The 57,548-nt window shown below is 44.6% G+C and overlaps 1 protein-coding gene and 2 pseudogenes across 6 annotated transcripts; 1 reads left to right on the forward strand and 2 right to left on the reverse strand.

The window, feature by feature from the left end:
* Nucleotides 1-1,569: 1,569 nt before the first annotated feature.
* Nucleotides 1,570-2,003, forward strand: LOC125403089 (ubiquitin-conjugating enzyme E2 L3 pseudogene; annotated as a pseudogene).
* A 4,301-nt stretch (nucleotides 2,004-6,304) lies between these two features.
* LOC125403091 (OTU domain-containing protein 5-like) lies at nucleotides 6,305-10,784 on the reverse strand (annotated as a pseudogene).
* Nucleotides 10,785-21,382: 10,598 nt separating this feature from the next.
* LOC125403094 (uncharacterized) lies at nucleotides 21,383-36,568 on the reverse strand. Of its 6 annotated transcripts, none has more exons than XM_085691524.2 (5): nucleotides 36,325-36,568; nucleotides 31,044-31,150; nucleotides 29,580-29,706; nucleotides 27,777-27,872; nucleotides 21,383-26,551 (listed from the first exon to the last, which is right to left on the reverse strand). In XM_085691524.2, exons 3-5 carry the CDS (start codon nucleotides 29,611-29,613, stop codon nucleotides 24,957-24,959), a joined length of 1,725 nt encoding a protein of 574 aa, XP_085547650.2. In that variant the 5' UTR covers nucleotides 29,614-29,706; nucleotides 31,044-31,150; nucleotides 36,325-36,568; the 3' UTR covers nucleotides 21,383-24,956. The 6 variants fall into 6 exon arrangements, with proteins under 6 accessions (XP_085547650.2, XP_087762555.1, XP_048294231.3 ...); XM_087906429.1 differs by having other exon boundaries at nucleotides 30,626-31,150; XM_048438274.3 differs by having other exon boundaries at nucleotides 31,044-31,435.
* Nucleotides 36,569-57,548: the final 20,980 nt, after the last annotated feature.

Raw genomic sequence — 57,548 nt, forward strand, 5'->3', positions numbered from 1 at the left:
AACTCCCCTATCACAACCACTTTGGAAATCAGTGTGGCAGTTTCTCAGGAAACTGGGAGTCAACCTACCTCAGGATCCAGCAATTGCACTCTTGGGAATATACCCAAGAGATGCCCAATCATACTATAAAAGCATTTGTTCGACTATGTTCATAGCAGCACTATTTGTAATAGCCAGAACCTGGAAACAGCCTAGGTGTGTGAACTTGTCTGCTAAGGCCAAGAAGGTCCTAGAGCTGGCATTACAGATGGCTGTAAGTTGTCTGATGTGGGCGTTAGGAACAGAATACTCATAACTTCTGAGCCGTCTCTGTAGGTGGATATTTTGTGGGACACCGAGACTTATTATTAATTATAAGAGCTCTACCAATAGTTTATGCTTGTTTCTAACTAGCTCTTATAACTTACATTAGCCCATTTCTTTTAATTTGCTTTCTGCCTCATGGCTTTATTGCCTTATCTCTGTATTGCCCATCCTGCTTGTTCTACATCTCCTGGCATCTCTGCCTTCCTCTTCCTCTACTTCCTCTTTGTCTTCCTCTTCCTCTCCTCCTCCCCCTCCCCTTCCGCCTCTCCCTTCCTCTCCCTTCTCTTGTCTCCCAGAGACCTCTGTGAATGGAAATCCTGCCGAGCTATCAGTCCATTCGGCTTTTTATCAGACCAATCAGAGTGGCACATCTTCACAGTGTACCAAAAGATTATTCCACAACACATCTCTCTAGCCCCTGTTTTGATTATTTCTTGTGAATATCTGGGAAATTGTTTTTAAACTGCACTAGTATTAGTATGAAGGTTTTCTGGGACCACTATACCCTATTTTCTGCTGCACTCTGTTTTTACTAAGGTAATTTTATTCTTCAATATCAGAAGTTTGTTTTTGCAGCCTATCATAGCTGGAATGTTAACATGTGAATTAGCTCCAAAACTCATTTTCTACCAAAGAGAAGAAAGAAACAAAACAAAAAAAAAAGTGACTTTTTAAAATCTAGTGGCAGGACCAGATCTAAGATAGCAACTAATAAATTGTAGGTGGACTTTTCTGTTCTGTCAATTGCTCCCCAAATATCCACACAGAGATTTAATATTAATTATAAATGCTCAACCAATAACTTAGGCTCATTTTTAGATAGCTCTTATAACTTAACTTAACCAATTAATCTATTATAAGCTGCCCTGAAGCTCTTTTTAACCTCATATACATACTTCCCTTTCTGTTTTCTCTGTATCTCATGGTGTTTCTCTGACTCTTCCTTCCTTCCCAGCATTCTCTATGCCCCCCAAATCCTGCCTAGCCATCAGCCAACCAGATATTTTTATATCTTGATTTTTTTGAGACAAGGTTTCTCTGTATAACAGTTCTGGCTGTCCTGGAATTCACTTTGTAGACCAGGCTGGCCTCGAACTCACTGAGATCTGCTTGCCTCTGCCACCCAAGTGCTGGGGTTAAAAGGCATGTGCCACCACAACCCAGCTTAGAGTTTTATTTAGCTTTCTTTCCTGTTGGCTTTTAATTAACAATGAGAGCGACACATCTTCCCTGTGTACAGAGCAGTAGGAAGTCAATGAAGAGCTCAAAGAGATCCTCCGATGTAGGATGTAGTACTCCTGTAACATCAACGTTGATGAAGCTAATTTATTGATTTGGCAAGGGCTTATTGTTCCTGACAACCCTCCATATGACAAGACTCATTCCGAATTGAAATCAGCTTTCCAGCATAGTAGGCATTTAAACCACCTAAGATCACATTTAAAGCCAGGCGCTACCACCCAAGCATTGATATGATGGGGTAGGTCTGTCTGCCAGTAATTACTGCTCAGAACTTGAAGCCAGCCACCAAGGCTAAGTAGACATGTCCCTCACAGTGCTGACAAATGACCCCAGCCTGAGCACTCACTTTGGGCTGACCTAGTTGAAGAATACTCTAAGGACCATAAAAAAAAAAATTCTGTAAGAACGCTGAAGAGTTTGCAAAGAAATATGGAGAAAAGCAACCTGTGGACTAAAATCTGCCATGAGTGATTCCAGCAAGTTTGGGCAGTGCCCCCTGCGCAGTGCAGCCTGATACCCCAGACTCTGGAAGAGTACACATGACACCATTTTGCATCCGCATGTGGCAGTTACTAACTTTCTACAATTTTCTTATATCAATAGTGATCTAGGTAACCTGTGAAGAAGGATTTAAAAATTCCAAACAGAATAAAATCCAGTGGCAGGACCAGAGAAATGGCTCAGTGGTTAAGAGCACTGGCTGCTCTTCCAGAGGAGCAGGGTTCAATTCCTGCAAGAACATGGCAGCTCACAACTCTCTGTAACTCCAGTTCTAGGGACCCCCACGGGCACTGCACACACATAGTTCACAGACACATGTAAAGTCAAAACACCAATATATATATATATAAATTTAAAAGAAAACCTTAAAATCCATGGCAAGACTTCCAGTGAGTAACTGGAACCTTACCTTATGAAGAGGTGGTCTTATTTCTTTCTGCCAGACGTCTAATTTTTATACCCAGACAGTAGTATACTTTGTCTGTCTTTGCTTCAGGGCAAAGATAGAGTGAGTCACTTAAGCTCAGGTCTCCGTCATAGATGCCCTCAACTTGTGGGAGCCCTCAGTGACTCTTCCATCTTGACTTGAGGTCAGAGAGAGTTCGAGCTTGCCCTTGCTCCTCAAGGCCAATCAACAGGATGCTTGGTCAAAGGTGCGGTCTCTAGAAGTCTTGCTCCTCAAGGTCAAATAGCAGGTTGTTTGGCAAAAGGCATAGTTGCTAGATGTTTTGAGTATTAAGGAGGTGATTATGTTTGTTTGTTCCTTGTGTCATGGTAAGGAAGTCTTTTGCCCACCCTCTTTTGCTTAGGTATAAAAGGACGATGATGGGGAGAAAAAAAAAGGACGATGAGAAATAAACTCAAGGCTGCTGCAGTATTCCTGAGAGCCCTGCCGACTCTGTCTTCTGTCTCTTGTTTCTTTCTTTCCCAATTCTCATGCCCCTTTTCAGGCACATTCAACAAATTGGCTGGTCCCAACATCTGCTTAAGGTAACAATCTTTCTACGGGTTTCCATGGCTACAGGATCATGTCAGAACCATGCACAGGTGAAAAGAGGGTGTCTCAGGTTCTCCTTGCCCCTATATTCCAATCATATGGTGACAAAACTATATATTGGGACTTTATATCTGCCACTGTGCATCACCACATCTATGGTTTCTGGGGTCTGGAGTCCAGACCAGGGGCTGTATGAACACATACATTCTTAATTAAGGTTCCTATTGCTGTGCAGAGACACCGTGACCATGGAAACTCTTATAAAGGAAAACATTTAACTGTGCTGGCTCTCTTGTAGTTCGGAGGTTCAGTCCATTATCATCATGACAGGGAGCAAGGCAGCGTGCAGGTAGACATGGTGCTGGCTTTTTCTTGATTACACTTCTTCCAATAAGACCACACCTATTCCAACAAAGTCACACCTCCTAACAATGTCACTCCCTGTGAGCTTATGGAGACCAATTATATCCAAACTACCACACATCCCTATCGAAGGTCTGAAAAACACTTGGCATTCACAGGTGCTTAGAGGCAAGATGGAGCTGTCTCTTATGTTTCACAGGACCAGGGATCCAGACGACAAAATTCAGGCCTAGAATGCAGAAGAGGAACTGAGTCTTTATTGTGAAGGAAGTAGGAACTTTGGAAGCTTTGAAGCAGGGTGGAGATCTAGCAGTCCGGTTGAGTCGGGGTAGCTCAGTGTTGCTTTTCACTTCTTCTAGAAGGAAGGGGCCATTGCTGGCATCTGGAAAGAGAATCAGGCTTCAGATTCTGGTTATGCTGAGCATGTGAACTGAATGCTCCCAGCAACTCGACCAACCTTGAGAACTTAAGAGGGAAAGATGGCTGGGTGGGTGTATACAGGAGGCAAAGTTTGGAGGCAAGATCATGGAATTTGCTGGCTGGAGAGGGTGTGAGGGCCCTTCATGGTAGGCCCAGAGTTGAGGTGACGTTTATTTGTGCACTAATTTGTGTGTGGTTAGCACAGGCTTCACTTGGTGCAGGAGTGTGTAGGAAGCAGCCGGCATGGGCCTCACATCTCCAGTGAGGTGAGCTAGGGAGAAGGGGGACAGGAGTGCATGATGCAGGTTTTGTGTATAGACAGAAGGTGGGAAGACTATCAGGGACACAGCTTTTCTTTCCATGGTAGGAGGATGTGCCCATTGAGGACGTGGCTGTGGACTAGTCCCAGGCATAGTGGGAGCTTCTGAATGACACAGTGACTCCTGTGCTGTGATGTCGTGTTGGCTCTGTGTCCTCATGGAGTCCTTTACATCCCCCTGCCCCAGGGTGGGCACTTTCCCTTCTTTTTCTCTAAGGACTTTTGTTTGCTTGTTTGTCTTTGTTGCTTGAGACAGGGTTTATCTCTGTAGCCCTGGCTGTCCTGAAACTTTCTCTGTAGATCATACTGGCCTTTAACTCAGAGAGATCCACCTGCCCCTGCCTCCTGAGTGCTGGAATTAAAGGCATGCACCACTACCACCCGGCTATCAAGGATTGTTCTTGCTATGGGTGTCAGGGTGGTGATGAGTGCCCTTTTCCTCCCCTTATAGTTGCTTATGACCAACGGTGCCAGCACCTCTGGGGAGCACTGAGCCATTGCTGTAAGACGTTCTCTGAGGCTTAAAAACATTCTTTTAACTTTTATTTATTTGAGAAAGAGAAGGGATTGGAGTAATGAAGGCATAAACATGGAGGTCAGAGGACAACTTTCAGGAATCTGTCCTCTCCTTCTGCCATGTGGCTCTTGGGACTCAGATCAGGTCTTCAGGCTCAGCAGCCAGGTCCTTTTCCCACACTGAGCCATCTCTCCCATTCTGAGGTTCTACTTTTTACAGTGGGAGTTGTATTGAGCTGACACTGTCCTCCCATCTGCCTTATGCTTCCCTTAGGACTTGAATCTTCCTAAATCATGGAGCTGTCCAGTGGGATGGGGACACCAATGTGGTGCCAGGCACAGCAAGACAGTCCCATAGAGCACGTGGTTTCAGTGCATTTGGAATGGGGAGTGGCTTTTGGCTCAGGATGGTTCCAGAAACCCTTCCGTGTCCCTTAGCGTTTTCACAGCATAACAAAGATGGGGCCTCAGCTTATTTTGCACCTTCAAACCCCATTCTTGACATTTTGCTCACCTGTTACCCCCACTCCAACTTGGGCTAAAGGTGACAGCACCTCTTAGGCTCCTGTCACGTCCTGTCCTCTCCTCCACCCCCTCTGCAGTGTGTGCACTGTGAACATGCTCATAACCTGAACTGTCCTTGAACAGGCGCACTGGGGGCTTCTGGCATGGATGCCGCCTTCTGTCCAGTGCCCACCTTCACAGTAGACAAGCCCACACTCACAGCTGTCCTCACAGAGGCTCAGCCTGCTCTCTACCCCACTGCTGTGCCGCTGTGTCCCCCTCCCCCTGCAGTGGCCCTCCCCACGGCCTGCCCTTTCCATTCCCAGCACAGCAGCCCTTTAGCCACATTTCTGTTAGCCCTGAGATCCCCACATACACAAAGGCCTCATGTACTTATTCCTGGATTTTTCATGAACACATTTGTGTTTTTCATTGCTTAACAACTCCCAGGGGTTCCATTATGAGTACTTTAATGCATGAGAATTTAACTAGTGAGAACAACTGGATGGATCTGGTTTAAGTAGTTTTCTTTAGTTAGTCCATTATTTTTTCAGAGTTGGTGACTGAGTTCATCATCTGCTGGGTCTGTTATTACCTCTTTTTTTATTATTTCAAGGAGATCGACATTTGTTTTTTGAAGGGACACTAGCCCACTCAAACATGTGGCTATGGCAGGCCTTGTTCTTCTCTCCATACTCTCTGTCTTGCTATAAAACAAACTGTTAGATTACCTTCCCTGGGGTACTAGGAAAGAAAATTTCCCACTTCCACCTTTCCTGTCACCATAGTGGAGGACAGGTGACAAGTTCATCTGGTCTGCAAGGAAGGACAAGCAGAAAACTCCCAGGGTTGCTGGACTGCAAGACAGTGCATCTCTGTGTGTCTCTCGCCTACCTTTGGCACCCTTTCCAGAGTCCCCTATGGAATGCTGAGATGGTGCTGTGCACGGGGCAATGGGAACATCAGCTGGCAGAGACTGGTGGTGGTGGCAAGGATGAGATGGATGGAATGCCTGGGTGGGTCAGCCAGAGGGAAGAGGAAAAGAGGAAACCAAGGAATCCAAGAGGAAAGAAAGTTTAGAGGCATCAAAGGCAGGAGTGGGGGTTGGAGGATGGTGTTCAGTCCCTGGGTCTCCATCAGTTCTTGCCTGAGGGTGGGCCTCTGTGCACTTGGTTTTTCTTCATACTGTCTAAGTATTCCTGTCAGGGCACTGCCAGCTCTCAATGATGCTGGGATCTCACTATCGTCTCAATCATTCACACCTGCTGAGCAGAGGGGCCATCTGCTGGATGAGGAGCAGGCAGAGGGGCCGTCTGCTGGATGAGGAGCAGGCAGAGGGGACATCTGATGGATGAGGACCGGGCAGAGGGGATATCTGTGGAGGAGGAGCAGGCAGAGGGGACATCTGATGGATGAGGATAGGGCAGAGGGGACATCTGTGGAGGAGGAGCAGGCAGAGGGGACATCTGATGGATGAGGATAGGGCAGAGGGGACATCTGCTGGATGAGGACTGGGCAGAGGGGACATCTGCTGGATGAGGAGCAGGCAGAGGGAACATCTGCTGGATGAGGAGCAGGTGTGAAGGGCCGCATCCACATGCTCCATTACAAGATGGCACTGGCATCCGGTTTCACCGCCAGGTGAACGCACATGTGCTCGGTAACTTTCCACTGCTGTCCCCGCCTACTCCCGAGGCTTCACCTGGGCTAATGGGCAGCGGGCCAATCCAAGGGTGACACGTCCGAAGCAAGGACTGTTTCCTATATAAAGGAGGGGTTCCCTCATTTAGGGGTCCCCGGCCATGTTAGCTGATGCTCTCTCTCTCTCAGGACGCATTAAAGCTTTTCTGCAGAAGAATCCTAGTGTCCCGCGTGGTTCTTGCTGGCGAGACGATAGCGTGGGATATCTGGTGCTGAAACCCTCGGGACGCGGGGGGAACCCTGACCACGACTTCGCACCAACGGGGACCCCTTGGATTCAGAACTGCAGGTCTGCATGTTCAGAGAGGTATGATTATTCCTGGACTCAGGATGGCATATCAGAAACTGAATGCAGTGAGAGGTTAGGCGCAAGCGCAAGAAAAGGAAATAAGTAAAAAGGACCCCCCGGTGGTTCTAAAAATGGGGGAGAAGACTGATCTACAAGGTCAAAAGCTTTATGTTATGTTGTTTGTGTTGTCTTTTGTGTACCGGACAGGAGAAAGATATTTAAATTTGGAAACTGCTAAGGATATGATGTTTTGGAAAAGAGGTTCTGTTTTCGTCTCCACAGAAAATGAGAGCCTAAAGGTGTACTTGGGATTTATGTGGTTTGAATCACCGAAACCTCCTGAAATGTTGTAGTGTATACCCCTAAAATGCAATGTCCCAATTCAGCAGGAAATAGCCAGAGAGACTAACGACGCCCAAATTCCCTGAAAGATTAAATGAGGTCCTTTCAATGGTTGCAGAGCAGCAAGCCTGCTTCTCTGAGTTCTGCTTTGCTCCATGCACCAGTTTGGGCTCAGAATGGGTGCAGCTGGGGCTGGAGGGCGGCTGGAGCGGAGCTTTGCTAGGTGGCTATGATAGGTAACAAAGGCAGATCAATTGCCTGGGGCAACAGGTGAAACAAACAATGCTAAACCTAGAGATTTTCCATCTGAATAAGGAACTGAAGAGATAGCTTAGGGGTTAAGAATGCTGCCTGCTCTTCCAAGGTTCGTGAGTTTGATTCCCCAGCGACCACATGGCAGCTCACAACTGTTTGGTTTAAAAAAAAAAAAAAAAACTCAAGTCCTCCTGAAAGATTGTTGTATATACGCTTGGTTTATCTAATGTTTCAGGATCCGCAGGAAGGTAGATACAAAAAGCCCTTGGATTTTTAAGGTGATAGGGTCATTGGCTAAATCTGTGACTGTGGCACAGATGTTGAGAGTCTGCTAATTATCCCATCTGCCCCGTGAGCTGTAATGGCTCCGGCACGGACCTTGAGATGTTGCCGGCACCAACACAGCTGCGGAGAACTAGGCTAGCCCCGCGGGGAAGGCAGGGGCGCCTGGGGGTGGAGCCGCCACTTCCTGGCCCGGGACACGCGGAGCCCCACAGCGAGCAGGCCCAGGGCTGCGCGCAGCCCTCAGATGGCGGGGTGGGCTCTGGAGCCTGAGGCCACCGAACCCGGCAAGGAATACGGGAGCCAATAAATCTTAAACCTAATATCAACAAACAGGGCCTGGGTTTTTCCTAGGCGCCACTGGGGCAGCACGGCCTATACCATGGAAAACAGAGACCCTCAATCAGTTATCTACCACAGTGGCTACAACCCTGGATCAGCAGGCTACCATAGATACATCTATTAGAGGTGGAATAATGGTTCTTAATCAAATAATTGACCTAGTACAAGAACAGGTGGATATCTTATGGCAGCTTGCCCAATTGGGCTGTGAATGGAAAACTCCAGCCTTATGTGTGACCAGTGTACCATATGAGAACTTTACAAAAGTGGCTAACTTGTCCTGAGAATTGTCTTTGTATCTTGCAGAAAATTGGACAGAGAATTTTGATGATTTGCTGTCCTCCTTGAGACGGACCATCATGACAATCAACTCCATGTGAGTGGACATAAGCTTGGTCGAAGGATTCCAGTCCTGGGTTGTGTCCTTCATCTCCTACTTCAAAGAATGGGTGGGGGTGGAAGTGTTTTGGAGCAGCCCTATGCTGTGGAATAGTGTTTCTCCTCTGGATGGTCTGCTGACTCAAATTGAAAGTTGTAGGGACAAAGTGGTTATTGCACCAGCGCTGGCTGCCCTGGAACAGGGAGCCTCTACTTATGTGTGGTTATCTATGTTGAAGCAGTAAGGTTTATGCCAACCAGCTCCTGCACCCCTAGGACAGTGGTCCATGGCACAGGGTGGAGTGTTTGGCTTAGCTAGCCCTAAAGGTTGTCGAGCTAAAGAGCATTGCACAGAGAATGGCCCTCTCTGAGAGATATGTCGCCCTGCATAAGGGTTTCCTGCCGCATATTCCCTTTCCCAGAAAAATGGCAGAGGGCAGGCCGGATAAGTTCCAGGTGTCATGAACCTAGGGGCAGATTCCGTGTAAGCCCATTTTAATGTTTCCACTTTGGGAAGTGCGACCTCTATCTTTACCTTCTGAGGGAGTTGCCTTTCTGCAAAGAAGTAAAAAAAGGGGGAGATGTGAAGGGCCGCATCCACATGCTCCATTACAAGATGGCACTGGCATCCGGTTTCACCACCAGGTGAACGCACATGTGCTCGGTAACTTTCCACTGCTGTCCCCGCCTACTCCCGAGGCTTCACCTGGGCTAATGGGCAGCGGGCCAATCCAAGGGTGACAAACAGGCAGAGGGGACATCTGCTGGATGAGGACTGGGCAGAGGGGACATCTGATGGATGAGGAGCAGGCAGAGGGGACATCTGCTGGATGAGGACTGGGCAGAGGGGACATCTGATGGATGAGGATAGGGCAGAGGGGAACATCTGTGGAGGAGGACCAGGCAGAGGGAACATCTGTGGATGAGGACCAGGCAGAGGGGACATCTGTGGAGGAGGACCAGGCAGAGGGGGACATCTGTGGATGAGGACCAGGCAGATGGGGACATCTGTGGAGGAGGACCAGGCAGAGGGGACATCTGTGGAGGAGGACCAGGCAGAGGGGACATCTGTGGAGGAGGACCAGGCAGAGGAGGCATATGTTGAATGAGGACTGGGCAGAGGGGACATCTGCTGGATGAGAACTGGGTGCTCCAGAGCAGGGCAGAGATACCCAGGAGGGGAGGTGATCCAGTCAGCATGTACCTGGTGCACAGAGTGAAGGAGGTTTAGCAGGAGCTAACACAGTTCCTGGGGAAGGGACCTTTATGCCTACCTTAATTGCTTGACCTGCAACTCAGGGTGCTCGGGTGACAAGGCTGAACTTTGTTGCCATGGGGACTGGCTAGTCCCTTCCTCCAGGTCATTGGAGGCTGCTGCTCTGGTTGAACTGCATGTGGCACTGGCTGTTGGGGGCTGACTGGGTCCCCAGACCTGGCAGACTGTTTCTCCTGTCCCTCAGCCACTGAAGGTGATATTCTCAAGCCACCGGCTCCTTGGGGGCCTCTATGATGTCCTCTCAGTCTGTGGCTCATCTCATGTCTTCTGACATTTGCTGTTCAGTCCACAATTCCTCTGACATCTTTACGGCATTCTTTATCAGGGACCACTCTGCAAACCTTGGTTTAAATGATGCCAGGCCTAGCCCCATACCAATAGTGACCTTGTTAGGATTCACTACTGAATTACAGTTGAGATTTCAGGGGTAGCCGACATGGATGGGTTCGCCTTCATTTTGATAGATCCCATAGAATGTGTTGGTAGGTTCCATGACAGAAGTACCTATGCTATACTGATACACCTTCACAGGACTGTTGTACATCTCTGTCATAGCCTGCATCTCACTCAGTGTGGTCGCCATCCATGGCAGTTGTTTTTCCGATTCCAATGGACAGAGGTGGTGAAGTCTTCTGTGGCATAGTTGGAGTAGTCAGCATCCTTCACCAGACAGTCCATGCAATTCTCGCATACAACCTCACGCACGTCCTTCAGCTACAACCTGGAACAGACTGGCACTGTCCTCCCTCATCTGCTGGATGACGGAGCAGTGTTCCTGCTGCTCTACAGTGGCAGGATCCACAGTCTCGATTTGTGCAGCAGCAGGTTCATGTTAGTTTTCACTATTGTAGCCTTCTCTGACCTTGTCATGCTCCCGACTGCCCCCAACCAACTGCGCCAATGCTGGGAGCTTGACACAGTTGCTTGCAGTATCCTGGCCTGGAGCAGCAGCGGTCCACGCCCACACCACCACCCACGCTCACCACCACCCCTGGTACGCATACTCCCACAGTTACTGCACCAAGAGCATCAACAGAACCGCTGTCGGGGCTACCAGGGCCTCCACAAGGAGGTGGAGAAGGCTACTGTGGCCCAGGGCCTGCCACTGTGCCAAGCAGCATAGCTAGTGCCCAGTGATGCAGAGTGGCCCCTCGACACCGGAATCACAGTTCTGTTTCAGGGGAAGTGACCTCTATCAGAAGCAGCTCATGTAGGATGAGGATGGCTTCTCGTGCTAAGGAGCGCAAAGTGAGTGTGCCAGGGAATCTCTTCATATATCCAAGGGATGCAGGGAGGACCTCTTACCCATCTCCTGATTTCTACAGTATCGTGCCTCTCATGCCAAGCATGGTTTTCCCATCAGCACTGCGTGCAGAGAGGCATTTTACGCTGGAAAAGAACATCACAGATGCAGACTTTCCCAACAGCAGAGAACACCCATGGGAGGATGACAGCTTCCGGTGACTGGAGTACATGCAGCAAGTCCTTTAGCCAGAAACATAGACCTGCTCAGCACCAGAATCCACACACAAGAGAGAACACACGGGCACAGTGTGGGAAGTGCTTGAAACAAAGCTGTGACCTTCCACCACACCAGAGAATCCACACTGGGGCAAAACCTTAAGACTGCAGTGAAGGCGGAGAATGTTTCAGCTGCAAAACTGCACTTGTTTGGCTTCAGAGAGAGCACACTGGAGAGGGGGTTTGTAAAGGCATTGACAGTGGGAAGTCCTACAGCCAAAATGCTGGCCTTATTTCACATCCGACAGTCTACACGGGGAAGAAACCGTTTCAGTGTGCTTTGGCCACAGATCCTCCTTCCTTCTGTGTCAGAATTCACACAGGAGAAAGATTTACGTCGGCAATATAGTTCACCTACAACTCCAGCATCCTCAATACCAAAGAAACCACACCAGGTGTGGGATGTTTGGACACTCTGTCAAGATGTATTGTTGTGATTGGTGTAATGAAAAGCTGAATGGCCAACAGTCATTCAGGGGGTATAGGTGGGCTTTCTGGGAAGAGACAGAAAGAAGGAGGAGGAGGAATCTAGGGCTGTGATAGAGACAATAGGAGACCAAGGAAGCAGGAAGGGGGAATGTACGTGACAGAGCGTACACTAGAAATTGGTTAATTTTAAGTTATAAGAGCTAGTTAAGAACAAGCCTAAGCTAAGGTCACGCTTTCATAACGAATACGTCTCTGTGTTATTACTGTGAGCTGGCAGCCCAAAGAAAATTCCTACTACACCACAGGAAAACCTTAATTCAATGACTTTTCATTCTCTGATACCTCAAAGTTCACCCTGCAGAAATGCCTTAGAGTGCAGGGTGTGTCGTCTGCTTGGTCAGTCTAATGGCTGATGGCAGGAAAGCTCCAAAAGGGGCCTTTGTGAAGGAGCTGTCAGCAACAAGTTGATGTTTGTATCTGGACATCAGTCCTGGAGACAGACATTCCAGTGGACGAGCGCCATTGTAGTTGGTAACCTGGCTTGAGGCTGCCACTTCCAGTACCTGTGGCTGAAGCCATCCTCCCCCTGGAATCCAGGATGAGTCAGGCTGCCATGCAATAAGGGAAGGTCCACCTGTGTGCTTCCCCCTTTTTGGAGGAAATCGCACATGCTATGAAATCACCAGTCTGCTCTAACTGCCTTCACACTGACTGTGTTTAATAATCGGGGCAATGAATCTGGAGATCTCCATTTAAATGCACTTCTAGAAATGCTCTAGTTACCTGCTTATGGATTAGGGTCTATTAATATTCTCAACCTCCCAAATTTAATTTCTGTGTAGTCAAGGTCACCAAAAGAGCACATATTTATCTAATGTGCTATCTTCTAAGGCACTTAGCTGATTTTCCATGTACATTCCCCATGAAGGCCTAGCTACATAGGGAAGCAAGGATGTTATGGTACAGACATGTGCCTTGGAATTCAACTTTTCTGCCACAAGTCAATGATGCATTTGATGTAGGTGGGTCTTCTTTCTATGTGTTGCTTTCATTGGTTAATTAATAAAGAAACTGCTTGGCCTGATAGGTCAGAACATAGGTGGGTGGAGCAGACAGAACAGAATGCTGGGGGAAAGAAGCAGAGCCAGAGAACTGCCCGCCATGAAGCTGCCAGGTCACACATGCTGAATCTTTCCCGGTAAGCCATGACCTCGTGGTGACATACAGATTATTAGAAATGGGTTGAATCAATATGTGAGAGTTAGCCAATAAGAGGCTAGAACTAATGGGTCAGGCAGTGTTTAAATGAATACAGTTTCAGTGTAATTATTTCAGGTGTAAACTAGCTGGGGAGCTGGGATCCCAGTGGGAATGCAGCCTGCTGCTCATATCACAACAATTGGTGCTCCAACGTGATGGACTAAATCCACTTAAAAACCTGAGAGGGCTTTTAAAAAAAGGAAAGAGAGTTTAACACAGTTGTTTGCTAGGACGTGCCATAGAGAGATGTCCTGTTTCAGCAATAGCGGCAGAAAAAAAGCTGCACTGTTTTAAAACACAGCTTCCTGGGCCCTGCTACTGGTGCAAACTCTGGCTATGGAGCATTTCTGGGCCCGGACATTTGTGTGTCCACTTGGGGTCAGGAAAAAAGTAGCTGAGACCATGCTCATGACTCGGTTCTTCCTGCCTGAGTAGGCAGCGGGATCAGGTCTACTAGAAAGTGGCGGTTTTGAAATACCAGTTTCTGGGCTGTGCCGCCATCACTATCTCTGTCTGGCTCCTGCGGGAGACAGAGCTTTTGAATGGAACATTTGGAGTAAAGTGCTCCAATTTGCTTGATGGCAACTAGACTCACTGTGTGCCTAAAAGGGGGTCATTGTGTGCTGCGGCTCAGAGGCACAAGCGCCTCCAACATGCTAGCAGTGCAATGTGCAAGTCTCAGAGGCACCAGTGGCTCCATCACATTGGACTGGGTGGGGCAAGCCCGCAGTACCTGTTTTTGACCTAGGAATGTCACAGCTTAGATTCTTAAGCGCTTAGCGATTTAAAAGCACAAAACAAAAACAGACATCACAATAGGACAGATTCAGACATAAAAGACCTCTAAATGAGTCACAGTGTTGGATGAGTGGTAAGCTTGGGAGAGAGAAGAAAAGGAATATAGAGAATAAAGTTAATGCCTTAAAAAAAAAAGGTAAAGTCTTTAAAGAGACCGGGTACAGTTAGATATAGATTAAAAGAAATAAATAAAAATAAGCCATGTAAAAATGGAAAATTCACAGAGAGTCTGGTTTATGTACATTGTGTTTTCTTTAAAATTTTTGCCTGTAAAGGAGCTAAGTATGGAGAGACATTTCATTATATGGGCTGCCAAGCTAAACCAGAATAAATTTCATAAGGGTATTATGACTTCAGAATTTGGATCTAAGGATATGATACTTTGGAAAAGAGATTCTTCTTTTGTTTTCACAGAGGGTGAGACCCTGTGGATTGCTTCTATCCCAATATGGTATGACAGACCACGCCCTCCTGAAAGGTTGCTGTGAACACCCTCAAAAAATTACTTCACACAGGAAACACCATAAAAGACCTGATTAACAACACCCATATACAACAGGAAGAAGTTTGGAGAGAAATAACTACATCCATATTCCCAAATATTGTTTATAAATGATCTTTAACATTTAAAGGGGAATATAATATAGATATAAATAATTTGCATTGGTATAGATTTTGCTTTAGCGATATAAACTTAAGGTCAATTTTGTTATATGTATATGTGTTTCTGATCTTAAGGTATTATGATTGTGTAGTTTATTTAAAAATGTAATATATAATTAGAAAATATAGGTTGTTAATGGATAATTATCAATAATAGACAAACTTGTAGTCATGTTAGATTTTCTAGTTATATAGAGATATATTTCAGTTAGGCATTCTTCATATCTTTCAAAGACTACAAAATATGCCATTTTAAATGTTTTAATAACTTAGGGTTTTTCATGACAATGAGACACGTCTGCTCCTGGCAAAACCAGCTACTTCAAGAGGAAGATGGGCATTGAAGAGGCTCCTTATGGAGTTGGTTAGCCATTTGGGCAAGAAACTGCTCTTGCCTGGACTGATGCATAAACTGGACATGAAGAACCCGCAGAGAGAGGACTGCTAAATTTGCCTAAAGGTGAGATGGTCTTTCGGGGTTCCTGATTCATGAAAGAGTCTGCAGGACACAGCAGATAGTGACTGAACTGCCTTTGAAAGTTCCTGCTTCATGGAAATGTCTGCTGGATACTATGGGCCTGTTGGCTAAAGATGGATGCCCCAACAATACAGAAGAACTTTGGGTAACTGTCTAGGCAGCGAGATGTCTCTGTCATTTCTATAGTTTTGGAAGTTGCTTACTTCTTGTTTACTTAGGTAATATTATATCCTTCTGGAGTCTTTGATGGCGTTGAAGAATAAATAGTTTTAGTTTTCCTTAGTTATGATAAAAGATAAAATAGATATAAATATTGTAACTGTAATTCTTGCTTGATAACTGTTTTACTATATGCAATTTTACTATGTTAAAGTGAAAGTCTTTCTTTTTTGTTTAAACAGAAAAAGAGTAAATGATGTAGGTGGGTCTTCTTTCTATGTGTTGCTTTCATTGGTTAATTAATAAAGAAACTGCTTGGCCTGATAGGCCAGAACATAGGTGGGTGGAGCAGACAGAACAGAATTCTGGGGGAAAGAAGCAGAGCCAGAGAACTGCCCGCCATGAAGCTGCCAGGTCACACATGCTGAATCTTTCCCAGTAAGCCATGACCTCGTGGTGACATACAGGTTATTAGAAATGAGTTGAATCAATATGTGAGAGTTAGCCAATAAGAGGCTAGAACTAATGGGTCAGGCAGTGTTTAAATGAATACAGTTGCCATGTAATTATTTTGGGTGTAAACTAGTTGGGGAGCCAGGATTCCAGCAGGAACGCAGCCCGCCACTCATATCACAACATGCATTCACCAAACTTCCTGGCTTTTTGATGGGAGCAAGGATAGTGAGAGAGCATCTGACTTGAATTTTGGACTGCTAGTACCTAGGCTTTGAACTACCTTTCATTGCAAGTCAGTGATTGCCACCTTTGTTTAAGGTCAGTGGTTGTTTTTTTGAGTGGGGCAGCATCTTTCAAGACAGAATTTCTCTATGTAACAACCCTAGCTGTCCTGGCACTCACTCTGTAGACCAGGCTGGCCTCAAACTCACAGAGATCCATCTTCCTCTGCCTCCCGAGTGCTGGGAGTAAAGTGCTGGGAATTAAAGTAAATTCTGTAACAACAAAGGGGCCTTTTGTGAAGCAAAAGGGCAGTCAGCTCACCAGAGGCTGGCTCACAATGCTGCTTTTGCTAACCCTGAAATTCATTCTGGAGTGACCCCTTTTCTTTAACAGACCAGTGCAAAACAGAACACTAACAGCAGGAGATCCAGATTTTTGTATAAGACCATTATTTTATTTTTATTTTTATTTATTTACTTACTACTTACTTTTCAAGATAAGATTTCTCCATGTAGTCCTGGCTGTCCTGGAACTCATAGAGCTCTGCCAGTCTGCCTACAGAGTTCCAGGATTAAGGACATGTACCTCCACTGCCCAGTTTAGACTTTCAAGATGGGAAATTAAATGCATAAGCATGAACATGTACACACGCATGCACGCACTGTGCACGCATGCCCACACACATAGAAGTCTACAATGTGAAAAAATTTAGTACAAATCATCACCAAAACCAACACTCACCTCCAAATTTTCCTCACTCCTGTTTCCAGTTCTTCTGTGTCCACGTCTGAGTTCCCATGACCAGGCATCGGTTTACTCTCCTTCCTACTACAGTGCTCCCCTAATCATTGCTTTCATTTTCTGGAGTTTTAGTTAACTTCATTAACTGTGGTCTGAAAACACTTAAAGGGAAAATGCAAAATAAGCCAGACGGTTTATCCACTGTTTTACTAGAAATGGAGCATCTTCTTATATGGACGGTCAAAAATTTGCTCTTCTCTCAAGGTATGTTTGGATCACTGCTAGTGTGGAACCATTAAAAATGGAGTTGTGACATTTGCACAGTAAAGGTGTCAAAGCTAGGTATTATTGTGTGGTATTCTGATTGCATTCTGACAACAAAGCTTGCTTTGAATCTGAGGGTGGAACTAGCCACTAGCTGACCCAAATTAACCATAGAGGTTTTGGAGGACTGATGACAGAGAGAGAGATAGGAAGTAGTAAGTAGGGCTTGGAGAGGACCTCAGACCTTTTTTTTTTTTTGACACTTGCCTGTTTATTTAGTTCTTTAAAAATAGCAACAGTAAAATTCTTTGAGGAGGGCATATAAGCTATCTTGAAGCTTAGAATTAGTCCTTACACAAAGTCAATTTGCTATGTTTTACTTTGCCAAGCGAAGGACAAATTTTATCTTTCAATGGATGGAAACAGTGCTCCAGTTTTCTCCTGAGAAGGTAGTTATATCACCATAATGCAAATGTGTATGCATACTAATAAAACTGGATGATAGTGACCAATTTTCACTTCAACCCATTTGTGACCAAAGATTATCAGTAATTCATCTTTTTATTTATATTTGATTTTATGAATTAAACTTCTTTTTTATTTTGCATCCTACCTGCAGTGTCCCCTCTCTCCTCTCCTTATTCCCTCCCATCGCTTTTTGTCTCTCCTCACATCTATTCCTCCTCTGTTTCCATTCAGGAAGGGACAAGCCTCCCATGAGTATCAACAAAGCATGGCATATCAAGTTGCAGTAAGACTGAGCACTTTCTGTTGTGTTAAGGATGGACAAGGCAACCATTTATGAAGAATAGCTTACAAAATCCAGCCAAAACATTAGGACCATCCCTTGCTCACGCTGTTAAGAGTACAACTAGCAGACGAAGACACACAACTGTCTAGGTTTGTTGCATGAAGATTCTTGGGTTGTTGGTTCCATTTCTTTGAGCTCCTATTAGCCCAGTTTGGTTATTCCTGTGGGTTTTCTTGTGATGTCCTTGACCCCTCTGGCTTGTACAATCCTTCATCTCTTCTCTGTCTTTAGTATTATTATCCCAGCTTGGCCTAATATTTGACTGTTGTTTTCTTTTTTATTGATATTTATTGAGCTCTACATTTTTTCTGCTCCCCTCCCTGTCTCTACCCTCCCCATTTCAGTCCTCACCCAAGGTCCCCATGCTCCCAATTTACTCAGGAGATCTTGTCATTTTCTACTTTCTACTTCCCGTGTAGATTAGATCTATGTAAGTCTCTCTTAGTGTCCGCATTGTTGTCTAGGTTCTCTGGGATTGTGGTTTGTAGGCTGGTTTTCTTTGCTTTATGTTTAAAAACCACCTATGAGTGAGTATGTGTGATAATTGTCTTTCTGTGTCTGGATTACCACACTCAAAATAATGTTTTCTAGCTCCATCCATTTTCCTGCAAATTTCAAGCTGTCTTTATTTTTTCTGCTGTGTAGTACTTCATTGTGTAAATGTACCACATTCTCCTTATCCATTCTTCGGTCAAGGGGCATTTAGGTTGTTTCCAGATTGTGGCTATGACAAACAAAGCTGCTATGAACATAGTTGAGCACATGTCCTTATGGCACAATTGAACATCCTTTGGATATATACCCAAAAGTGGTATTACTGGGTCTTGAGGAAGGTTGTTTCCTAATTTTCTGAGAAATCGCCACACTGACATCCAAAGAGGTTGTACCAGCTTGCATTCCCACCAGCAATGCAGAAGTGTTCCCTTTACCCCACATCCTCTTCAGCATAAGTTGTCATCAGTGTTTTTGATCTTGGCCATTCTTACAGGTGTAAGATGGAATCTCAGAGTTGTTTTGATTTGCATTCTCTGATGACTAAGGATGTTGAACATTTCCTTAAGTGTCTTTCAGCCATTTTAGATTTCTCTGTTAAGAGTTCTCTGTTTAGGTCTGTACTCCATTTTTTTTATTGGATTATGTAATCTTTTGGAGTATAATATCTTGAGTTCTTTGTATATTTTGGAGATTAGACCTCTATTTGATGTAGGGTTAGTGAAGATCTTTTCCCATTCTGTAGGCTTGTCTTGTTTTGTCTTGTTGACTGTGTCCTTTGCTTTACAGAAGCTTTTCATTTTCAGGAGATCCCATTTATTAATTGTTTCTCTCAGTGTCTGTGCTGTTGGGGTTATATTTGGGAAGTGGTTCCCTGTGCCAATGCGTTCAAGTGTACTTCCCACTTTCTCTTCTATAAGGTTCAGTGTGACTGGCTTTATGTTGAGGTCTTTGATCCATTTGGACTTGAGTTTTGTGCATAGTGATACATATGGATCTATTTTCATTCTTCTACATGTTGATATCCATTATGCCAGCACCACTTGTTAAATATGCTTTCTTTTTTTCATTTGATATTTTTTGCTTCTTTATCAAAGATCAGGTGTTCGAAGATGTATGGATTGATATCCGGGTCTTCCATTCAGTTCCACTGGTCCTCCTGTCTGTTCTTATGCCAACACCAGGCTGTTTTCAGTACTGTAGCTCTGGATTAGAGTTTGAAGTCAGGGATTGATGCCTCCAGAGACCTCAGTCCTTTTGTATGGAGGAGTGGAAGAGATAGGAGGTCAGATAGCTTCTCTGCCATTTCTCTGATCATTCAGGTTCTTACCCTGATATCTGCCTCTTTTGTTGTTGTTGTTGTTATTCAAGACAGGATTTCTCTGTGTAACAGCCCTAGTTGTCCTGGAACTAGTTCTGAAAATCAGGCTGGCCTCAAATTCACAGAGATCTACATACCTCTGCCTCCTAAGTGCTGAGATTAAAGGTGTGTACTACTACTACCTGGCTTGGCTCCCAATTTTTTTTATCAATAAAGAATAATTAGATAATACATCATCTAGTGCCCAATGTGGGGCACAAAAGCATTGGTCCCTGGATTTGTAGCTGCTGCAGACAACTGGCAAGCACTGCCACCAGGAGCCACAGCTGCTGCCAGAAGTCACAGTCCCATCAGCCAGAGTTTTCCTCCCTTGTTGCAAGCCCCACAATGGTTTAAGTAAGGAACAACTAGATGAAAGGGTAATCAATTTAGCTAAGATTGACATAACATCAATTATAAGCATTATCATTTTGGTAATTCATGTGTTATCCCTAGAAAACCTATTTGATATCAGTGCCAAATTAAAAATAAATGACCAATAAGATAAAATCCTTAGATAGACATACTAATGGAACTGAGGAAAATATTCACACAGAGACAAGGGCGCTCAGAGCAGAAGTTACTATATCATGGCATTATGAGACTGAATTTATCCAGTTACCATCAGATGATAAGCATGCCCAAGGCTACTTAGAAACCAACTGGGATCCTGTAAAAAGGTTAGATTTGAAGAGACTTAAGAAAGCAATAGTTTCATATGGTATGCATTCTTCTGTGTAGCAGACGTTAAAGTCATAGGCCACTCAGAACACTGGAAAGATTTAGTTATAGCAGTATTGGAAGCTGGCCCTCAGTTACAGTGGAGTACCTAGGGGAGAGATAAAGCTAGACCCATAGAACAGGGAGGTAGAGATAGAAGTTATAAGATTTCCCAAGATCAAATTCTCATTGAGGGACATTATGCTGATGTGGAAAGATAGATTACATTTGATAATAACACCTTGGCTCTATGCCATACAGCAGCTTTGAATCCTTGGGACGAGACTGAAGAAATCAGGAAAGAGGACTGAACCATTTACTAAAATTGTACAAGGCCCAAAGAAGCCTTTAGATGAATGGATTAGAAATAGAGTTGTATTGAATCTCACATTTATGATGCTACTTGGATAGAAGTGACTTCTAAAAAATTTAAGAAAAATCAAAAGGTTGGATGTTTTAATTGTGGTAAACCAGGTCATCTAAAAAGGTACTGTACGCAAGGCATTTCTAGGAACAATGCCTTTTTTTTTCTTAGAGATAATCCAAACAGAGACTCCTGCCTTTTGGAATATGCAGAAGGTGTGGCAAAAGATGACATTGAACTAATGAATGCAGATCAACATGAGACAGACAAAGTAACCCTTTGCAATGCCTTAGGGGCCCTCTCACAGGACCCCATGTCAAATTCAATCATGTGGAAGTCAGAAAACAGTCGACAGGAAATTGAACTTGGGCTGTCATACTTGGGACAAAGTAAGCCCTGATTTCTGTCTTTGAGAAGTGTGTAGGGAATGAGTTAGAGTTGTGAAGTTGCAGAGATATCCTGATTTATCGGGAAGCCAGGCAGTACTTAGAGCCACAATAGGACAGCTCTGGAGGGGTAGAGTTGCAGTAGGACAGCTCTGGGAAGGGTAGAGCCAAATTCTAGCCAAGGAAGAAGTCGAATCACAGGGAACACTTTCCAATCACACACCCTGAAGCTTCAACAAATTAGAATTTTAATGAAGAGTTGTTTACTTTGGCTTCAAGTTTTAGGAGTGTATTTGTATGGTTGTATTGTACAGTAGTCTTGTAACCAGTATTCTTTCCTGTTCATAAGAGCTAAACACATGTACTGTGCATGCATGTATATAACAAATTAGCACACAATGTACTTGAGGCCATTACATTAAAAAAGCATTATTATCTTTATTATAAAGAACAGTAATTATAAATATATTAACATTTGTATATACTAGTAGTGTGTGTTTAAATAGAAAAGGCTTATCTACTGATTAGTTGATAAAATGATTTAGTTACCAGAGGTGCATAAGAATACAGTCTCGGGGGCTGGAGAGATGACTCAGAGGTTAAGAGCACTGGTTGCTCTTCCAAAGGTCCTGAGTTCAATTCCCAGCAACCACATGGTGGCTCACAACCATCTGTAATAAGATCTGGTGCCCTCTTCTGACCTGCAGACATCCATGCAGACAGAATGCTGTATACATAATAAATAAATAAATCTTTTTTTAAAAAAAAAGAATACAGTCTCAGTCAGGTAGTGGTGGTAAAGGCCTTTAAAAGGCCTTTAATCCAAGCCTGGTCTACAGAGCAAGTTTCAGGACAGCCAGGGCTACACACAGAAACCCTATCTCAAAATTCTAAAAAGAAAAGAGAATACAGCCTCAGTCTCAGATTTCCTGAGCAACCGTGGTTCAGTACAGAGTTTGATGTATTGTAAATTCAAAGACTAGAATTATCTCATATAACAAGAATTCACTACAAATGTAAAGATGTATGTATACGAGTATTTGTATCAGCAGGTTCTTCTATTTGTCACATCATTTGCACTTTGTAGGGTAAAAGGGACAACTGGAACAGGAAACCAACCAATCATTGAGCATCCTGATTCTGAATCCAGAGCCAGTGAAAAACAACCTGGATCTGAGACCTGGGCCAGGGTAATATCTTTATCCCTGAACCCAGGACGAAAGACACGTGCCCTGGCTCTGAAACTAGTGCCAAAGAAACACACACTGTCCCCAGAATCAGAGCCAGTGAAAGAAATACGTCCTGGTCCTAAGATAAGATCAAAAAGCTAAAAAGGACCAGTGAAAGAAACACAGTTTGGCCATGAAGTCAGCAATCTCTGCTCCTGATCAACTAAACTAACCAATCCCTCTTCTCCCTGGGAAAACTTTGCCCTTAAGAAGTCCTATATAAGACTCTCTGTCTGTTCAGTTAGAGGCTACCATTTATTCCTCCCTGGCAGAGGCAGCTGGTCTCCTGGACTACTTCCCAAATGAATCTCTTTCTCAAAAGTCTTAGAGTCTAGTCTTCATTTGGCACAGACTAGAAGAACCTGGCTGGGACGTCCCTTGGGGGACTAAGCTGAAAAACCTTGCTGAGATGCTCCCTTAGGGGACCTGAGCAGGGCAGAACAGAAGAACCTTGCCAGAATTCTCCTTAAGGGGGGCTGAACAGGCTACGCAGAAAAAAAAGTAACTTTTCCTCAAAGCTCGAGTAGAATGCTATATTTCTGCAGGGGCTTCCCCTTTAGCAGACTGTTAGAAAAAGAAATTTCTTGGGCCAGAAAAGAAGCAGATAGCTTTACTAAGACATTCCCTTAAGGGAACAGAGCAGAGCTCAGCTGTAGCAGCTCTCCAGAAGAGCAGGATCACTATATCCTGCAGGAAGAGCATCCCCACTGCACCCCAGCTTCAGACAGCCTGGCTTCCCGATAGTCAGGACACCTGTCCTCTAGGGCTGAGCTGTCCTATCGTGGCTCTATTCTCCAGAGCTGTCCTATCGTGGCTCTACCCCTCCAGAGCTGTCCTATTGTGGTTCTACCCCTCCAGAGCTGTCCTATTGTGGCTCTATATTCCAGAGCTGTCCTATTGTGGCTCTACCCCTCCAGAGCTGTCCTATCGTGGCTCTACCCCTCCAGAGCTGTCCTATTGTGGCTCTATATTCCAGAGCTGTCCTATTGTGGATCTACCCCTCCAGAGCTGTCCTATTGTGGCTCTATTCTCCAGAGTTGTCCTATTGTGGCTCTACCCCTCCAGAGCTGTCCTATTGTGGCTCTATTCTCCAGAGCTGTCCTATTGTGGCTCTACCCCTCCAGAGCTGTCCTATTGTGGCTCTATATTCCAGAGTTGTCCTATTGTGGCTCTACCCCTCCAGAGCTGTCCTATTGTGGCTCTACCCCTCCAGAGCTGTCCTATTGTGGCTCTACCCCTCCAGAGCTGTCCTATTGTGGCTCTATATTCCAGAGCTGTCCTATTGTGGCTCTATATTCCAGAGCTGTCCTATTGTGGCTCTATATTCCAGAGCTGTCCTATTGTGGCTCTATATCCCAGAGCTGTCCTATTGTGGCTCTACCCCTCCAGAGCTGTTCTATTGTGGCTCTACCCCTCCAGAGCTGTCCTATTGTGGCTCTATTCTCCAGAGCTGTCCTATTGTGGCTCTACCCCTCCAGAGCTGTCCTATTGTGGCTCTATATTCCAGAGTTGTCCTATTGTGGCTCTACCCCTCCAGAGCTGTCCTATTGTGGCTCTACCCCTCCAGAGCTGTCCTATTGTGGCTCTACCCCTCCAGAGCTGTCCTATTGTGGCTCTATATTCCAGAGCTGTCCTATTGTGGCTCTATATTCCAGAGCTGTCCTATTGTGGCTCTATATCCCAGAGCTGTCCTATTGTGGCTCTACCCCTCCAGAGCTGTCCTACTGTCATTTGACTTCCACATGTGCACAGTGTCACACACACACACACGTGAACATGTGTACCAACAAAACAAACAGACAAAACCAGCCCCTATAATCAAAACCATTGAAGAAAAAAGTGGGGGGTTAAGAATATGATCGATATATATTGTGTAAAAATTTTTTAACTAAAAAAGAGCCGGGCAGTAGTGGTGCACACCTTTAATCCCAGCATCTGGGATGCAGAGCCAGGTAGATATTTGTTAGTTTGAGGTCAGCCTGATCTACAAAGTAAGTTCCAGGACAGTCAGTTAAACAGAGAAACCCTGTCTTGAAAAACTAAAAAACATTAAAAATAAAAAGAAATGTTGGCACAAAGCCCTTAATGGTGCAATTCTTTTGGCAGAGTGAAAACACATGGGGGTGAGGTCTTTTAGGTCTCTTGTGTTACCATGACAATTCCATTGCTTCCTAGGAAAATCAGAGAGGTCATGCAAACCTTTTTTTTCACCTTTGCTCATCTACCTCCCCCTCCATTGTTACGTGTTGCTTTAAAATACTCAAGTTAGAGTTGATGAATAAAAGGATGATTATTTCTGGCATTTAACCAAATGCAAACAAAACTGGGTTTTACTCCAGATAATTCTCAGATAGTGTGCAAAGCTTAGGCTGGCCTGATTCTTTAGACAGCAAGTGATGACCTGTGATAGAAAGCTGTTATAGCGATGACAATCAAGTGTCTCTTCAGTATGAATTCCAGAAACTAAATTATTTCTCTGGCCATAGGATTTTCCCTGATAGTAACATTGAAAAGTATTTTTCTACCATGTGCTTGTTCAAATGGATGAAGGGAAACACTGCCCCTATCTTTTAAACCCTGGTATGAATCTTTTGGTGTTGGATAAAGGATGAATTATGGCTGAAGGTCTTCCCACATTCAATGCATTCAAAGGGCTTTTCTCCACTGTGAGTTCTCATGTGCCTAATTAAGGAAAAGTTGCCATAAAAGGCCTTCTCACACACTGTGCATTCGAAAGGTTTCTCTCCAGTGTGGATCCTACTATGCCGGAGAAAGTTTTCAGGTTGAGTGAAGGCTTTCCCACATTCTCTGCAAACATAAGGCTTCTCTCCAGTGTGGATCCGCATGTGTCGGATGAAGGAAGAGCTATAGTAGAAGGCTTTTGCGCATTCTTTGCATTCCAAGGGTTTTACTCCACTGTGGGTTCTAGTGTGTCGGATGAAAACCGAGTGGTGGGTGAAGGCCTTCCCACATTCATCGCACTCATAGGGCCTCTCGCCAGTGTGAAGCCTCGTGTGTTGAATCAGAGAAGAGTTGTCACCGAAGGCCCTTCCACAGTCTTTGCACTCAAAGGGCTTCACTCCAGTATGGGTCCTCTGATGCCTGATAAAAGTGGAGCGCTGGGTAAAGGCCTTTCCACACTCACTGCACTCGTATGGCTTCTCTCCAGTGTGGATCCGCATGTGCTGCATGAAAGATGAGCTGACACAAAACGCTTTCCCACACTCTTTGCACACAAAGGGCTTTTCCCCGGTATGGGTCATGCTGTGGTGGAGAAACGTCGAGTGGTGAGTGAAGGTTTTGCCACAGTCTTTGCACTCATAGGGCTTCTCTCCAGTGTGGGTTCTCTTGTGCTTCACCAATGTGGAGGAGTGAATAAAGGACTTTCCGCACTGGCCGCACTCGTACAGCTTCTTTCCAGTGTGAATCTTCAAATGCTGAACAAACGAGGAGCTGTAGCAAAAAGCTTTCCCACACTCTTTGCACAGGAACGGCTTCTCTGCAGAGTGTGTCCCCTTGTGCTGGAGGAAAGTGGAGCGATGGGAGAAGGTCTTCCCACATTCTGTGCACTCGTAGGGTTTGTCTCCGGTGTGCAGCCGCCGGTGCTCAGTGAGGTGAGAACTGCGCTTGAAGGCCTTCCCACACTCGACGCACTTATGTAGCTTCTCCCCAGTGTGAATCCTCATATGCTGAACAAAGCCAGCCGTGGAACGACAGATTTTCCCACACACACTGCATTCATAAGGCTTTGCTCCAGCATGAATCTGCTGGTGCCGTACTAAGGTCCGATTGTTCCTAAACACTTTCCCACAGTCTTTACACTGATAAAGGCTCCCTACATCAACCACAGGCTCTTTTTCTGGTCCTTGAGAATCATGTTCATGGTAAGAATCTCGTGGAGTGGCTTGCTCCTGAAAGACTTGTAAACAGAGACCATCATCTGTCTCCAAAGCCTCATGATTATAAGCCAGCTCTCCAGGGCATGTCTTCTTGGAAGAGTCTGTTGTCCTTGTGGTCCCACCTGGCATTTCTGACCATGTTTCTTTATCCTTGGTCTGCCCTACCTTGAAGTCCTCTGAGGATCTCTGTGACAGTTGTTCTTGGAAATAGAAAGTCCGTGGAGAAGCACTGGGTTTTGAGGAGTCAGTGGACTTTACTTCTTCACCTAAAGAAAACCAACAAGAACAGGTATCTGTTTACTAGTAAACAGAACCAAGCACCAACGAAGCAGAAGATGAAAATATTGCCTCTGAAGGTGATTACTGCATTCATGTCTGTCCTAAAACCATGTCTGCAAGTTCTTTTTCATTCACTCAGGCTTGGACTCTTAACATCTTTCAGTGGAAACATAAGAGGAGAAGCTAGGACGGAGAGAGAACCAAGAACAGAGAGGACACTCCCAACTCCAGTATAGGGGAGGTGGGCAAAGAAATGGGTATAATGTGGTACAAGGAAGCATCATGATGCTAAAACAACAGAGAAGTTGGGCCTGGATAGAAGGCCAATAGAGATCAGCAGAGGATATGCAGAAATATTGGTGTGTGATCCTATTTCTCAGGAAGAGTAAGAGTTACCAAGCAGAAGAAATGAGGGGTGTGGTTGGAGAGACAGATACTGTAGTGAGTGAGGACAGAGTGCAAAGGTTTGACAGAATCCTGAATACCAAGCATAAGGTGAAGAAGGTGAGAACTGTGGAAATGAGGAAGGAGACAGGTAAGGACAGAAAACACACATCGTCAGGATTCTGGCACGCAGAAGTGAAGGAGGGGGAGAAGCTCAGATGTACTGGGTCTGCTGCCGTGAGTAAGGACTACGGGAACAGAACACACACAGAGCCAACAGCATTTACATAAGATCAGTGACCTAACACAGGCAAATCAACACTAGGAACAACAGTAAGGATCTATAGGAAAAGAAGTTAAAAATACAATGCTTATTCTTCCAAAATTCATCTACAAATGTAATATTAATTCCATCTCCCCTCCCCAGAGTAGCTATCATTATGACAACAAACCAAAGCAAATGCAGGTTGAGATGGAAATCCGAGCCACCACTATGGAAATCAGACCTGAGGTTTCTCAAAAACACTAAGAACAGGATTGACATATGATCCAGTTACACCACTCCTAGCTTTACCCAAAGGTATCTAAGTCCACACAGCACAGAGGTAGACACCTGCATAGCCATGTGTGGAGCACTATTCACACAGCTAAGTTGTCTGAGTAAGGGCAGAGTGTAGGGTGGGGTGTGACGTCAGGGGACCACAGGTGAGGACTCTATGTTCTGAGCAATTGAGATCCTCCAGGCTGAGGAATCTCAGCACAGCTGACCTTGGTGACCACGGCCACTCTCAGCCCCCTTAGTGCCCACGGCCACTCTCAGCCGCCTACCTGTGCAGGGGCTTTGGGAGAGGTCTCTCTTCACCATCCATACTCCCTGCCGATGCTCCTGGAGGTAGATCACCTCTGGTATAGGAACACGATACCCTGGCATGAGAAATACAGAAAGCAGCATTTACAGGTAAGGACAGAATTACAAATTCATGTTTACAGTGTGCATGTATTGGCACATTGCCAGGAAATCAGGGCAGGAGATAGAGTCCTGGCCTTGGAAGGCATTCTCTGTCAGTTTGAGTCAGAAACATCCGACCTGCTTGGAGAGCACAGTTCCCTAGCGATGCCTGTTTCAAACTGAAATGAAAGCAGAGGGCATTTCTGGCCATAAGCACCCAGCATGTGGGTTTCAGAGCTCCCAAGTAACTGTGGTGTTTAAGGATGACTGAGAAACACGGGACCCTCAAACTGAGGATGAGCATCTACGGACAGTTGTTTGTGGCAGGCCTACTGCTCAGTTGCTGCATCATCCTGCATCCCTTCGAGGGACAGCCTGAGGACTTAGAGCAGGAGGAAGGTGACAGGAGAACGGTGCCGGCTGCTGCCTAGCAGGAGCCAGCGCACCTCTGGGCGTCTAAGCAGATGGAATCACACGCCTGGCTTGCTATGAATCTAGTATGACAAAACTTCTTTACTTTTAGTCAAACATGAAGGCTCACAGAAAGAAATGGGGCTGAGGCAGCCATAGGAAAATCACTGAAAATCCCACATGGCAGACAAAACAGTTAGAATTTGCTGGGCAAAGGCTCACTGACAGCTGCCACATGCCTGGCACTGAGCTTGGTGGTGGGACCTTGGGGGCGGAGCACTGAACCTACCTTCATTGAGCTCCCTGTTCTCGGGGACTCTGCTCGGCTGGTTCCCACATCCAGAATGCTATTCCTGGAACACACCCAACACTAACACACAAACCAACATGTTTACTCCACTGTGGACACAAGGCTGGCAGAACCCAAGCCGTTTGAGTACCTGGGGAAAGGGAGACTTGGGCTTCCCCTCAGTTCCTACTTTGCACTGAAGGTAAAGTGGCTTCCGTGGAAGACACTTGGGTTTGTCTGTTATGTAGACTACTGTAGCCCTGAGGTGCTCCAAGTTCTGTTCTAGGCAGTCTGGATATTGGCTTACTTGCTTCACAGGTGTTACTAAAGGGCTGCACTAACATGAAACCATCTGGATAATGACATGAGGTCAGCAAGCTCATAATCACCTCTCAAGATTGGGCCTGGGAGGTGATTTCTTTTCTGCAGAGGCTAGCCAACAAGAGCAGAGGACTCAACAATAAGTTGCTACTTGGCACAGGCTTTAGGATATATGTGTCAAAAATGGAGGTGGCAGGAGCTAAAGAAGTCACTTGGCTAAGGCTGTGCTGCTGTGAGACACCAGCAGCACCAGGAACAAAACACCTTATTATCACCAAGCTGCTCTTGAGCGTCTGATCCTTGCACCCTGGCCTCTCATTTGTCTGCATCACAGCTGAATCAACCTCCTGGAGAGCTCCATCCTGGTGAGCCCTGCTGGCTGGGCTGTGAGGCCATCTCACTCAGCCCTGCTGAGTAGTCACCTTCCCTTCTGTGGGGATGTGGAACAATGACATCTGATTGCCTGCCTGACAGTAAAGAGGACCATGTTTCCTATGTAATGATCCCTGATGGAGACACTCAGAAACTGAGCGGGAAGCTGTCATATCATAGTAAGCTGAGGCTGCAGGAACATCGGTGGTGACTGCAACCAGCAATGCCTACATAGGGTGCAATGAAGGCAGCTTTAAGCTCTGCACCCAGAAGAGAAATGGGTCCTTACCCAGGGAGACCAGAAGCCCACATGTCTCCATCATCACCTCCTGGTACAACGCTCTCTGAGAGAGGTCTAGATGTTCCCATTCCTCCACGGTGAAGGTTACAGCCACATCTTCAAATGAAACCAAGGCCTGGGATAATAAACAGAGGTAGTTGGGTGGCTGTGTAGATCACATGCAAAACTGGAGCCTGTTTCATGGTTATGGGCAAGAATGCAGGAACAGAGTCTGACTGCGGATCTTCTCTTAAGGAACTGGCCTGGCATAGACAATAACCTGTGATGTTAGAAGAGCCCAGCCTGGGTAGCTTAGTCAGTAGAGCATAAGACTCTTAATCTCAGGGTCGTGGGTTCAAGCCCCATGTTGATCACCAAATGTAGCACTGATTCTAATTGGTCTTAATAATAAAAACCCGGAGTCAGATATTAAAAGCTGACAGATCAGAGAAGCAGAGCAGCCAGTCATTAGTTCTTACCTCTTTGAAATCCTCAGACTGAATGGAGTATCCTGTCTCTACAAGTCCCCAGAATAAATGTCATCTCTATGAAACCTCAGACTGAAATCTGAGCTCCTGTCTCCTCCAGCCTTATATTCCTCTCTCCACCCAGCCATATCACTTCTGGTCTCCATCCCTGTAGTGCTGAGATTAAAGGTGTGAACCACCACCACTTGGCTCTGTTTCTCTTTTAGACTGATTCAGTCTCGTTTAGCCCAGGGTGTCTTTGAACTCACAGAGATCCATCTGCTACAGTCTCTCTCGAGTGCTGGGATTAAAAGTGTGTGCCACCACTGCCTGGCCTCTATGGCTATCTAGTGTGGCTAGCTCCACATTCATCTTCAGGAAAGCTTTATTTGTTAAAGAACAAACAAATATCACCACAGAGCTTAGGGAGGGGACGAGGACACTGTAACTCAAACAATGACAACCACCTCAGCTGCTGAGCCTCACTGGTCTGCCCAGCATAGACTAGTAACCAGGACAGTCAGGCTACACACAGAGAAACCCTGTCTAAAAAAAAAAAAAAAAAAAAAGCTTCTTCCTCAGCGCTACCTGCAAGGTAGAAAACCAAGCACATGCTGCCTAGCGGCTTCCGGAAGTTTCTGGTCCACAACGTCAAGGAGCTGGAGGTGCTGCTGATGTGCAACAAATCTTACTGTGCTGAGATCGCTCACAGTGTTTCTTCCAAGAAGCGAAAAGCCATGGTAGAAAGAGCAGCACAGCTGGCCATCAGCGTCACCAGTCCCAACGCCAGGCTACGCGTGAAGAGAATGAGTAGATGGCTTGCATGAGTGTTTTATTTGTGTTTAAATAAAACCACAAAAACTAAAAAAAAAGTACGTGAAGCCAGGGCATGTGTTTATTGCTCTAGTTGGTGGCGTAGATCTGGGAGAGCAGGGCCTAAAACTCATGTGACAGCCAACTTTATTCAGAGCATCAGACAATTTATACTCCAAAGGTTAAGAGTCACCTGAGTAATGTGTATAATTCCAAGGACAAGCTGCACGTGGCAAAAACATGTTTTCCACAGAGTCTAATGAATAACAGCTGAAGTAAACTCACTCCTGTCCACGACACCTGGAAGGAACACAAAAACACATTCCAAGGACAATTCTGTGCTTTGAACAAACTGAGGTCACAAGATCTTGTCTTCTTGGAGTTTCCTCACGAACACTCAAAATGACTTCGCATGACTCCACACTTGGACAGTGTTCCAACAGGCTGGGAAGATGGCTGCGGTGGAGTGTTGTGGCACAAGGACAGGATTTCGGATTCCCAGGGCCCATGGATACGCCGGCTGGCAAAGGATCTCCAGAGCAAGACGGCTAGCTTGACGAACCGGAAGGTCAGCTCTGTATCCAACTGGGAGACACGGCCTCAATAGATCAGGTGTAGAGCAGCTGATGCCAGACATCAGCCTGAGGTAACACACACACACACACACACACACACACACACGGACAGAGACAGACAGACAGACAGACAGACAGAGACGGGGGGGGAGAGAAAGAGAGAGAGAACCCTCTTGGAAACCCTCCCATCCTGGCGGGCCCTGCTGGCTAGCCTGTGAAGGCATCTCACTCAACCCTGCTGAGCTGGTCCCCCCATCTGTGGGGCTGTGGGACAATGACTGACTGAATGACAGTGATGAGAAGGACTAGAACTCTTTCATAATAATCCCTGATGGAGACACCAAGAAAGCTGAGGCTGCAGGAGGATGCCTGTACATTCAGACAGACAGGCAGAAACACAGACACACACAGACACACCTGCTTCTGCCTTCTGAGTGCTGGGATGAAAGGCATTAGTCACTATGTGTTGTAGTCATTTTAGACTACATTTTAGAAGAAGAAACTTCAACTGAGAAAACCCCTCCATAGGATCAGCCTGTGTGCAAGCCCGTGGATCAACCTGTACGCAAGCCCCTGGGTCAGCCTGAGTGCAAGCCCGTGGACCAGCCTGTGTGCAAGCCCGTCGATCCGCCTGTGTGCAAGCCCATGGATCCGCCTGTGTGCAAGCCCGTGGATCAGCCTGTGTGCAAGTCCATGGATCAGCCTGTGTGCAAGCCTCTGGGTCAGCCTGTGCGCAAGCTTCTGGGTCAGCCTGTGTGCAAGCCTCTGGGTCAGCCTGTGCGCAAGCTTCTGGGTCAGCCTGTGTGCAAGCCTCTGGGTCAGCCTGTGTGCAAGCCTCTGGGTCAGCCTGTGTGCAAGCCTGTGGGGCACTTTCTTGGTTGATAACTTATGCAGGAGGTCCCCACATACTATAAGTGGTGCTACCTCTGGGTAGGTGGTCCTGAGGTGTATAGAAAATAAACTGAGCAAACCAATAGGCAGCTCTCCTCCATGGCTTTTGCATCAGTTTCTATCCCAGAACTGATGAACTACAAGCTGTAAGATGAAATAAACCCTTTCCTCCCCAAGTTGTTTTTGGTTACGGTGTTTGATCACAGCAATAGAAACTCCAAGACACCATCCGTGCCTGGTTCACACTATTCTCTAAGATTACTTACATATCTGGTAACCAAGTGACCAAGGACAGTGGCCTCCATGGCTCTGTGAATGTGGGTAGCAACCTGAAGCATGGTATCTGTCTTGGGCAAGGATGTGGCATAGGTAAGGATTTGCCAGCCACACAATCTCACCATCCTTAGAAACATGAATGCAACTTCTGAGAGACCATGACCCCAATGCCCTCTCATGTTTCCTTGAAAAAAGTCTAACTTTCTTCATGAGGCACCTCAGCCTGGGAGGACTCCTGAAGTCCTCATTTCCACACTCACCAGTGAAAACCTTGCAGAGTGTACTTTGGGTGTCACACAGGCTTCCCTACCCCGCTGTGGGCTACCAGTGGAGACAGTGTCCTGTCTACTTGTGAAGCACACTGGGAAAGCGCAAAGCAGCACATATTCAAGGGGTGGCTTGGAAGTAGATCTGGGGACTGCTGCAGCAACCTCCACCAAGACATAACACCCCATCTGCATGGCAGCTCCCTATGCTCAGGAAGTAAAACTCAGGGGTTTTAGGAAGTTCTGGAAACCAATCAGATTCATTATACCCCTGGAGATAGTTTGTGAGCTACTATGCGGTTGCTAGGATTTTAACTCAGGACCTCTGGAAGTCAGTGTCCCTAACCTCTGAGCTATCTTTCCAGCCTCCCTTGTGATAGTTTAAATGTAACTGGCCCCCTTAAGCTCATAGGGAGTGGCACTACTAGGAGGTATGACTTTGTTGGGAGTAGGTATGATGGAAGTGTGTCACTGTGGAGGTGGGCTTTGAGGTCTCGTAGATGCTGAGGACACAGTCTATGTTTCAGACCATTTCCTGTTGCCCGTGGGATCAGGATGTGCTCCTTCTCCACTCTCAGCTCCTTCTCCAGCACCGTGTCTGCCTGCCTGCCACTATGCTATACTCCCTCCATGATGAGAATGGAATAAGCCTCTGAAACTGTAAGGCACAAAATCAAATATTTCCTCTGTAACTGTGTGCCATGGTCATGGCATTTCTTTACAGCAACAGAAACCCAAAGGCATCCCTCTCCCCAGGCATGTCGAAGTAGTAAGGCCTACCAAGAGATAGCACCTGTTGAGCGTACCTGGAAAGAGGTTCAGACCCTACCAATGCCTGAAAGAGCTATACTCTAAAATGTTGAGATGCCTGCAGGTAGTGCAGTGTGCTGTACATTTCCAGCTCTTTCGAGTCGTCACCCAGGCTAGAATGGCTGTGGTACAGCTGTGGAGTCATTGTGCTGCTGTAAATACCACGGCCACTGTTCCTGTAAATAACCCAATAAAACTCATTGGCTCACCCAATGGGGCCTTGATACTATCTTTACTCTGGTCTGTTGTTAGTGTCCTGTGTGGGGTGGGGACATTTGTTCACATCATCCACACAACAGGGTCAAAGTGACAAAAGGGGGTACACAAGCTTGAGGCTTTAGGGAAGGCAGCGAGATGAATGGGACGGTGACTCGAAGACTGCAACCATGGCGGAAGGTGGAGATTCAATCTGAGGACGACGGGGCCTCAGAGGGTAGGGTCTCTCTCACTAACCACTTACTAAATAAATAATACACACCCTACCCTTGTAGGAGTCCACATTCCAGGGTTGGGGATGGACCTGCAGTAACATGTTAGCAGGCAGCTGGGGAGAGAGCACAGTGGCAGAGGCCTCGCCTCACATGTGACACTTGGGATTGATCAACAACAATCCCAACAGAGTTTGGGAACAACAGAGTTTGGGTATCAGCACTTGTGCTGAATGAAGTCAGATAATTCTAAGGGTTTTGAAAACAAAAGGGGATGGAATGAGGGCGACTGGGAGAAACGTTAAAGGAAGCACGCAGGGAAGGGCTCTCTGAAATGACCCAGAACTGAGGCAGGATAGAGTTACAGGAACATTGCAGGGACCTGAGGGTAGGGAGAGATGCTTGTGCATCACTCTACAGGCCACCTGAAGCCCCTCACCAGCTAGAAGCAAGAACGCAGCACAGGGCCAAGATGGCTCAGTGGCTAAGACCACCACATGATGCTCTTGATGAGGATCCAGGTTTAATTCCCATCACCCACATGGCAGCTGTCTGTAACTCCAGTTTCAGGGGATCTGATGCCCACTTCTCGCCTCCCCGGGTACCAGGCATACACATGGTGCACATAAAATACACAAAGGCAAAAAATTCAGACACAGAAAATTAAATATATTTTTAAAAGAATGCAGCATTATTAACAGTTGCTGGGGAGGCTGCTGGCACAGTTAGTACTTCTATATTAGAGGGCTTTTTTATGTTGAAGGAACAAGTCAGGCTGAGGCTTGAACATGTGTGACCTTGGGTGGGGCCTCCCTCCTCCCCCCAGACTCAAACATATTGGCTAACTGTTTACAATAAAGCTAGCTAGCCTGCTTTCCTGACCATGTGAGCCAGAATTTAACACGAATAACTGTAGTCCTGTCAGGGTCTCCTCAGGAAGAAGAGACCATTCCATTAGGTCTCTTACAATAACTTCAATCACACCAAAATCCTGAATGACTTTTGTTACAAAAGAAAAAAAAACACACACCTCTCTCTCAGAGATGCCCACATCCATGCTTCCATGCTTTTGAGTATGTCTGGTCTTCGTGAGGAAACCCCTTCTCCCCTCTTAAGCCCCTATTATAATGTTTTCATTAAACCCTAACTGCTTCAAACCAGGCTAACTCTGAAAATTCTTTTCAACATCGAAGCAGTGAGTTCTGGCTTGACATGAGTTTGAGGTACCTAAAAGTACAAGGGAATTCCTTAGACAGGATCTGTGCCTTCCCTGTCTGTACACCTCAAATGATGAGAGAGCAAAGTTGGGATGGGCTGATACCACAGGCCAGGTGAGGTAAAGTGAGGTTGTCTAGCCCTAGCCTTCTGAGATGTGTCAGCAATTAAAGTGCATGCCGGATAACTAAGAGAACTGGAGTTAGAAAATTCACGGAAATGCTGTGTGGGCCTAGGGACCTGTCTGTAAGTCTAGCTTCAAAAGGGGGAGACAGGGGAGCCCAGAGCAAGCTAGCTAGCAAGCTTGGCCATCCCCACAAGCTCTAGGTTTGATTGAGAGACCTTGGAAGTGTGCTGGAAGATGACTCCCGTCGTCAAACTCGAGTTTGAGCATGCATGCCCACAATTGTACCTGCACTTTCAACCGCGTGTAGCGGCACACATGCACACACACACGCACGTACACATACACGAAAACGTAAAAAGTAGTCCTAAAAGTGATCAGGACCATGCTGACAGTGAACAGTGTGGCATGCTGGAAAATAACTGTGGGTCCGCTGGGCATGTGAATCCCAAAAGCACCGTCATTAACGAATATTTTAACGGATATCCTTTGCAGTACGGATTCAGTGCTGTTCGGGGGCAAGCCAAATTCGCTATGAAGACAAACCCAGTCTCTTTGCCTGCCAGCAGACCACCCTGCCGATTACACGGATGCTCCCGAAGCCACACCCACAGAGTGATGCTGCCTGGGTCCTGCTGAGTACAAGACCCAAACCACACGCATGCCGGCTCCAGTTCTCTCAGGACAGAATTATTACGGACATTCCATTACAGACCCAGGGGACGGACGCCAAGGGCGCGGAAGAGCAGGGCTCAAGGTTAGAGCTCAACACGGGAGCCTCCTGAGGTCCCCGCTGCTTCCAGATCCAGAGCACTAACGCGGAAAGGGTCGGAAGTTCCAGGATCAAGTACCCAAGCAAATGGCCTGAGAGCAGAGAACCTCCACTCACCTGTGCAGGCGTCGCCATGGGAACCACTTGTAGTGAGGCCCCGAAAAGCAAGCGGCGGGGGAGTGCTATTCAGCCGCGAAGGAGGACGCGCTCCGAGCGAAAGGTGGAAGTGAATCCTCCGTCCTCGGGTTTCTTCTGCGCTCTTCTCCATTCAATGGAGCCCGCTTCTGCCCAAAGCAGTGAACCGCTGGGGAGGCGGAACGGGAACCAAGTGACCAAACGTCAGAAGTCCCGCCGCCCCGGTTCCCAGGAACGCCCACTACTGAGTGCGTCATTTCTCAGACCGCGGCTCTGCCTTCTGGGAAATGTAGTCTTTTTTTTAATCACCCTTCACCCTTCTCCCACCCACCCCCCACCCCCTGCGGCACTTGGAACGCACTTCCTGTTCGCTGTGAAACAGTATGCTTTATGAAAAAAGCATTTGTGTAGAAGGATCATTCCTGACACTTGGTAGTGTTATCGTTACCATCACCCAACGCTTTGGCAAAATATCTAGCCACTCCAAGCGCTGGCACTTCCGGGTTCCAGGGCTGTGCAGGCACCATCAAGCGCTCAGACAAATTACGTCGCCACCCAGGGCCCTATGTGACCTACAGGCAGCGTGGTCACGTGACCTACGCTTACCACAGTACATTCCCCACCCCTCCACACCCACCCTCAAACACACAGTCTGGACACTGAGCTGGTCACGCCCCGTCCACGCTCTCTTCATGTACTAACTTCCTCAGACCTGCACACGTGTGTTTTTTCTCGCTCAATAAACTCTTAAAGTGGGTTTCGTTGTGTGTCTCCTGATCTGTTCTTGTTCGCGCCCCCGTAATTCCAGGTAGTCTTCTATCCTAATATCTTTAAATTGTCTCCTTCTCTGTTTGTCTTCATGTCTTAAGACACCCCTCTCCCCTTTTGGTCAAAACCCAATGACCTCATTTAAACTTGAATACTCTGTGTAAAGACCATCCACAAAATAATGACCACCTTCTGCTCAGTGTTGATTTCAACATCATAGGAAACATGTCGAAGAGGAACGTAGTTTAACACCTAACACCTTTGATTATTCCCTCTGGTAAGGTTAGACATGGCTATTTGGTTACACAAAAGGCCAGAATGTGCCTGATTTCACTATTTTATCCATTTTGGGTCTTTTGGCATGGTTGGCACTTCCGGGTGCAGACAAGCCCTCAACCTGAATACTTGGCCCCCCCCCCCACCCCAGACCTTGAGAGGCCCTGCATGACCCATGTGCAGCATGGTTGCATCACCTACATATGACACAGCTATGTAAGCCCTTGCACACGTGTGTGAGCTCTGTCATCTACGTATGACGTAGATATATCACCCCCCTGTGCGCATGCACTAGCCAGCATTTAAAAGCTGGACGCGCCATCTTCAGCCCTCTCTTTCTGCACACTGACTTAACCAGGCCTGTACACGTCTCCTCTAATAAACTCCTAAGCGGGTTTGTTGCATGCTTTGTGCTTCCTTCTCACTCGTACCAGGTAATTTCAGTTGTGTGATCAGCCTCCTCACACAGATAGTACTGTTATGTCCAGATCCGCAAAGTCCCCCAAAAACCAACAAGGAGACTGAATCCCCTATGTAAAAGCAAAGAGCCTTTATTTTATGCAGGTTTATGCAGGCAGTGGGCAGTGGGTCCCCAAGAGCAGCCAGTCCCAGGCAAGGATGGTACAGTTCCCCAAGTGGTTGCAGTGGCCCACGAGTCCCAGGCAGGGAGCTGTGTGGTGGGTGAGAGACCTCTATGGGGCAGCCAGTCCCACAAGGAGAGACAGACTGATGGCATGCCACGAGACCATGTCGCAGGTCTCCAAAGGTGGCTGGTCTCAGGCAGGGAGCCATGTAGTGGGTGAGAGACAGAGACATGGACAGGCACGCCATGCAGAGTGAGGTTGGATATTTATTTAGTGGGTTATGGAAGGGAAGGGGGGAAAGCAGAGAGAAATAGAGAGACGGGGGGAAAGGGAGAAGTGGGGAGAATGGAGTGAGGCAGAAGCTGCCTCTTTGGGGGAGAGACAGAAAAGAGAAGGAACTCAAGCTGGAAGCTGAAGATCAGCTAGCCTCAAAGCAGATAGGGGAGGGAGTGGGCGTGGTTTGTCTCTTAAAGGGACAGAGCAGACCATTACAGGAACCCTAAGACAGAAGTTGGTACCAGGGACTGGGGTATTATTTTGATAGACCTGACCATGTTTTTGTTTGGAGAAATGTGGACTTTGGGGGTTTGGATTAGAAAGAAAAGTTGAATGCTTTAAGTGAGGCTTAATCACCCATACAAGTAGGAGCACAGAAGGCAGTGGTGCCAAGGGTGATTTGAACTGGGGGGTGGAGGCTGGATCAAAAGGTTTCAGAGGAGAATTTTAGTATGTTGCCTAGAGATCATTCTTATGATATTTTGCTGAGGAATGTGGCTGCTTTTTGCCCTTCTCTAAAAAAATCTTCCAGAGGCTAAAGTTTTGGATTAATTGCATTGCAGAGGAAATCTCAAAACAGTCTAGTAATAGACTCTGCTGTGTGGTTACTCCTGTTGATTAATAATGAAAAGGGGTTCGCTAAGCAAGTAAAACTACAGAATGTACAGACTGAAGAGAAAGAGGACACCAGGAAGTGGAATGGATCTAAATTGTGTTCAAAGAGATGCAAACAGATTAAGAAATCAAATAAAGGGAGTTATGACCTCAGGGCAAGAACCCACCCAGACAAACTTCCAATTAGTTAAAAGGAATTAAAGAACAGTTTAGGTTCAGGTTTGGCAGTGAACATTACTCCAAAGGCAAAGGCTGGCAGATCTCTGAGTTTGAGGCCAGCCTGGTCTACAGATGGAGTGTCAGGATAGTCAAGTTTAGGCAGTGAAGGAAACCACTGAAAACAGAAAACTGGTGAAGATGTAATTGAATGAGAGGACCATGGTCCAGTCCTAGAGAGCAGCAGAATATGGCAGTTTTGGTCATATGGTTCTGGCTTTAGAGTCAAGGATAGAAGAAAGGGCTACAGAATCTTGCTTTGCAAATAAAGAAAGCCACTGAGGCCAGGCACATGGCAGGGTCCTTGCATGAGGGCCTGAGAGGCCATTGTGTAAAGACGCTGTCAAGGTGAAGCCTGGAGTGTCTTGGAGAACTCAAAATATTGGAAATGCCGGAGTCATGGAATTCCTGTGGAGGAAAGCTGCTAACATGGAGTGGAGCCAGCCCTAGAGAAAGAAGTGTGTGTTGCAGTCAGGAGAGCAGAAGGGAGTTGGAGAGCTGAAGAGCATTTTGACGTCAGACATGGGGATGCAGAGTTTGGAATTTTTGTAGCTGGTTTTTGGCCTTGAATTGTTTCAGTATTTCCTCACTATTCTCCCTTGACTAATGTAATAATTGTTCTGTCTCTTTAAGAAACTAGCCACGCCCGCTCCCTCCCCCATCTGCTGAGACAGGCTGATCTTCAGCTTCCGGCCTGAGCTCTCTATCTTTTCTGGCTCCTTCTCAGAGAGGCAGCTTCTCTCTCTCTCTCTCTCTCTCTCTCTCTCTCTCTCTCTCTCTCTCTCTCCCTCCCTCCCTCCCTCTTCCTCTCTGATCTTTTCCCCTTCTCCCCTCCCTTCCATAACCACTAAATAAATATCCAACCTACTCTGCATAGTGTGCCTATCTATCTGTCTTCACCTGCCCCCGCCACATGGCTGGCTTACAGGGACCAACCAACTTTGGAGATCTGCCGCGTGGTCTCATGCGCCATCACTGCCTGGGATTGGCTGCTCTCAGGACCAGCTGCCCACCCCACTTCCTGCCACTGCATGACCCGCTGCCTGCTGCCGCTCACGGGGATCTGCAGCATATGTTTAATTAATCCATTACGCCTCCATTTTGGAATGGTAATATATATACATACACATACATACATACATACGTGTGGGTGTGTGTAGGCAGAATATTTCTGTCCCAACGGCATGTTCCAACATAATTTATTGGGAGGTTTAAGATAAAATATAAATGCTTGACTAATAGTGATGGTTAAGGCTTGTTACTAACTCTTACACCAAAATTAACCCAAATTTCTTGTCTATGCTTTGCCATGTGACTTATGGCTTATTACCTCATTTTCTATACATCCTGCTTCCTCGGCGGTTGGCTGGTATCTCCCTGACCGTGCCCTTCTTCATCTCAGCATCCTCAGTTTGATTGTCTTGCCTAACTAACCTGCCTTGCTATAGGAAAATCATCTTATTAACCAATGAGAATAATATATATTCACATGTACAGAAGGCATATATCCTGTGCCATTATATTTGGAAGTATGTAATTTATTTTTTTATTTTGATTTTATAGGGGATTACAGTTAAGAGACTGCATGAACCTCAGAAGAGACTTTGAACTTTGAAACATTGTTGAGACTGTGATAGACCATGGGGACTTTTGAAGTTGGACTAAATGCATTTTGCATTATGTTATGACCACAAGCCTGGGGGGTCAGAGAGTGGAGTGTAGTAGTTTGAATAGGCTTTGCCCCCACAGATGTGAATGCTTGGCCCATAGGGAGTGGAGATGTGGCCTTGTTAGAGGAAGTGTGTCACTGTGGAGGTGGACTTAGAGGTCTCATATGCTCAAGGTACACCCAGTATGGGACATAATTGCTTCTGCAGCCTGCAGATCAAGATGTCGAACACTCAGTTCCTTTTCCTGTACCATGTCTGCCTGCATGCTGCCTGTTAAACTGTGAGCCAGCCCAGATAAATATTTTCCTAAGTGTTTGTGAGGTCTTGGTGTCTCTTCACAGCAGCAAAAGCCCTAACTAACACAGTACATCATTATTTGTTTCTTTGACTTTGAAATATAAACGCATGCATCATTCCCTTGTAATTGCCTTAAACAGTTTCTGTGTCAACATTTTCAGCTGATTTCAACATGAAATTATAAATTTCTTTCATGATTTCTTCAAGACTTACTGATTAATCAGAAAGGGACTGTTCACTGGGGACCTTCTAGCCATGGGAAAGGGGCATCAAAGAGTAGAAATGTGAGCTAGCAACAGGTCCGCCAGTTTTCACATCCTACATCTCCACCCAGTGTTCTTTCACTCGGCATCTGCCCTGTTGGTGTTTAATACTCAATGTCATTTTACACGGTTCTTGATCTCTGTGGTTTTCTTCTTTTTCTCCTCTCTTGAGTCTTGCTTTGTGGTTTTTCTGCTCACAAAGAACACAGCCTGACTTCCCTTGTAGCATTCCTGTGCCTCAGCCTCCTGAGAGATAGAACTGTGATATATCAACTTATAGCCTACCCTCAGCAAAATCCCCTGGATGCTTTTTGTCCATATAATTTTTACTCTTATCTATGCTCCCCTCCTCTACTCTCTATGTCATGCCAATACACCACTAGACTTACTGTGTGTTCTCCCCATCCACTTACACCCATGATAACGAACACACTGGCATGCACACTACAACCAACATTCCTTTACTCCTTAAAATGGTTAGGGCTTAAGGGGTGATCATTGTAGAGCTGACTACTATTCTGTTTGCATAGTGTGTGTGCTCCTGGATAGCAATTGTTGGTATAGAGAAGAGCCGAGGGAAAAGCCTGCTGCCCTGCATAGAGGGAAAGCAACTCTGCTGTGATGTAGTCCCTTCTGAATGTTGCAAACAGAAATGGATAGAAGACCTAATCTATCTATAAAAATAGAGAGCCACCTGTTAGCAAACTGCATCCCTTAGCAAAAGCTCTTGCTCCTCCTCTTGAACCCCATAACATAAATCCTTCGACAACTACAGCATGATTAATAGAAACCCAGAGACATATATTAGGGTTTAAGCTGAAGATCAGAAAAGCAAAGTAGTCAGCCACTGGCACTTACCCTACCTCAGTCTGAAATGGAGATTCTACCTCCAGGAATCTCAGAATGGACTGTGTGTGAGATCTGTTTCTCCCATCTTACATTCCTCTCTAAGGCTGGCATTAAAGATGTGCACCATTACTGTGGCATATTTCTATGGCAACTGGTGTGGCTACTGGAATTAAAGGTGTGTACCAGCACTGCCGGATCTATAAGGCTGACCAGTGGAGCTGTTTTACTCTCTGATCTTCAGGCAAGCTTTATTTATTAAAATACAAATAAAATATAACTACAGACAATAATTGGAGTCTCTGAGTACCCTCACCCATATGGCTCACTATCAGTCTTGACAATGTGTCCGCTTTTAATCTGTACTCTGAATAAAATTATCTTGATATTTGTGCAAATTTGTGTGAGCCCTTATTTTCAGTTCTTTGGATAAAAACCTAAGAACCTGGAAATACTGAATCTGACTCTGACTAGGGAATCAAAAACCTAAACTGAAATGATGCTGGAACTAAAAAAATAAAAAAATCATTAAGTTAATTAAAAAGTCAGTGAAAAGTCTTACTAATCGAACAGAATCGATCATGGGAAGGCCAATGAGTTATCTCAGTCCCTCCATCCAAAAGAGCTGAGTCCCTCTCTAAGCCCCACCCTACTACTGCCTGTCTCTCTATCTGTCCTCAGTCCTCCAAAACCTCTATGGTTAATTTTGGTCGGCCCTCTGATTGAAAGCAAACTTTATTGTCATAATAAAGTTGATCACAACACCAGGTCCTGGAGACAAGTTAGAGGAGCTAGTGCAAGTCAAGAAAAACAATACATTTTAAAACATACAAACATAACATGCAAGGTCTCTGGGACATCCTGGAAAGACCAAATCTATGAATTCTGAGCATAGACGAGAAATACTACATTCGAAAAGCATAGAAAATATTTTCAATAAAATCACGGCAGGCAATTTTCCAAATCTAGAGAAAGAGGACCTGCACAAGCACAAGAGGCACACAGAACACCCCAAAGAGGTAGGGCCAGAAAAGAAACCCATGTCATAGTACAGTTAAAGTACTGTGCTGGATAGTCTTATGCCAGCTTGCCACAGCTAGAGTCACTGGAAAGGAGGGGGCCTCAGTGGAGAAAACGCCTCCGTAGGACCCACCTGTAAGGCATTTTCTTAAGTACTGATTTGTTGGAAATTATACGCTAAGGTGTGTTAACTTTTGTTAACAGTGAATCTGTTTAACTCTGTGAAGCTGCGAGGCTTTGCCTGTCTTGAATACCCGATGGTCTAATAAAGACCTGAACTGCCAATAGTGAGGCAGAAAGGATGTGGGGGGGCTGGCAGGTAGAGAGAATACATAGAAGGAGAAATCTGAAAGGGGGTTTTGGAGAAGTAGCCCAAGAAAGAGGAGGACATCAGGGGCCAGCTATCCAGCTACATAGCAATCCACAGAGTAAGAGTAAGTAAAAGAACAGAAGTAAAAGGACAAGAAAAGCCCAGAGACAAAACGCTGATGGGATAATATAAAAGAAAGGTGGCAAGAAACAAGCCAGGTTAAGACCAGACTTTATAACTAAGAATAAACCTCCGTGTATGATTTGTTTAGGAGCTGGGTGGCAAGCCCCACAAAAGAGTTCAAAGAGCTTAACATCATATTACTACAATGATTAATGGGGAAGGGCCCAGCCTGTTGTGGGTGGCACCATCCCTGGACTGGTGGTTATAGGTTCTATAAGAAAGCAGGCTGAGCAAGCCATGAGGGGCAAGCCAGTAAATAGCACCCCTCCAACGGCCTCTGCGTCAGCTCTGCCTCCAGGTTCCTGCCCTGTTTGAGTCTCTGCCCTCAGAATGTCTGATGATGAACTGTTATATGGAACTGTGAGTGAAATAAACCCTTTCCTCCCCAAGTTGTTTTTGGTCACGGTGTTTCATTACAGCAATAGTGACCCTAACTATTATGGTTCAGAACCAGTTATAACTCCAGTTCTAGAGGATCTGATAACCTCTTCTGGCAACTAAGGGCATTGCACATACATGGCGTAAACACATATATGCAAGCAAAATACCCATACCATAAAACAATTTAGAAAAAACATACCCTGCCTTCAAAGATTTTGTGAAATATTATTTTAAGCTGTGCTACTTTGCCTGCCTAAAACACCTGATTGGTCTAATAAGGAGCTGAGTGGCTGACAGCAAGACAGAAGAGAGAAATAGGTGGCAGAGAGAATAAATAGAAGGAGAAACATGAGAAAGAAGATCTGGAAGCAAGAAGATTAAGGAACAAGAAAAGAAGGGGCCAGCCACAAAGCCAGACACAGAATAAGAAGGAAAGAAAAGATATACATAAATAGAGAAGGGTAAAAGCCAAGAGGCAAAAGGTAGATGGCTAGAAACAAGCCAAGCTAAGGCCAGGCATTCATAAGAAACAGTAAGCCTCCATGTGCATTTATTTAGGAGCTGGGAGGTAACCCCAAAGAGCAAAGAGTCAAAAGAGTCAAAGAGTAAAAAACAACCAACTACAAAAGATAGACCCTATATTAGGGTAAGAGGGTGAGCGGGTATTTTTAAGCTAAAGGAACCAGGAAACATGCAGGTATATGTGTCTAGAATCTGACAAAGACTTTAAACGAAACAGAGTCAGGGGAGAGTGTTAAAAAGTAGCTCTGGCTGGACAATGTTGACCCACTTTAATTCCAGCACTCAGAGTGCAGAGGCAGGCGGATCTCTGAGTTTGATGCCATCCTGGTCTACAGAGTGAGCTTCAGGACAGGCTCCAAAGCTACACAGAGAAACCCTGTCTCGAAAAACAAACAAACAAAAGTAGCTCCATTTTGATTGAGGGAACAAGCCATCCAGAAGACCTTAACAATTTCAAACATGTTATGCGCCTACACAGCTGCGCTGAATTGCTTAGCAGATACCCTAATAAACACTGGTAGCTACAAAATTACTGATTAACCCTCACTCAGTAGTCGTGGGTGATTTCTACACCACACACATCAATATATCATCCCCACAAAACAAAGAGGGAGACAGCGAAGTTAAATGATATCACAGAATGTTGGACAGATTTAGACAACTCTAGAATATTCCATCCAAACACTGCTGGGCACAGCAGACTGTGGAACTGACTTTCTCTTTGTTTAATTGTTTGTTTCTTTTTTAGTTTTCGAGACAGTGTTTCTCTGTGTAGCCCTGGCTGTCCTGAAACTCATTTTGTAGACCAGGCTGGCCTTGAAATTACAGAGATCCTCCTGCCTCTGCCTCCTGAGAGATGGGATTAATGACATGCACTGCCACTGCCTGGCTGGAACTTTCTCTAAAAAGATCACAAAACCAGGAAACATAACCAGGAAAATTGAAATAACTACTCGTGTTCCATCTGATCTCAGTGGAACAAAGCTAGAAGCCACAAAAAATTAGAAATCTCATGAAAATTAAACAATTTAATGATAAATTATTTATTAAAGAAATCAAGAAAGAAAATGTGAGAATCCTAAACCTGAGGGATGTGAGAAGACTCAGGGGGTAAATATAAAGGTGGACTAAGAACAGACTCTACATAGTTGTCATTCGATCCCAGAAACACACGTGCACACACACACACGCACACACACATGCACGCACACACACACACCAAGGCACATATGCTCCCCCCATAGTAAGTACATATTTTTTTAGTTATAGAATTAAATGAAAATGAAGACACAACATAGCAAACCCTATGGGTTACAATTACAACAATCCTAGCACAGAAGCCTACTGTTGCATCTATATTAAACAATCAGTTCTTGGCATGACTCAGCAGTTAAGAGCACTGGCTCCTTCTGCAGGGGACCCAGGTTCAGTTCCCAGTGCCCACATGAAAATTCACAACCATGGTAGCTTCAGTTCCAGGGGATTTAATGCCTTTTTCTGGCCTCTGCAGAACCCAGGCACATGAATGGTGCATGGACACGCATACGGTCAAAACACTCATATGCACAAACTCAGGTTTCAGTTAAGTAACTTGCAGATGCACAGTAAGGCCTTGGGGAATAAAAAAGAACAAGTGATACTCAAAAGCTGCAGACATAAAGAAGTGATTAAGACCCAGATGGAAATGAATAAAGTAGACGTGGAAGAACTGCGGAGAAGCCGTGGCATGAAGAGCTGGTTCTTTGAGAAGATAAACAGTGGGGTGAGGAGAAAAACTCAGAATGTGTCCTGGCTAGTTTTATGCCAGCTTGACTCAGGCTATGGTCATTTAAGAGAAGGGAACCTCATTTAAGAAAATGTCTCCATATCAGGGCATAGGGAAGCCTGTTAGGCATTTCTTAGTGATTGATGGGGCCACCATTACGGGTGGTGCCATCCCTGGGCTGGTGGTCCTGGGTTCTATAATAAAGCAAGTTTAGCAAGCCATGAGGCGCAAGTCATGGCTTCTGCTTCAGTTCCTACCTCCTTCAGGTTACCGCCCTGCTTTAGATTCCTGCCCTGACTTCCTTCAGTGGTGAACAGTGAAGTGTAAGCCAAATAAACCCTTTCCTCCCCCGTTTGCCTTGGTCATGGTGTTTCATCACAGCAGTAGAAACCCTAAGTTAGAAAGTAAAGGCACTTGCCAATGTCAGGTCCAAAAGAAACCCGGGAAAAAATGACTGTCATGTCTATTAGCACACCAAAGCGCATGCTCGCCTCCAGGCTCTCTCAGCATCACAAGTACCTGTCACAGAGTCCATCCTGGCATCCTGGCTCCTCAGCTCTTCTCACCTTGCCCCCACCTAAACTCCAGCTCCCCAAGCTTCTCTATTCTATATAACCCTACCATTTCAGTCATTCATATCCTTGATCCTCTCTCTGTGTCTCCTCCGCTATCTCTCTCTTCTCTTCCTCTCAATATCCCCCATCCCAAGACTCATGGCCCAGTTCTGATAATATCAGTCTATTACTCTCTCTCTTCCTGCTCTGGACTCTTCCAGATGCCTTTGGCTGTTCCCTCCTTCATATCAACAATAAAAACCTTCCCCTCAATCATACCTTGGAACGATCGTACCGTCATTTTACACAGCCACCAAGACTGAGGACCTGAGTGTGATCCCTGGAACCAATATGGTACCAGGAAAGAAGCAACTTCTTTGAAAGATGTCCTCTGCATACACACCACCCAACCCACAGACACACTATGTAAACAGGTTAAGACGATGCACAAGATTGACAAGCCCTTATCCAAACTGGAAGAGAAGACCCAACATAACATAGTAGAGATAAAAAGAGGAATAACATAACAGATACCAACAAAATTCAGAAAAAATATAAAGACACTTTAAAACCTATATCACTCTAGATTGGAAGATCCAAATGAAATGGATTATATGCAAATGAACTATTGAAGCTAAACCAAGGCAAGATGTGTAACTTATAACACAGTGAGACTGAAGCAGTAGTGAGAACTCTCCCAGTCCAAAATGTCCAGGTCAGCAGGGTCTGCTGCTGAATTCTACCAAGCCTTTAAAGAACTAAGACTGATGAATCTCAGTTATTTCATAAAGTAGAGAAGGAGAATTCAATGTGTGAAGCCAGTATTACCCTGATACTAAAGTCAGACAAAGGCTCAATGTGAAAACAAAATTACAGGCTGGTCTCACTGACGAACATAGACAGAAAGATGTTCACTAAAGTCATTGTGGACTGAATTCAAGAACACACCAGGTTGACGTTGTTCCAGAGATGTAGATGTGAATCAACATATGTAAATCACTGAACATCATCATGGACTTGAAGGCAGAATTCACATGCGCATTGGATGCAGGAAAGGCTTCTGTTAAAATCCAATGTCTTTTCATGACAAAAACCTCTGAAAAGTCGAGAAATGGAGCGACTATATCTCAATAGTATATATCATATTGTATATATTTGAGACAAACATACAGCCAACCTCACCCTCAGTGCAGAAAAACAAAGCATTTTCACTGAGATCAAAGAAAAGGCAAGCAGATCCCCTCTCACTTCTTTAACTTCGCACACGAAATCTTAGCTAGAGCAGACAAGAGAGGAAAATAGAGTGGACACAAACAGAAGAGGAAGAAACCTAAGTGTCTTTACTTTCAGGTGATGTAACTCTGCACATTAGAGACCATAAAGACTCTACCAGGAAACTCTTGGAGATAATAAACACTTTCAAAAGTGGCAGGATACAAAATCCAACATACAAAAATCAGTAACTTTCAGATAGATAGATAGATAGATAGATAGATAGATAGATAGATAGATAGATAGATAGATAGATAGACAGACATACTGAGAAAAAAAAAACAAAAAAAATGGGGAGATGATCATATTCAAAATCGCCTCAAGACTGATAAAATATCTTGGAATAAACTTAACGAAGGAATTGAAAGTTGTCTGCATACAAGCATTAAAACACTGGAAGAAGGAAATTGAGAAAGATAGTAAAAAATGAAAAGACTTAGCATGCTCAGGGATTCAAAGAATAAATATTGAGAAAAAGGCTCTTACTAATCTACAGAGTCAAGATCATCATCAGATTCCTGTACTATTCTCCACAGAAAAAGAAAAGGCCACTTTAGGAGTCAAATGGAGCTAGGCAGTGGTGCTGCACAACTTTAATCCCAGCACTTAGAAGGCAGGGTCAGGTGGATCTCTGAGTTTAAGGCCAGTCTTGTCAACAAAACGAGTTCCAGAACAGCCAGCATACACAGAGAAAACCTATCTTGGAAAAAAATTCAAATGGAAATGCAAAAGACAAAGAAATCCTGAGAAATAGTGATAATGCAGGAGGTGTCAATATCCCTGACCTCAAATATATACTTTAGAGCCATAGTGACAAGTACAGCATGGTACTGTCAGAGAAACAGACATGGAGGGTGGTAAGACAGAACAGGATAGAAGCTCACATGGCTATAGCCACTCCATCTTTAATAAAGATGTCCAAAGTACACACTGGAGAAAGAGAGCCTCTTCAACTAGGGTATTTTTTTTGATAAATTATTGGTGAAGGTGGACCGAGCTCCCTGTGAGTGCTACCACCCTGAGGCAGGTGGTCCCAAGGGTGTATAAGAAAGCAGGCTGAAACAGACCCCCCAGCTCCTGCTGCGAGGGCTTCTCTGTTACACTGTCCCTGCCTCCCCCAAGCCTGCCCTGTTGTCTGCAAAGACCTTGGCCCTGGAACAGTTCCTGCTCCTGCACTAAGGCGACACACCCAGAGGGGTGAGTGTCTGCTGGTCAGGCAGGCCGGAAGGTTCCCTCAAGGGAGTGCAGGGCACCTTCTGCTGCAGGGTCTTCTGTGTTCCACTCAACCCTGCCCACCCACCACGGCTGCCCTTTTGTCTGCGGGGTCCTTGGACTACCAGGCATCCCTATTTCGGTGCTGAGGAGTTCCATCCAGATGGGAACAGTTCCTGCACCTGCACTGAGGAGATCCACCCAGAGAGTCAGTCACAACAAAGATTGGATCAAGACACCAAGACTCTCCTGGCTGCATTTGAAGGAAGAGATGGGCAGGTGCCAATGAAAGAATTCCTCCAAAAACCTGAAAGGCAACATGACATCTCCAGAATCCAGGGATCATGCAACAAGAAGAATTGAACACCCTACTCCAGAAGAAATAGAAGAAATCGACTTTAAACGGAACTTTATGAAAATAATAGAGGAACTTAAATAGAAGGTGAAAAACTGCAGTAAAGAAATGGAGATGACAAACAAAAAGGTAGAGGAAATGAATACATCTCTCAAAGATAACCAAGAAAAAGCAATCAAACAGGTAAGGGAAACCGTTCAAGACTTGAAAAATGAAATGGAGGTAATGAAGAAAACACAAACCGAGAAAAGGTTGGATATAGAAAATCTAGGTAAACGATCAGAGACAACAGAGACAAGCATAACCAATAGAATATAAGAGATAGAAGAAAGAATCTCAGACACTGAAGTTACCATAGAGGAAATAAACTCACTGATTAAAGAACAAAACAAATCCAACAAATTTTTAACACAAAACATACAGGAAATCTAGGACACCATGAAAAGACCAAACCTAAGAATAATAGGGATAGAAGAAGGAGAAGATTTACAGCTCAAAGGCCCAGAAAATATATTCAACAAAATTTTAGAAGAAAACTTTCTCAACCTAAAGAAGGATATTCTTATGAAGGTAAAAGAAGCATACAGAACACCAAATAGACTGGATCCAAAAAAAAAGCATCCCCTCACCATATAATCAAAACACAAAACATACAGAATAAAGAACCAATATTAAGAGCTGCAAAGGAAAAAAGTCAAGTAACATATAAAGGGAAACCTATCAGAATTACACCTGACTTCTCAATGGAAACCATGAAAGCCAGAAGGTCTTGAATAGATATGCTGAAGACACTAAGAGACCATGGATGCAAGCCCAGACTACTATACCCAGCAAAGCTTGCATTCACCATCAATGGAGAAAACAAGATATTCCAGGAGAAGAACAGATTTAAACAATACACAACCACAAACCCAGCCTTACAGAAAATACTAGAAGGAAAACCACAAACCAAGGAAGCCAACAACACCCATAATAACACAAGCATCTGATAATCCTCCACCAGCACAACTCAAAGAAGGGAAATACACAAACACTACCACCAGGAAAAATAATCAGAGTTAACAACCACTGATCATTAATATCACTTAATATCAATGGACTCAATTCACCTATAAAAAGCCACAGGTTAAGAGAATGGATATGAAATTCAAGATCCAACATTCTGCTCCTTATAAGAAACACAACTCAAACTCACAGACAGACACTACCTCAGAGTAAAGGGTTGGGAAAAGGTTTTCCAATCAAATTAACCAAAGAAACAAGCAGGTGTGGCTATACTAATATCTAACAAAATTGATTTCAAACTAAAATCAAACAGAAGAGATGGAGATGGACACTTTATACTCATAAAGTTTATACTCATAACAGGAAAAATTTATCAGGAGGAAGTCTCAATCCTGAATATCTACGCCCCTAATATAAAAGTACCCACATATGTAAAAGAAACATTACTAGAACTCAAAGCATACATCAAACCCCACACTTTATATAGTGGGTGATTTCAACACTCCTCTCTCACCAATGGACAGGTCAACCAGACAGAAACTTAACAGAGAAATAAGAGAACTAACAGATGTAATGAACCAAATGGACCTAACAGACATCTATAGAACATTCCACCCAAACAGAAAAGAATATACCTTCTTCTCAGTATCTCATGAAACCTTCCCAAAAATTGATCACATAATTAGTAACAAAGCAAACAGCAATAGATACAAAGAAATTGTAGTACCACCTGTGTACTATCGAATCACCATGGAATAAACTTAGAATTCAACAACAATTCTAACCCCAGAAAGCCTACAAACTCATGGAAACTGAACAGTCAACTACTGAACCATCCCTGGGTCAAGGAAGAAATAAAGACAGAAATTAAAGTATTTCTTGAATTCAACGAAAATAAAGACACAACATACTCAAACCTATGGGACACTATGAAAGCAGTGCTAAGAGGAAAGTTAGCACTTTCTTATGTGGCATTAAGTGCCCACATAAAGAAAACGAAGAAAGCAAACATTAGAGACTTAGCAGCACACCTGAAAGCACTAGAAAAACGAAGCAGATTCACCCATGAGGAGTAGAAGACTGGAAATAATCAAACTGAGGGCTGAAATCAACAAAATTGAAACACAGAAAACAATCCAAAGAATCAGTGAAACAAAAAGCTGGTTCTTGGAGAAAATCAACAAGATTGACAAACCCCTATCCAAATTAATCAAACGGCAGAGAGAGAACATGCAAATTAATAAGATCAGAAATGAAAAAGGGGGACATAACCACAGACACAGAGGAAATTCAGAGAATCATTAGATCTTACTACGAAAGTTTATATGCCACAAAGTTGGAAAATGTTAAAGAAATGGACATTATTTTAGATAAGTACCATATACCAAAGTTGAACCAAGACCAGGTGAACAATCTAAATAGACCTGTCAGTCATGAAGAATTAGAAACTGTTATCAAAAATCTCCCTACCAAAAAAAGCCCAGGACCAGATTGTTTCAATGCAGAATTCTACCAGAACTTCCAGGAAGAGCTAACACCTATACTCCTTAATGTATTTCACAATATAGAAACAGAAGAATCATTGCCAAACTCTTTTTATGAAGCTAAAGTTACCCAGATACCAAAACCACACAAAGACACAACCAAGAAAGAAAATTACAGACCAATCTCACTCATGAACATTGACGCTAAAATACTCAATAAAATACTGGCAAACCGAATCCAAGAACACATTAGAAAAATTATCCATTATGATCAAGTGGGCTTCATCCCAGAGATGCAGGGCTGGTTCAACATACGCAAATCTATCAATGTAATCCATCATATAAATAAACTGAAAGAAAAAAACCATATGATCATCTCATTGGATGCTGAAAAAGCATTTGACAAAATTAAACACCCCTTTATGATAAAGGTGTTGGAGAGATTGGGTATACGAGGATCATATCTAAATATAATAAAAGCAATATATAGTAAGCCGACAGCTAACATCAAATTGAACGGAGAGAAACTCAAAGCTATTCCACTAAAATCAGGAACACGACAAGGCTGTACACTCTCTCCATACCTCTTCATATAGTGCTTGAAGTTCTAGCAATAGCAATAAGACAACATAAGGGGATCGGGGGCATTCGAATTGGAAAGGATGAAGTTAAACTTTTGTTATTTGCAGGCGATATGATAGTGTACATAAACGACCCCAAAAACTCTACCAAAGAACTCCTACAGCTGATAAACACCTTTAGTAATGTGGCAGGATACAAGATCAACTCCAAAAAATCGGTTGCCCTCCTATACACAAAGGATAAAGAAGCAGAGAGGGAAATCAGAGAAACATCACCTTTCATGATAGCCACAAATAGCATAAAATATCTTGGGGTAACTCTAACCAAGGAAGTGAAAGACCTATTTGACAAGAACTTTAAGTCCTTGAAGAAATAAATTGAGGAGGATACCAGAAAATGGAAAGACCTCCCCTGCTCTTGGATTGGGAGAATCAACATAGTAAAAATGGCAATTCTACCAAAAGCAATCTATAGATTCAACACAATTCCCATCAAAATCCCATCAAACTTCTTCAAAGACCTTGAGAGAACAATAATCAAGTTTATATGGAAAAACAAAAAACCCAGGATGGCCAAAATAATCTTATACAATAAAGGAACTTCTGGAGGCATTACCATCCCTGACTTCAAACTCTATTACAGAGCAACAGTATTGAAAACAGCTTGGTATTGGCATAACAACAGAGAAGTCGACCTATGGAATCGAATAGAAGACCCGGGTATTAACCCAGAAACGTATGAACACCTGATATTTGACAAGGGAGCTAAAGGTATACAATGGAAGAAGGAAAGCACCTTTAACAAATGGTGCTGGCATAACTGGAAGTCAACCTGTAGAAGAATGAAAATAGATCCATATCTATCACCATGCACAAAACTCAGGTCCAAATGGATTAAAGACATCAACATTAATCTGACCACTTTGAACCTGATAGAAGAGAAAGTGGGAAGTAGTCTACAAGATATAGGTACAGGAGACCACTTCCTAAGCAGAACCCCAGGAGCGCAGACAATAAGAGAAACAATGAATAAATGGAACCTACTGAAACTGAGAAGCTTCTGCAAAGCAAAGGACACTGTCAGTAAGACAAAAAGGCTACCTTCCGACTGGGAGAAGATCTTCACAAACCCCTCAACAGGCAAAGGTCTGATCTCCAAAATATACAAAGAACTCAAGAAACTAGACACTAAAACTCTAATTAACCCAATTAAAAAATGGGGTACTGAACTGAACAGAGAATTCACAACAGATGAACTTCAAATGGCCAAAAGGCACTTAAGGTCATGCTCAACCTCCTTAGCGATCAGGGAAATGCAAATCAAAACAACTTTGAGATATCATCTTACACCTGTCAGAAGAGCCAAACTCAAAAACACCAATGATAGCCTATGCTGGAGAGGATGTGGAGTGAGGGGAACACTCATCCATTGTTGGTGGGAATGCAAACTTGTGCAGCCACTGTGGAAATCAGTGTGGCGGTTTCTCAGGAAACTGGGAGTCAACCTACCTCAGGACCCAGCAATTCCACTCTTGGGAATATACCCAAGAGATGCCCTAACATACTACAAAAGCATTTCTTCAACTATGTTCATAGCAGCACTATTTGTAATAGCCAGAACCTGGAAACAACCTAGGTGCCCCTCAATAGAAGAATGGTTAAAAAAGGTGTGGAACATATACACATTAGAGTTTTACTCAGCGGTAAAAAAACAATGACATCTTGAATTTTGCATACAAATGGATGGAAATAGAAAACGCTTTACTGAGTGAGGTAAGCCAGACCCAAAAAGAGGAATATGGTATGTATTCACTCATATGTGGATTCTAACCATAATTAAAGGTCTTTGAGCCTATTATTCGTGATCCTAGAGAAGCTAACTAAGAAGGTGAACCTGATGAAAATCATGTAGCTATCTGCCTGGAGATTGGAAATAGACAAGAGCCCCAGGTAACCTCGGGTGCATGGGGGGTGGGAGGGTTGTTGGAAGGGGAGAGGGTTAGAGAGAAGGGAGTAGGGGAGGAATGGGGAAAGCTAGGTGGACTGGGATGGGGGGAGGGAGGAAGGATGGATATGGGATCAGGGAAGAATATATTTCAACTAAGGGAGACATTTTAGGGTTTACAGAAGACTTGATTATAAGTGGGATCCCAGGTCCAAGGAGAGATCCCCAGATTGTTCTCTGGACAGAAGAGAGGGTGCCTGAAACGGCCTAGGCCCATAACCATACTGATGAATATTTTGCTTATCACCATAGAACCTTCATCTGGCGATGGATAGAGATAGAGACAGAGACCCACATCAGAACACTGGACTTAACTCCCTAGGTCCAAACGAGAAGCAGAAGGAAAGAGAACGTGAGCAAAGAAGGGAAGGCCAGAGGGAACCTTCATTCGACGATGGATGGCGATACAGACGGAGACCCACATTGGAGCACCGAACTGAGCCCCCCAAGGTCCAAATGAGGAGCAGAAGGATGAAGAAAATGAAAAAGGAAATAAGGACTGCGAGGGATGCGATCACCCACTGATACAAGGGGACTGATCTAATGAGAATTTACCAAGGCCAGTTGGACTGGGACTGAACGAGGGCGCGATCCAACCAGATTCTCTGAATGTGGCTGGCCCGGAGTCTTTCTGAAAAGCCATTGACAATGACACTGGGACTTGTTTCCTCTACATATACTGGATTTTGCGGATCCAGTCTGTCTGGACACTCACCTTCCTGGACCTGGAGGGAGAGGGGAGGAACTTGAACTTCCCACAGGGCAGGAAACCCTGACTGCTCTTAGGGATGGAGAGGGAGGAGGAGAGGGAGTGGGGGGAGTGGGAGGGTGGTGGGAGGAGGGGCAGAAATGGAAACTTTTATAATTTAATAAAATTACTTTCAAAAAAAGAGAAAATCTATCAACGTAATCCATCATATATATAAACTGAAGGAAAAAAAACATATGATCATTTCATTAGATGCTGAAAAAGCATTTGATAAAGTTCAACACCCCTATATGATAAAGGGCTTGGAAAGATTAGGGATACAAGGTTCGTTCCTAAATATAATAAAAGCAATATACAGCAAGCCAACAGCTAACATTAAATTAAATGGAGAGAAACTCAAAGCCATCCCACTGAAATCAGGAACAAGACAAGGCTGTTCATTCTCTCCATACCTCTTCAATATAGTGCTTGAAGTTCTAGCAATAGCAATAAGACAGCATAAGGAGAACAAGGGGATTCAAATTGGAATGGAAGAAGTCAAACTTTCATTATTTGCAGATGATACGATAATGTACATAAGCGACCCCAAAAACTCTACCAAAGAACTCCTACAGCTAATAAACACCTTTAGTACTGTGGCAGGATACAAGATCAACTCCAAAAAAATCAATTGTCCTCCTATACACAAAGAACAAAGAAGCAGAGAGGGAAATCAGAGAAACATCACCTTTCACGATAGCCACAAATAGCATAAAGTATCTTGGAGTAACTATAACTAAGGAAGTGAAAGATCTATTTGACAAAAACTTTAAGGCTTTGAAGAAAGAAATTGAAGAGGATACTAGAAAATGGAAGGATCTCCCATGCTCTTGGGTTGGGAGGATAAACATAGTAAAAATGGCAATTCTACCAAAAGCAATCTATAGATTCAATGCAATCCCCATCAAAATTCCAACAAAATTCTTCACAGACCTTGAGAGAACAATAATCAACTTAATATGGAAAAACAAAAAACCCAGGATAGCCAAAACAATCCTATACAATAAAAGTACTTCTGGAGGCATTACCATTCCTGACTTCAAGCTCTATTATGGAGCTACAGTAATGAAAACTTCTGGGTATTGGCACAAAAACAGAGATGTTGACCAATGGAATCGAATTGAAGACTCAGATATTAATCCACAAACCTATGAACACCTGATTTTCGACAAAGGAGCTAAAACTAAACAATGGAAGAGGGAAAGCATCTTTAACAAATGGTGCTGGCATAACTGGATGTCAACCTGTAGAAGAATGAAAATAGATCCATATCTATCACCATGCACAAAACTCAAGTCCAAAAGGATTAAAGGCCTCAATATTAATCTGACCACATTGAACCTGATAGAAGAGAAAGTGGGAAGTAGTCTACAACACATGGGCACAGGAGACTACTTCCTATGTAGAACCCCAGCAGCACAGACAATAAGAGCAACAATGAATAAATGGGAACTTCTGAAACTGAGAAGCTTCTGTAAATCAAAGGATACTGTCATTAAGACAAAAAGGCAACCTATTGATTGGGAGAAGATCTTCACCAACCCTGCATCAGACAAAGGCCTGATCTCCAAAATATATAAAGAACTCAAGATACTAGATATTAAAACTCTAATTAACCCAATTAAAAAATGGGGTACTGAGCTGAACAGAGAATTCTCAACAGAAGAAATTCAAATGGCTAAAAGACAGTTAAGGTCATACTCAACCTTCTTAGTGATCAGGGAAATGCAAATCAAAACAACTTTGAGATATCATCTTACACCTGTCAGAATGGCTAAAATCAAAACCATCAATGATAGCCTATGCTGGAGAGGCTGTGGAGTAAGGGGAACACTCATCCATTGTTGGTGGGAATGCAAACTTGTGCAGCCACTTCGGAAATCAGTGTGGCGGTTTCTCGGAAAACTGGGAGTCAACCTACCTCAGGACCCAGCAATTCCACTCTTGGGAATATACCCAAGAGATGACCAATCATAATACAAAATCATTTGTTCAACT

The sequence above is a fragment of the Myodes glareolus genome, chromosome 1 (genome assembly GCF_982192425.1).
Source record: "Myodes glareolus chromosome 1, mMyoGla1.1, whole genome shotgun sequence".
Lineage (NCBI taxonomy): Eukaryota > Metazoa > Chordata > Mammalia > Rodentia > Cricetidae > Myodes > Myodes glareolus.

Excerpts from the sequence above, each read along its gene's own strand:
- LOC125403094 (XM_048438273.3), bottom strand. Across the intron at positions 27,873-29,579 it reads TGGGCTTCTGGTCTCCCTGG|GGTATCGTGTTCCTATACCA; the intron begins GTAAGGACCCAT and ends TTCTCATGCCAG. Across the intron at positions 26,552-27,776 it reads CTCCCAAAGCCCCTGCACAG|GTGAAGAAGTAAAGTCCACT; the intron begins GTAGGCGGCTGA and ends GGTTTTCTTTAG.